Here is a 54,723-nt window from a genome sequence, read left to right on the forward strand (position 1 = left end):
AACAGGCACCTTTTGCAAAAAATGTTTGTTTACTTGAAAACCCACTTTTCCATAGAAAACCAGTTTGGGCAGAAAATTTTAGACCAGCCCTAGTCAATAAGCATTCAGGAATCAGGTTTGCCAGAAGTGAAGGCACAGCACTTTTTATTAATTGAGTACTCAGTGCCAGTCTGCTCAGGCTTTTGGAAACATCTCGTTTACGCTGGTCACACACAAGGTATGTCTATACTGCAATTAGACGCCCGCAGCTGGCCTGTGCCTGCTGACTTGGGCTATGGGGCTGTTTTATTGTGGTGTAGACGTTTGTGCTTGGGCTGGAGTCCAGGTTCTAGGACCCTCGGAGAGGGGAAGATCCCAGAGCTCAGGCTGCAGCCCGAAACTGAATGTCTACACTGCAATTACACAGATCCTTAGCCTGAGTCAGCTGGCACGGTCCAGCCGCGGGTGTCTAGTTGTAGTGTAGACATACCCACATAGACTTAGGACAGTTGTCACTCCCATACCAACATTGCATAACTGCATTTGGATAATCACTCCCATACTGATAACTACTTGATACCTCTGCAGTCACAATGGTAGTTTTGTTGACTGGGTGAAAGAGAACTTACAGAGCCTGCTTTTCCTCTCTGCTTCGTTGCACAGTTCATATGGAAAGGGTCTATTAGCTGGGGCAGCCACACAGGGATGGGCACTTCAACGAAGGGTTATGGTCATGTTCATTATATGCAAATTTGCTAGAGCATTTATCTAACTATTCATTAACATAATATCAATTGGTACATCAGCATAGCTCTCATCAGATCCAACATGTTTCTCATGTAAAAAAACTATGCTGGAAAAAGCAGTTTGGCCATGTAAAGAAAGGACGAGTCATAATCTTCCCTGGTGTAACTGTATCAGAAACATCAAATCTGCACCAGGGATGAATATGAATATCTGCAAAAACAACCACTGTACAAGTGATCTATTCACTTAAATAGTCACATTAAACAAGTTAGTCCTAAATTCATCTTGTTTGACTTGATTATTTAAATAAACAACCTTCTTCTGGCTTGACTGATGTGTCTGAAGTTTTTCTTTTCTAGCTTTCAGATTTGTTTGTTTGTTTTCCCTACATGAGAAATGTTTTGGCTCCGATAGTATTTATTTCATTGGTTTTTCCCCCACTGTGATTTATAAAAAGGCAAGAATTGACCGACATGTGCATAGATGGGAAGTTAATAGAAATTTTAATAAAAGTACCAGCTGTAATATAAACAGATATTTTAGATCAATATGTTACACAGTTTTATATTAGCATCTGCATTTGTGGAATTATTTTGGCCACAGGAAAGTTCCCTCATTGTTAGATTAATGCAACTGAACCCTTCTGAAATTTTTTTAAATGATAAAAATTGAATAAGAAGGCCATAAAGTTCAAACAAGCCTGTTCCCTAGTTCATGTCAAAAATCTACCTAGAAACAAAATGTCCATGATAATCATATTTCATGCTCTTTTGCTTCAAGAAGAAGCAATGTTGTAATATTTTTATTAAACGCAGAATATTTTTGGTTTACAAAGAATCATTTAGGCCTTGTCCTGCAAACACATACCTATAAGAGTAACTTTACTCATGAGAGTAGTCCAACTGATTTCAGAGTCACTAAAAACCTGAGTAAGTTACTCATTTGGGTTCCGATTCAGCAAAGAACTTAAGAATGTACTTAATTTCATGATCTTAAATCAGTGGCACTTCTCCCATGTGCTTAACGTTAATGATCTCTGTTAGGGCTTGTTGAGATGGTGAGTTAGTGCATGGGAAGCTGGGGTGTGAATCTACATTGCAATTCGCTACCTAGACAAACCCTAAAATTTCACAGGATCAGGGCATTAGTTATTTATTTTCTGGTTACATGAGACATGCTGTGCAAAAATTAATAAGAACAAATCAAGTTTAATCCTGGGGAGGGGAAACTTTTTACAATGACCGCCAACTACAATTTCACTTACAAAATGCATCATGGGCTCATTACTATCCAGAGAAGAGAGGGCTTCAGTTTTTAAGTCTTGCCTGAAAGATCCGTATAGTAAAGTACACAGAAATCAGTTTCTCTGCTTTGAGGATGAAGGGCTGAGTAACCCTGCCTGGTTTTGAACCAGTGGCTCCAAGAAGACTAAAATATGTCAAACCTACTAGTTGAACTACCAGCCATTCCATCCAGCTGAGCCTATCACTGCAGTAGTTCGCTGTGAGCCTGCTCTCCTTTTCTTTGTAAATCTTCTTTGTACAAAATACTTTTGCCAAATCTCCCCCAATCCATTCCATTTCTCCACTCTTATATACTCCAAGACTCTCCAACTGGGCACCGTGGACTAGCGCAGAATTAGGGTACAAAGGAGGATGCAGAGCTGCTCTCTGCTCCTTCAAACAACCAGAAGCACCTAATATTAATTATACTGCTATACCAGTAGCACTGTGCAGTTCAAAGCACTGTGCACACAGTAACCAATTAAGCCTTACAGCACTGTTGTGAAAAATAACATTTAATTTAACATATTTAAAGTATTTAAAGTAACATGAAAAATAATATTTATTTCCTTACTGATGGAGAAGCAGAGGAACAAAAAATAAAAAAAAAACAGGGCCCAATTCTGCAGCCTGGACTTGTGTTGAGTAGAAAGCCTGCATGTGAGCAGTCCCACTGAACAGCCTGTGTGACTTGTCTAGGGCCATAGAGCAAGGCCATGTCAGAACCCAGCTCTCCAGATTGCCAAGCCAAGCTCACATTGGCCCATTTAATCTGCATGTCAGTTTTCAGTCCTATGCTGCCCACACATTGCAGCCACATTGTCTGAGGCTGCAAACCCAGAGGGAGACGGTCAGGTCCTAATCTAGAAGCTCCTTCAGCTTGTGTAACAGATTGGTCACAGTAAGGGATTCTGGCAACTCCACATGCATGTGATGGCCACTGCTGTAGCACTGACTCCTCCTCATTGCCCCACCCAAATGTCCACCACATGGCTGACTCCACTGGATAGCTCACGCATATTCTGTGGTATTAATGGTCTGAGAACTGGTCCCCGAGTCTGTTCAGTGACCCATCTTTCCCATTCATCTTCCTTTTTATTCTCCCCCTTTGACAGGGGGAGAACTGGAGGTATGGAGAGGTGTGGCAGCTTGCATGAGTGGCCCTGTGGTCTAATGGATTAGACATGTACCTATGGAAGCAGGAGACTTGAGTTTTATTTTTAATGACTAAATGTGATAAAGAAATAGACTTATTAAAATAAGACATTTTTCTTTATACCTAAGCAAACCTTAAGCAAGAAGTGTATTGCTGGCTCTGCCACTGACTTGTTGTGGTGCCCTAGGCAAGTCACTTCACTTCTCTGTGTGATTGTTTTCCCTCCCACTCTATGTCTTGTCTGTTTTGACAGTGTGAGGGGGTTCACTCACCACTGTGACCCCGCCTGCTCGCTGTCCCAGGGATTAGTTCTGCTAGCCAGTGTGCCCTCTTCTGGTGGTGTCTCACTGCCATCACTTCTGCTCCAGGACCCATATCACTCCCACGACCATGGTGTCCTCTTCCTGACACAGCTCTCCAGCCATGTCTTGCTCTATTCTCCTTGATTCCAGGGGAATTGCAGTCCACTGTCCAGCCACTTCCCTCAGTGACAACTGCAGCCAATTATCTGGCTACTTCCTTAGTGGTGGTGGTGGGGAACCAGGCCCACCCACTACTCTGGGTCCCAGCCCAGGGACCCTGTAGATGGCCACCACTTGCTGCATCCCCTCTGACTTCTCTGTAGATCTCCCTGGGCCACTTCCCCATGGCCGCAGCACTCTCTTTGCCCTTGCCTCAGGGCCTAAGCCTGCAAATCCCTGCAGCCAACCAGGAGCCATCTTTGGCTCCACCTGGTTGCTGCTAGCAGCACTGCTTTGTCCAGGGTGCTAGTTCCCTGCTGCCTGGCCAAGAGCCTGATCTTCCCTCATTGAGCTCCAGTCAGCTACTGAAGTTGCTCTGCCCTGTAACTCTTCTTATATGGCCCTGATGGGCTGCTCCTTGCAGCCCCTTTCCTATTGGCTGCTTTTCGTACAGCCGCCCTAAGGTTCTATTAACCCCTAAGAGGCCAGTGTGGGGCAGGTGCCTTATCATAGACGGAAAGCTGTTTGGGGTCGGGGCTGTCTCTCACTAGGTGTACGGTACAGTGCCCAGAGCAAAGGGCCTCTCAGTCAGTCAGGGACTTTAGTCAGGTGAGCTGCTGGTTGGGACTTGTTGCCTGAGCGCTACCTGGGGACACATAGGCCTGGGTTCAAGGCCCGTAGAGCTCTCTCAACTGGTCAGACCAATGGTCCATCTAGTCCAGTATCCTGTCTTCTATCAGTGGCTGGTGTCAGAGGGAATGAACAGAACAGGGAAATTTATTGAGTGGTCCATTCCTGAAGAAGAAGAAGAAAGCAGGAATATCTCCTTCCCCCCACCCGCCATACTAAAACAGGCAAGTTCTCATAATAAAAAGTGAACAGGGGGCTCCCTTGAGCTGCTTGGGGCCCTAAGCAATTGCTTAGTCTGCTTATGCCTAGCACCTTCTCTGATGGACTTAGTAAGAGAACATAAGTATCAGTTTATCCATTTTAAAATAATTTGTATCGTATCTTAAATATTTTCCCCATAAGCAGGCTTGGAAGGATTCAATTTCACTATCCACACACAAACTGACAAAAGAGATATTTCCATCGATAGCAACCAAAATATACAGAGAGGCAAAGTTAGAAAAATGCTGCCTAAATCAAACTCTAATAAGTTCTCAAGCAGCATTTACTTTGTATATTTTGATATGTGCTGTTGACAATTTGTGTTGACAGTTATAAAGCTTTAACTTTTTGAATCTCAACTTCTACTATAATTATTGTCCAATCCCCTATTGTCTGCCCCCAGGATTTTGTGCAATTGTGAAAAATTTAATTGATAAAAATTAAAAAATGGATATTAAAAATAAACCTGGATATTATCTGTCAAAATTTTAAAAAATTAAAAATGCAAGCATACCCAGCAAGGACCAATCACAGATTCCTGGAATGTAGAGAAAACAAACTGTTAGGACTGAAAGTTTGTTCAGTTCCAAAGATGATTATGACTTTGTCAATTTATCTTCTTAAAGTAAAAGAAAGAAAAGAATGAAATGTTTTTCGCATGGTTACATTAAAACAAAACAAAACAAAACAAAAAACCAAAAAAAAAACCCAGCCACCTCCCCTACTGCCTCTGGCTGCAGTAATAAGCTCAATGTGCTAATGAGAATCTCCAGGGAGAACACTGACAGGATTAATTAATGGGTGGATTTCACTTTAATAAATGTACAGGCAATTTTCTAAATGCAGATGGCACAGTCCACCCTGATGGGAGCTCTGCCTAGAGCCACTTATACAAAAGTGTCTGGGAAAAGTGGTTAATTTGTAAAATGCTTCATGATACTGATTAGAAGAGAAGTAATACTTATGCTTGCTTCCCAATGCATTATTCATTTCACAACTATCTGGACATTTAATGTCCTTCTAGATGTCCACTGTTTCCAGATATTTTCAGTAACTCACATTGCTTTAAAAGAAGTAACTGCTGTAAAAGGAAAAGAATGAGTGTGGCATGTCCTCTGTTTATATTAACACTACTTGTAGATTCTTCTTGGAAACATCCCCCCCCCATTTTAAATATTTTGTATCATAAAAATGCAGGAGAGCAGCAATATCAACCCCTTGATTATATTACAGAACAAGCAATTTAATACACATTGTTGCAGTCAATCCTGCCCTCCAGCATATGGTAAAAACAACAATTCTAAGCATCTTGGTAAGGAATTATTTGCAAATAACTTGCCAAAATGAAAAAAAAACCCAACCCTAGAGAGGCCCTAACGCTATCCTCAGCTGGTGTACATTGACATAGCTTCTCTGATTTCATTTTACACTAGCTGAGTATCCGGGCCATGGATAGGATCTACGGTCCATACCTCTCTACCTGTTGAGGCTCAAATATAGGACACAATCTAAGGCAAACACCCAAAATTAAGGCTATGCAAACAGACAAAAATAATAATGTCAAAAGTAATACAATTGCCAAACAGTAGAAAATTTGGGGGCCTTAAAGGTTAGTTTCCCATTGAAAGAGAAACCGGAGATGCAGAGTTTGGGTATTCTTAATGTAACTTGGTTTACTTACACAAATTCTTATTTATACACCTACAGCAGTCTTAGAACAGAGGTGGTCACAAACAAAAACCCTCTTCCAGAAACTTCAGCCCAAACACCAATGCCCAATTCCCAGGAAGCAACTCTGTACCAAGAATGGACTCTAGTTAGAGAGAGATTAAGGCAGAGACAACTCTCTTGCTGTTTGCAACAGCTTTCCCAAAAAGAAGGAACATCACAAAACTAACAACAATACAGCATTTCTTCAAAGATGGCATTGCTTACATGCTGAGAAAAATTACTTGTAAGATATGTAAATGTGCCATCTGGTGACGCTCACAATAATAATACCATAAATTCAATATAAAACAGAGGCAAATTTGGATCTAAAATCAGGCAACCTTCTGGATTAAGGATCACTTCACAGGTACAGTACGTGTGCTTCTTGGCTCTATGAGGGCTGTATACATTTCAGAGGTGAAATTCTGTTCCTACTGAAGTCAATGACAAACTCCCATTGACTCCGATAGGCCAGGATTTCACTGAAGAAGAAGTTCTATGTTTATAAAAGTGGCATTTAACTTCTGAATGTTGTTCAGCAGCCCCAGGTTATGTCTGTATTGGAAGCTATAACTAAGACTTTAATCAGTGAAATCTGCTGACATGAAGAACCACTCCAATGTAATTCTGCTGCAACTTTTGTTTGTAATAAGATTTGCGTGTGCATTCTAGCGATTGTCCTTTCAGTCTCAATGAAAATAGCAAAAAAAAAACAAACAGATCAGGATCCCCAGCAGATGATGTAAACTCCACTTAGGACCCCCAGTCCTTCCATTCAAAGCCACTGTAGCTCCAGATGCTGTATCTGTCAAGTTCTCCTATAGCTGTCCTTGTCACGGGAAATGTTGTAGCACCCTTTGTTTTGTTACTCATGCTACCAAAACCATCTCGCTCAACTGTACCTGATTACAAAGTTCTTGAATGTCACTCATTCTAGATACCACAGTATCTCTGTCCCACACTAACGTGGTATTATTGGTCTGTTATCACAAATTATTGTTGTTGTAGATGGTGTATCATGAACAGGTGACAGAAAATGTATGCATATTAAAGAAATGAACTTCACTTCGATTCAAGCTTCCCTTTCTGCGTTTTTTGTGACTTATTCAGGGCTAGTTTGAGTCCCTTGGCCCAGCCTGGAGTAAGGGAAGCTGCACTGCCCAAGAAGGAGCCTGGGAGGAACAGTGACTGAGAGAGACAGTTCCTCCCAGGGCACCCATCTTGTAATGGAGGAAGTAATTTACTGCTGCTCAGAAAAGGGGGCAGCATGCTTCCCTCAACATGGTCAGAAAGCTCCACTGAAGGTGGGGAGCAGGGACATGGCCTCACATACTTCCGGTCCCTTCCCACCCTCTACTTGTCCACTGGGGTCAGCAGGATCCCCATGCTGAACCAATATCCTGGTAACCCTAACATCTCCTTACTCCAACCCAATTCCCCTGTTGAGTGCATTAGTGCTAGTCACAACTTCACCCTTTAGCATGGATCCTTTACCACAGACTTTAAAGACCCATATTACACACTTGAGTCTCAGAGGAGTGAAAACTATAACCCTAATATTATCTTTTCAGTTTTCAGATAACTAGAATGGTCGTAGTTAGGGTTTTGTTGATTAAAAAAAAAACATACCACATATTTATTTAGTTTAATTAACATATTTGCAGCTAAAGATCATGGACCATATAAATAATATCAAAACATTTTCATATTAAATAAATTAAGCTCTGTAGCCCTATATCAAAAAGGAGACCCAGACAGTTAAATACAGGGAAAATGTACAATTTAATCATATCCATCTTAAAATAAAATAATAATAATAATAATAACAACAACTTTAAGAAGATGTCTCAAATAAGTAGCCATTAGTTAAATTGCCAGAGAGAAATACAGGGATTGTCTACAAACACCAGGATTAAGCCCGACCTATATCAGGTTAGCTTGCACCTATACATTTGCAAGGTAAATTGATCTAAGCCAGACTTAAATCAGTTTATGAGTGTCCACACACAAAGTTGCATCAATTTGATTAAATGGGTTTTAAGACGTGTCATAAATATAAAGGGAAGGCCAACCACCTTTAAATCCCTCCTGGCCAGAGGAAAAAACCCTTTCACCTGTAAAGGGTTAAGAAGCTAAAGATAACCTCGCTGGCACCTGACCAAAGTGACCAATGAGGAGACAAGATACTTTCAAAGCTGGAGTGGGGGGAAAAACAAAGGGTTTTTTCTGTCTCTGTGTTGCTTTTGCCAGGATCAGAGCAGGAATGCAGGTCAGAACTCCTGTAAAGGGTTAATAAGCAATCTAGTTAGATATGCGTAGATTCTGTTTTGTTTAAATGGCTGATAAAATAAGTTGTGCTGAATGGAATGTATATTCTGGTTTTTGTGTCTTTTTGTAACTTAAGGTTTTGCCTAGAGGGATTCTCGATGTTTTGAATCTGGTTACCCTGTAAGGTATTTACCATCCTGATTTTACAGAGGTGATTGTTTTACTTTTTCTTTAATTAAAATTCTTCTTTTAAGAACCTGATTGCTTTTTCCTTGTCCGTAAGTTTCAAGGGCTTGGGTCTGTGTTCACCTATGCAAATTGGTGAGGATTTTTATCAAGCCTTTCCCAGGAAAGGGGGTGTAGGGATTGAGGGGATTTTGGGAGGAAAGACGTTTCCAAGCGGGCTCTTTCCCGCTTATATTTTGTTAGACGCTTGGTGGTGGCAGCAATAAAGTCCAGGGACAAAAGGTAAAATAGTTTGTACCTTGGGGAAGTTTTAACCTAAGCTGGTAAACATAAGCTTAGGGTTTTTTTCATGCAGATCCCCACATCTGTACCCTAGAGTTCAGAGTGGGGAAGGAACCTTGACATGCCCATATCGAGAAAGCCACCAAAACTGAACCAATGTGGGTAGAGGTGCTGGGTTTGACTTTGAATGTCCTCATTTCTGATCTCATCCTGACATTTAACACGGAGCAGCAGATGAAGGTGACAGTTGGTATAACCCTAGTTCTACAGATCCATGGCTTTGTGGCAAGCTTGATGTTGCATCATGATCAGTGGAACCAGAGTCACAAGGCCCATGTTCCCTAGAGGGACTGTTACTGACAGAACACCAGTGGAACAGGGGAGTTAGGCTGGAAGCAACTCAGCCACAGGTACACGGAGTCTGCAGGGTTTAATAAAGTTTCACTCGTTCAACTTAAACTGCATTCAGCGTCACGCTTTGTGAGTGAAACATGGCGGCAGCGTCTGAGCTGTGAGTTCTCTGCAGTGCAGCAGCTGGCAGTGTGAGCCATGGAAGGTCCCTAGAGCCCTGGATTTTGCAGTGATGGACCTGGTGGAAGGAAGAGTTTGAGCAGGACACTGACCTGGTCATACAGGAGAACAGCAGCAGGAGAGTAAAACAGTGACTGTGCCTTAGTGGGAGGCAAGGCAAAGAGATCTGCCACACTTTGCAGCTCACCACTGCCTCAAGCCTCACAGCACTCCTCGGAGCCTTGGGGAATGAGTGCTCCCCAAAGCAGAATGAAACTGTGGAGCAACACAGGTATTACACTAGAGACCAGTGCAAAGGGGAGGGGATAGACCCCCCATTCTGCAGCTGCTTTATACACACTGGTTGCAATTCTGGGGATTTGACAGATCCCCTAACTTGGAACAGGACAGTCTGCAGCACTTGGGATCGCCACCTGCAGGAGCAGGTGCTCTGGGAAGGCATTGTCATCTTAGACAGGTGCTTAGCCACGGGACATGCAGTGGAGGCCTTGAGACAAAGGATGAAAGCCCGAGGATGCACAACACCCCAAGAAGTACAAGCAGTGAGACAACAGCAAGGGAGAGCAGGTGGCCAGCATTCAACACCATTACTGAGGGAAACAGAATGAGCCAGTAAAGGAGAAGTTCTGCACACTAGGACAGCATTACAAGGAATGTGGCAAATTGAACTACTTCAGCAGTGTGTCCAAGAGCAGAGGAAGGTCCCAGAAAGATTCAGGCAGACTTGTACAAGAGGGGTATGGCATATATGATAACTGCCAACCGAAGGAGACTCTGTTACTACATGAGCTGCCCCAGTCTACCATGGGAAAGGTGGGAGTGGCCTTATTTACCTTCAGAGAATGGCAGTATTTGATTACAGTGAACTACTATTCATATTTTGGGGAGGTTGAGTCCTTGCCTGAAACAAGCAGCAAGTCAGTGATTGACAAATTGAAGGCCCACTTTGTGAGATATAGCATTCCAGACACCGTTCACCGACAATGGACCCCAGTTTGCCTCAGAAATGTTCAAGGATTTTGCATGCAAATGGGAGTTTGACCAACACATCTTCTCCCCAACATACCAACAGAGTAATGGCAAGGTGGAATCAGCTGTGAAAACAGCTAAGAGACTGTTGCAAAAGGCTGTTTCTTCTGGTTCTGACCTCTTGTTAGCATTTTTGGCACACAGGAATACCCCATCCAGCAGTGCCAAACCAGTCTAGTGCAAGTACTGAGGGGACAAAGGACCAAAACCCTGCTACCAATGAGGGGAGACCTATTGCAGCCAGAAGGACGGTGATACCGCTAAGAGGAGATGGCCAGCAATCAGAGAAAGCAGGCACTAAAGTATGACAGGTCAGCCAAGGACCTGCTGGCCCTGGAGCCAGTCACTCCTGTGAGGATCCAACCATTACGGAGACACTGGAAGGAGTGGACAAAGGAGTTGTGAGGGGCGCAGTGGCACCCAGGTAATACAAGCTGACTATGCAAGGGGAACAAGTGATCCAAAGGAACAGGGGATACTTATGAGCCAGCAGGCATAACACCCAGAGGGTGCCTGCAGAGGTACAGAGACCATCACAAAACGGAGACACAGAGATCCATTGGGAGCCCAACCACAGAGGGAAAGAGGAGACTCCAGAGAGAGAGAATTTGCTAGACTCAGAGACAAGGGAGACAGAAATAGCTCAGTCATGGTGTGGTCACCTGTTGAGAAGACCAAACTCTCTCAGAGACTGTGTAGACAGACTCCAACCTCTGGTCACAGAAACATGGGATGAGGGTCTGGGCATCCATTATTTGTTGTTAATGTTTGTATGAAAATGTTTGTAAAATAGGGAAGATGTGTCATGATCAGTGGAACTGAAGTCAGAGGGCCCAGGTTCCCTGAAGGAACTGTTCTTTACGGTCAGCCATGTGGACAGAACAGTCCACAGGGGTTAATAAAGTTTCACTTGTTCAACTTTAAATGCATTTCACTTCACCCTGTGACTGAAACAGATGTCATAACATCCCCATAGAGGCCACGGAAAGGCCTGCAACATGCCAGGGCTGCTACTATACAAGTGGCCACATCTTTTGAGCATCCTCCAGCACTACTTTGTTGCAGCTGTTGGCCAGTCAGTTCAGGCAAGCAGCAGCATGTGTTGGTCTGGTTATTAATTCAAATAAAACTAAGACCCTGACCATTACCTTTAAAGCAGGCTCTAGCTCCAGATCACAACCAGCTCAGTGTTAACTGGTCTGGATGGGACATCGGGCAGGTGGCTCTTGGGTGGTACCACAATATTAATAATACAACATCATAATCAGAGAAACCATATAAGGTTACTGTCTTTGGGGAGAACTGCAGTTGTATGAAGTGTTTGCAACAGTTTTTTCACTAGCTGATCCAAAATACAGTACAAACAGATTGTTTGGTGATATTAGCAATAAATGAACAAAACCGATACTGGAACTGAGTGCAATGTTATCACAGCCAGTACACACAAAAGGTTTGGCGCGATAAAAAACGGAACTCATTTCATACACCGGGCACAAAATGAGCCCATGTGACAAAGCTGCACTGACGGGGCTGTATAAAGACAAATACCACCCTGGAGCAGCAGAAAAAGCTCCAGCTGGTGGATCCACCTGAGCAGCCAAGCAGGTCCCTGATGAAGAAACTGTTCTGAGAATGATAGAGGAGTGGCAGAATAATCCAGTCACTGGTAAAGGGAAGGCTCAGGCCGCCTACTCTGATCTCCATCCTAGACATTTCTTTTTGTGTATTTCATGAACCAGTTGTTATTTTTAGTTTGTATTATGGTGGGGGAGGGTTATGCTTTTTTCTTCCCCAAAGGTAAGATGTAATGAGCAGCTATTAGAGTCATGTCCACAGAGCACTGCACAGACAGCAAGCTGGCCCTCAGTTGTTCATTAGCAACTGATGTGGTGGCTACAAGATGGAGCCAGCAGGAGAAAGTGGCAATTTTCATGCAAATTTAGGGGACTTTGAGGCCCAACTGCTACTAGGAATGATTGCACAAATGGCACCCACCACAGCCACAGGAATAGAAGCATGGGCTGCAACACCTTGAAATTGCAAGGGTCAAGAATTGTATGGGAACTCAGATACTGGAAATGGCGAACAAATGTGCTGGGGACAAGCTGTAGGTCAAAGAGAAAGAAGAGGGGAAAGAAGGAAAATGGAGAGAGTTCTCTATAAACTCAGCACAGAAATGGAATGTTACTGGTGTGTGGCTTGAGGTCGTTGCCCAAAATGGTGCTGCTCAAGATGGGAAGTGAGTTGGGGCCTGTCTTAGAGCGAAAGGAGTTTTCCAGTACATGGCAGAGCAAATTAACAGCATGTTTCCCACTGCTGTGTGGGTAAGTCAGCTCTTTTGCTATTTGGTGGATACTGGAGTTGCTGTGCTTACTAGATAGCAGCCAGGCTGCTGGTAAACAACTGTATGACCTTTGAAAGCACAAAGTCCTAGGGGATGTGCTTTAAGGACTCTGGAGGTTTTGGATGGGATCTCCTCCAGGCAATGAATGAACATTGGGTGTCCATGCTGCTACTATTAGAATATTAGATCCATTAGCTACTTTTGATACCATTGACTGTGAGGTGTGGACTCACTTGTGAAACTGAGCAGGAGTAAATGGGGTTCGCCCTTCTGTCATTCATTCCTCTCTCTCTCAAAGATTACAGTGGATGACTTTGGGCAATTGCACCACTTCCCCAAATGCTTTCACGTGTGGGATGTCACAAAGCACCACCTTCTCATCTCTCTTATTTAAGAGATATACAGGCCGGTTAGCAGGGTTAGTGAGGAAGCCTGGTGTTCTCTATGTGGATGACACACGTCTTATGTCTATTTTTTCCAACCCCAAGATAATGCCTTACTCAGTACCTTATTGTCTCATTGTCTACTGTACTCCCCCTCTATATCCATCTGTTGTCTCTTATCTTATACTTAGATTGTAAGGTCCCTGGGTCAGAGACTGTCTTTTTCTTCTGTTGTACAGTGCCTAGCACAATGGGACCTTGATCCATGACTAAGGCTCCTACGCACTACAGTAATTCAAACCATTATTATTAATTTTATTTTATTTAAGTCTGTAGCAGAAGAGATGAAAGTTCTAGTACTTAGTCTGGGCAGAATGGTGACTTGACACATTGCTAATTGTTTGGCTGTGAATCAAAGAATGTATGCTGTTTTTACAAGTACCAAAGCTGTGACTGACATACGGTTATCATTACCAGACACAGACCAAGAGAACCATGGGCCAGTTTCAGTACTTGTGACTTTACATCTATTATGAAGTGTGGATAGCCATTCAGCAGTCAAGAAGAAAACAAGCTTTCCATTATAAGACTGTTTTTTCCCCCCGATACGCTCCCTGATAATTTCCTCCCAAAGAACCCAACTCCCCCTGAAATCTCATGTGGATACATCATCCCAGAGTAGAATTGTCTGGGAAGTTTGGAAAAATGAAAAAAGGAGTTGGAAAGTTAGGGTGTTTAAACATTGCCCTGTTGTTGACTTTCAGAAGCATTTCCTAGCTTTTATTTTTATTTTTTGCCCATCATAGCTCCAAAATGGGTTCCTTGCTGAGAAGTGCTTTCTGGTGTCTTTGGAAGAGGGGAAGTAATGGGTTAATTGTAAAAGATCTATAATATAAACAGCCTTATAATATAAATCCCTTATTAAGGAAGGCAAGGGAGAAATTAAACTAAGGCCGAGATGTTCAAAATTATGTGAGAAAGGTAAGGCACCTAAATATTTTAGGCATTGAAATAACTGGCTTGATTTTCAAGAGTATTGAGCAGCCAGCAGTTCCCATTGGCTTCAAGGAGTGCTCACACCACTTAATTAAGTGCCTTTGGAGTCTACCTTTACAAACACCCATTTACAATTCTACCGCCGTGCCCCCCCCCCTTTTTAATACTATTTTGATGTTGGGGCTCATTAAAACAGTTTGCTACATTGTAAATTCACAAACTGATTGCACATTTTATAGCATACAGGAAAATCTGCTAGCAAGTCACAAGGTTCTGGCTTGCCTAAATTCACAACTAAATTTACATCATTGTGGAGATATAGGGCCAGAGCTGGTGCAAGTGGGCACAGTGCCTGCAGGACTCAATTGGATTTAACTCACTTTGACACCAGGGCTGAATTTGTTCTAGTCTCTTTATTTTGTAATAAATTACTAAATGGATTGTCAGATTTGATATTCAATCATAAATGTTTAATTAAGAAAAAAGCAAGGCACTGCTTCATAAAATCTGACTAATAGTACTAATAAAATGTCATAAAATTCAATGAATTTTGTGATAATGCTTTCAGCAACTAATTACCTTTCATTATCTTTCGTGTTGAACTGATCGGAGTACTAGCATCTAGGCTAAGATGCGCGAATATCTTTATGACTATCTGCTGGGTATGTGACATGAATTGGCCATATGGAAGGAAGGAGGGAGTGGGAAAGGGCATTTGTGCCAAGTGTCAGGTATCTCACATTAGAGAGACAAGGTGGGTGAGGGAATATCTTTTATTGGACCAACTTCTGTTGGTGAGAGAAACAAGTTCACATGGCACTCATGGATATGGCAGCATGACCTGCAGACATGGGTGGCAGATATAAGAGACCAGGGGAGGCTAAGGCTCCCCAGACAGCCAGCCCACCATCTTTTGAGTGCGCCGCCCCCGCAAGGGCTCCCAAGCAGTGACCCCATCTGCACTCCGCCCTGAGGCCCTGGTCACACTTGTCTTCTTCCCCCGAGGCCCCACCTCTTCCCATCCCTGCTCCACCTGCATGAATGCCTTGGGGAGGGGATGAAGAGGTGAGCAGCCGGGCGGGTGCGGGGGCTCAGGAGAGGAGGCGAAGAGGTGCATGCGAGCGGCCAGGCAGGTGGGGTAGGCCTTGGGAGAAGGGGCAAACAGGCACAAGTGACAGGCGGGCAGGGTGTGGGGAAAGAGGCGCAAGAGGCAGGTGGGGGGGCCTCAAGGGAGGGTGCCAAGCAGGGGCAGGCCTTGAGGCAGGGTCACAGTCCAGGAGCGCCCAGCCTCCCCAAATGGAGGAGTCACACACTGCCTATACCTGCAGATCAGGTAATATCTCTCATCTGTCGGGGCAGCGAGGAAGGACACTCTAAATAATGTTTGTCCTAAAGCTGTGTGAATAACTGAGTGTTTGATTCAGTGTCCAAATGGAAAAATAGAAAAAAAAAATCATTTTGGGTTAACCTGAAACAAAAAATTGTTGAATTTTTTCAGCAACTAAAAAATGTTGTTTCAGGTTGAACTAAATGTTTCATTCAACCTGAAATGAAATTTTTAGGTTAATTTCAAGGCAGTGGGTTTCAACTTTAAAAAAACATTGAAGCAAACTTTAAAACAAAACATTTTGAATTAAAAAAAATCAAAAATGTTTTATTTAGAAATGTCAAAACATTCATTTTTTCTAAACAATTTGGCAAATTAAATATGAATTTGAAATATGGAAATGAATAGGAATTGTTCAATATGAAAAGGAAAGTGTCAACACGGCTTTTAAAAAAGGAAATCATGCCTCACCAATCTATTAGAATTCTTTGCGGGTGTCAAAGGGGATCCAGTCAAAATAGTGTACGTGGATTTTCAAAAAGAAAAAGGAGTACTTGTGGCACCTTAGAGACTAACAAATTTATTTGAGCATAACTAGCTCATGAAAGCTTATGCTCAAATAAATTTGTTAGTCTCTAAGGTGCCACAAGTACTCCCTTTCTTTTTGCGGATACAGACTAACACGGCTGCTACTCCGAAACCTGTTGTTATGCAAGGCATTGGATTTTCAGAAAGCCTTTGACAAGGTTCCTAACCAAGGGCTCTTAAGCAAACTAGTCATGAGATAAGAGGGAAGGTCCACTCAAAACTGGTTAAAAGATACAAAGGGTAGAAATAAATAGTAGTTTTCACAATGGAGAGAGGTAAACTATGGGTCCCCAGGAATTTGTACTGGGGCCAGTGCTGTTCAACATGTTCATTAATGATCTGGAAAAGGGAGTGAACACTTAAGTGGCAAAGTTTGCAGATACTACAAAATTATTCAAAATAGTTAAGTCCGAAGCTGACTGTGAAGAGTTACAAAGGGATCTCATATGACTGGGTGACAAAATGGCAGATGAAATTCATGTGACTGGAGTCCCTCTACTACTACCTAGAGGAAGTTCCCCAGGTCAGGCATGGGATATGCTGGCAGGACAGGTAGGAAGCTTGCCCTACTGCAGGCTTGTAGGTAAATTGAGGGCTTCATTCACCAGGACTGCCAAGCCTATGCCTTTCCCCAGCACTAAATCCATACAGTTCTTTAAAGTGAAAGTGGCTATATGCAATTTTTTTGCAAATATGCAAATTATTTCATTATATAATTAGCATAAAATGCCACACACGGAGCTGTATAAGACTTGGCAGCTGTGAAGTGTCTGATGCCATTGGAAGAAAGCAAAAGGGAACAGATCCTCTTCCTAATCACCCCTCCCCTTCCTGGCCTAGGGAAGGCCTCCATGAGGGCCGGCCATGAGGAAAAGGAGAGGAGAGGCAGCCAACCTGATCTGGCGCGGGTACCACAGAGTGTGTGTGCTGCCTCTTCCTAACGGTTGCACTAGCTAGCACAAAAAAAAATCAGAGTTGTGTCTGGAACTCATCCACATCCCTATTCACAGCCCACCTGAGTACAAGCCTAGGTTGTAGTAAATGCATAGAGTATTCGTAGCTTCTTCGTATCCTTTTAAAGTATATAAATTAATGGCTGGACTAGAGCAGGTAAATTGGGAGCTTCTCTTCTCCCCATCTCATAGCACACGAACAAGGGAACAAGCAATGAAACAGAAAGGCAGCCAACTCAAAACTGATCAAAGGGAAATCACTTTTCACTCAATGCATAATTAGACCTTGGAACTCTTTGCCACAGGACGTCATTGAGACCAAGCAAAATTTAAAGAGGGATTGGACAGTTATATGGATAATAAGATTATAAATAGTTAATGCTGAAAAGATTTGGAAGGGACATAAAGCTGGCGGGTGCAGATTACCCTATATCTATCTAATGTGGAGTTCCTTTATGTGAAGCATCTGTGCATGCCACTGTCAGGGACAGTGGACTAGATGGACCATGGTTCTGATCCAGCCTGGCTTTTTCCTCTATTAGCAATGTAGGTGTAGTGGCCTTACATGAAACAAGGGTTGCTTTTGACAAACATATACAGTGCAATGCTCACATGGTGATCAATTAGATCATTTAATAAACCATCTCATTTTGTGTTGTTTTATGTAAAGCATTTTAGTTGTGCTTTATTTATTGTACTGCTTTGTCTTCCTTTAGCTCAAACAATACAAGTCACTGGCGTGCTGTTATTGTTGCCTCTAGAATGTTTACTCCTAGCTCCCTTTAGGACCTAAAAGGCTGAAAACTGCATCATAATTGTCCAATTAGTCCTAATGCTGCGTAGTGTTGACTGTTTAGTTACTACATATTGTGTACAGAACTAATTGTGGTGAAAGCAAATGAATGGGAAGGAAACAAACAAGCTACTAGAAAATAATTACTTGGAGTGTTTCTTTTTAGTACCTGTACAGCAGATTTCATTATAGTCAACAGCTTCTAAAGCTGCTTGAAATAGTGGTATTTGTCATTTTCATAGAAACTTGATAATGACATTAATTTATCTTAATGGTCTGTTCTATTGTTATAAATAGTAAAATTAGCTTAAATTGTCTTGCTTTTGCTGGTTTTGGATGGCTCCAAAGGGCCCCACAACAGCAGATGAGTAGATAATTTGGTGTGCTTGACAGATTTCCAATAATTTGTTATGTGGAACATGAGTAATGCTAGTACCATTAATGTTCATTTTCCTCTAAATTCATTACTGCCCTTTTCCCTTTTATCTTTTTTAATGTCTAGGCCATTTTTCTATATTTCAAGTGGAGCCACAAAGCCTATTCATATTCAGCTATAGTAGCTATTAACATTCTGCACATAGTGAACATCCTGTAGAAAAACAACTCTTTATGAAATGATGAGGTTTCTGGCTATTTCTGATGGAAAGCAGACAAAATGGGTTGCTTGCTGGTATTAGGGATTGGCTATAATTATTTAAATTTCTTTAAAATTACATTTGACATGTTTTCATTTTTATGGCAAAGGTAAAACACACTTTACAGGGATTCTAAGAAGGTGGAAATGCATTAATAAAAACTGTTCTTCTCCTTTAATATCACTCTTGTTTAAACTTCACAGCGAATTTTAGCCAAGGCTATTTCTCATGCAATCTTTTCTATACAATTTAATTCTGATTAGTCCTGGGAAAGTGTTAAAATTAATGATAATTTTAGGTAGATTCGCTGACATGATAATCCTCAGAACAAATGGGAGAGCATTTCACCAGTGAAAAATTATTTTGATTCACGTTATTTACTCTTGCTTCAAATCAACATTTAATATTTCCCCCCACAGTTGTAATAAGCTTCTATAAGTTTGCTGAGATACTGAACTATAGAAAAGCGGGGAAAAACAGATAAACTTGCATGATGCTCTCTCTCTCACATGCATATAGCACAAAAACACACTACTGGAGCTGGCCAGTGAGTTATTATAAAAAATGCCACAGTATTCACAGAAAAGGAACATCTTGTGATTATCTGTGTGAATGTAGGTTTGCAAGAAGGCCCAAAACTAACCATTGTGATATCAATTTAATTTCTCCCTTCCTGATTATAAAGGGTCCAGTGACTCTCCAGAGAGCAGAAACAAAACCATGTGTCTCTTAGGCAATTAATCCACCTATCATTAATAACAGTCAAGCAAATAGCTTGCAAACAACCAATCAAGCTGAAAGGGTGTTTGCATGAAGAAGTGTCCATCAAACAATTTGGTATCAGGAATAATGGGTAAAAGTTAAAATCTGTTCATGGAAGATTCAGAAACAGAAAAAAGGCTATTTGCTGCTAATAGTTCCCTGTCACGGGGCAGGACTCACCCCTGCAGCACCTCCTTCTGGTCTCTCAGGAAATTAGCTCTTCCAGCCTCCAGAGCACCCTCTGCAGGCCAGTGTCCCACTTGCCACTGGCCCCCATGTCCCTCCCAGACCCCGGTGCCCTTTTTACCCAGGGTGCTGCCTCCTGGCAGTACCCCCCCAGTCTCTGGGTCTCCCCTCCCCAGGGAACCCCACCCAGTATCCCCACCTCACCTTAATCTTTGGCTACTGCAATTCACCATTGAGCCCCTGCACACTGGGGCAGGCTGCAGTGTATAAGCCAATCATCACAGGCAAGGGGGGTTTGGACCTGCTGCCTGTGCCTACCCATGGGCTGCCCCCTGCAACCCCAGTACCCTGTCTTAGGCCATCTGCCAGGCCTGCAGCCTGGGGCTTTTCCAGTCTGGAGCCTCCCAGCTCCTCTGGCCTTCCCCAGCCCTGCTTCACCTCAGGTACCCTAGTACACTCCCCAGCAGCCAGGCCCATCCCCCTTCATGGCTAGAGGAGACTCTGTCTGCTTCTGGCCCACTGCCCTCTTATAAGGGCCAGCTGAGCCCTGATTGGGATGTGGCCACAGTTGAGCCTGCATCCCCCAATCAGCCTGGGAACTGCTTGCTCCCAGCCACAGCCCTCTCATAGAATCATAGAATATCAGGGTTGGAAGGGACCTCAGGAGGTCATCTAGTCCAACCCCCTGCTCAAAGCAGGACCGATCATCCCAGCCAGGGCTTTGTCAAGCCTGACCTTAAAAACTTCTAGGGAAGGAGATTCCACCACTTCCCTAGGTAACGCATTTCAGTGTTTCACCACCCTCATAGTGAAAAAGTTTTTTCTAATATCCAACCTAAATCTCCCCCACTGCAGCTTGAGACCATTACTCCTTGTTCTGTCATCTGCTATCACTGAGAACAGTCTAGAGCCATCCTCTTTGGAACCCCCTTTCAGGTAGTTGAAAGCAGCTATCAAATCCCCCTTCATTCTTCTCTTCTGTAGACTAAACAATCCGAGTTCCCTTAGCCTCTCCTCATAAGTCATGTGTTCCAGTCCCCTAATCATTTTTGTTGCCCTCCGCTGGACTCTTTCCAATTTTTCCACATCCTTCTTGTAGTGTGGGGCCCAAAACTGGACACAATACTCCAGATGAGGCCTCACCTATGTCGAATAGAGGAGAACGATCACATCCCTCAATCTGCTGGCAATGCCCCTACTTATACATCCCAAAATGCCATTGGCCTTCTTGGCAACAAGGGCACACTGTTGACTCATATCCAACTTCTTGTCCACTGTAACCCCTAGGTCCTTTCTGCAGAACTGCTGCCGAGCCATTCGGTCCCTAGTCTGTAGCGGTGCATTGGATTCTTCCGTCCTAAGTGCAGGACTCTGCACTTGTCCTTGTTGAACCTCATCAGATTTCTTTTGACCCAATCCTCCAATTTGTCTAGGTCCCTCTGTATCCTATCCCTACCCTCCAGCGTATCTACCACTCCTCCCAGTTTAGTGTTGTCATAAATATAAAGGGAAGGGTAAACCCCTTTGAAATCCCTCCTGGCCAGGGGAAAGCTCCTCTCACCTGTAAAGGGTTAAGAAGCTAAAGGTAACCTCGCTGGCACCTGACCAAAATGACCAATGAGGAGACAAGATACTTTCAAAAGCTGGGAGGAGGGAGAGAAACAAAGGGTCTGTGTGTCTGTCTATATTCTGTCTTGGCCGGGGATAGACCAGGAATGGAGTCTTAGAACTTTTAGTAAGTAATCTAGCTAGGTATGTGTTAGATTATGATTTCTTTAAATGGCTGAGAAAAGAACTGTGCTGAATAGAATAACTATTTCTGTCTGTGTATCTTTTTTGTAACTTAAGGTTTTGCCTAGAGGGGTTCTCTATGTTTTCGAATCTAATTACCCTGTAAGGTATCTACCATCCTGATTTTACAGGGGGGATTTCTTTATTTCTGTTTACTTCTATTTTTATTAAAAGTCTTCTTGTAAGAAAACTGAATGCTTTTTCATTGTTCTCAGATCCAAGAGTTTGGGTCTGTGGTCACCTATGCAAATTGGTGAGGATTTTTATCCAACATTCCCCAGGAAAGGGGGGGAGGGTGCAAGTGTTGGGAGGATTGTTCATTGTTCTTAAGATCCAAGGGTCTGGGTCTGTAGTCAACTAGGCAAATTGGTGAGGCTTTTTACCAAACCTTGTCCAGGAAGTGGGGTGCAAGGTTTTGGGAAGTATTTTGGGGGGAAAGACGCATCCAAACAGCTCTTCCCCAGTAACCAGTATTAGTTTGGTGGTGGTAGCAGCCAATCCCAAGGACAAAGGGTGGAATATTTTGTACCTTGGGGAAGTTTTGACCTAAGCTGGTAAAGATAAGCTTAGGAGGTTTTTCATGCAGGTCCCCACATCTGTACCCTAGAGTTCAGAGTGGGGGTGGAACCTTGACAAGTGTCATCTGCAAACTTGCTGAGGATGCAATCCACACCATCCTCCAGATCATTTATGAAGATATTGAACAAAACCGGCCCCAGGACCGACCCTGGGGCACTTCACTTCATACCGGCTGCCAACTGGACATGGAGCCATGGATCACTACCCGTTGAGCCCGACAATCTAGCCAGCTTTCTATCCACCTTATAGTCCAAGGGCTGTTTTAAGAGCTTCAGGGCAGGAGCAGATTACCACCCCACTATATTCCCCTAGGTCTATCCCTCTCTCCCTGCGCTTGTCTTATTAGAGGTTCCTGAAATAATAAAGTACCTTGTCAGAACTGCCAGCATATTTATTTATTTGCACATCATTGTCAGTAGAAGGGTAAAACCTATAAAAATGGAACGAGAAAGTGAAAATCCAGGGAAAATCCTGTCCACTTAACGCTGGGTCACAAAAGTTTCAGAAGAGTGGGTTAGACAAACACTTGCCAGGGACGGTCTAGAGCAGTGGTTCTCAAAGCCGGTCTGCCACTTGTTCAGGGAAAGCCCCTGGCAGGCCGGACCGGTTTGTTTACCTGCCGCATCCGCAGGTTCGTCCAATTGCGGCTCCCATTGGCTGCGGTTCGCTGCTCCAGGCCAATGTGTGCTGCGGGAAGCGGCACGGGCCAAAGGACACGCTGGCCGCCCTTCCCGCAGCCCCCATTGACCTGGAGCGGCGAACCGCAGCCAGGGGGAGCCTTGATCAGACGAACTTGCGGACGCGGCAGGTAAACAAACCAGTCCAGCCCACCAGGGGCTTTCCCTGAACCAGCGGTGGACCGGCTTTGAGAACCACTGGTCTAGATAATACTTAGTACTGCCTTGAGTGCAGGTGATTCTATGCTTCACTCAAAGTCAGTTATTGGACCGTCCCATGGAGTCCTGTGCAGGTTGCTAAGCTCTGTGGCCCTGAACTAGAAAAGTATCCCTAATCAGCAAACTGCTTCAGCGCATACTTAAAGTTAGCATGTGCTTAAGTCTCACTGAAGTAAATTAGAGTGAAGCACATGCGTAAGTGTGTTCTTGAAGGGGCCCTTTAGCTGGTCTCTTCAGTTGAGCTGCATTGGACGTAAGGTGCAGGGCAGGAAGGGAGGAAGCAGTGCCATGCAGTGCTGCACACAGCACTGAAGCTGCCAGCTCCATTAAGAACAGGACCTTTGTCCAGCCTCCCCTGGCCATGATCACAGGGCAGAGCTCCAGTCTTGTGAAGCCCAGGAGCTCTGCAAGGAGGAAGCTCTGAGAGCTTCCAGTCTTTTCAGGAGCAGATGCTCCATGCTTAGGGCCAGGGGAAGGGGTGTCACAGTTAACGGAGATGGCTGTTTCTGTTACCCGGGGTTCTTTCAACCCACAGCTCTTGGTAACTTTTACTCTGTGTGAGGTGGTGTCAGGAAATAAATCAGGGGAGACACGGCCGTCTGACCGATAGATGGCTGGCACAAACAGGACAACACAAGAGTGCTTTTACTTAGTCTCAAGCACTTACACGCATCCGCAAAAGGTTAGTAAAACACCCCAACCCTTGATAATTACCTAAGCTGAGTGTGGCTCTCGAGTGACACAACGGCAGGCTTCCGGTGGCCAAATCTTCCGTCTGCCAGTGGGAACTGCAAGATGTATCCAGAGGGAGAGTCCAAAAAGAGTCCAACTACCTCAAACTTTTCCCCCTTATTTATACATTAGACATGTCCCTTAAAGAAAACCTGTTATAAGCAGTTTCAGTGGTCCAGCAAAAGGTTCCTTTTGATTATTGATTAACCAGGTGTGGGTTTTTCCAGAGTTTGCAGCCTTGAGGCCCCAATAGACATTCCTGGGGCACATCCTGCTCTTTTAAAATGCATGTATCAGCCACTTCAACACAATTCTTATCAGGAAGGACGCGGGGTCAAGCTGCCCTCTCTGTGGCACCCAAAGACCTCCCCCGCCCCACCTTGGTGAAACCGAGACTGCTGAATGCCCAATTTACAGCCTGCTGACTTGGCTGCTTTTAGCAATAAGCCATAGTGGTTTCAGGCACTGTACTGTTTTGCCAAAGTCTCCCTGTACAGTTTAACAGGCATAAGGGCCCCTCTGCACAACTCTGTCTCTCCTAGATGTCCCTTCCCTGCCCATGGAGCATTGTGTCTCTTCCCTGGCCCATGTCCCATTCTGCTTTAATGACTCAGCCGCTCTCTGAAAAGGATATAGGCTTTTTTCTCACCTGTAAATGATATTTCTCTGGTGAAACAAGGTCAGGCCCCAGCTTAGTGGGTTTTTTTGTTTTCATGACACTCAAACAGGCAGCAAACGATTCCACTGCAGGACTGTTTGGGCTTCAGTCCAACCTATCTGGAGAGCCTGCTGAGTGCCCTCGCTACTCCCATTAGAATGCTTGCAGACTGCAAAGGAAACAAACACAGGCTGGGAGGACTCGTTAGCAAGAAAGGCGCTTCGCTCTGACAAGGGGCAATGTCAAGGATGCTTTGATACAACGAGCAAGTTGAACACAGCGAGCCTGAATCCAGAGCTAGCCAGCATTAATCACATCAGATGGAAACCCCATCCAAGGGAGGACACATGACAAACTTGGGGCAGCAGCACCAAGAATTTGTACAAAAAATGAAAGATGGGGCCTTGTGGAGTGAGCGTCTCAAACTCACCAGACTGCATATACAGCTCTCTGGCAGATGGGGGCCTGGCAGACCCCAGCCTGACTGGAAAAACTCTCACGGACGCAATTGTTTATGTTTTGGGAACATCTTTCCTTCCCACCACCATTTTCCCCCACGGCATGTGGTAACAAAGGAGCCTTCACTCACACACGCGAGGTAAAAGCAAATCAGAGCTTTCTCTGTCTCACATCCTCCCCTGTGCAAAAAAAGCCTTGAGTTTCTTCTACCTCCATTCCCTAGGACTAAACAAGCAGTGCCTCTGTGCACCTTTCTGCTAGGCGGTAGGAGAAGCAATCATCCCAAGTACACTCTTAAGGGGCCTTTCTCCCCTGTTTTCCTGGGAGGTCTCTGTTTCCCTGGTCAGATGTTGCTAAAACCACAGGAGGAAAAAATACAAAAACATCTACTGAGGAAGCCTGAGTTCTGGGTGTAGAACTCTGGGACAAGGGCATTATCTGAGGTGTGATCAGCACTCTGGATTGAGAGACCCCATTGACACCAGGAAATAAAGGGATGGAGACCCCCATTCTCTGGATAAAATATCATGACAGCTTAGGCAGTCTGCTAGCCAAGTTACCTTAACTGACCCTCAGGATCCATACCTTTCTTTCTGCTTTATAGGAACAGAAGTCTGGACTCGGAAAGGAGGTGGGAGGATCCTCATTTGCCTTGTCAGTTTGGGTCTTCTTCTTTTGTATGGCTTAAAAACAGCAACATTAGAAGTCCAAGACTAGGGTGGTGATCCAGTTGATTGCCTTGGGTGTCACCAAGTGCATGGCAGAGATACCACCAGAATATGATTGTTTGGAACATTGGTTGACAGGATGTTCCATAGTCTGAAGTCCATTTCTACAGTCACACATAGGATCGTGTCTCAGTCCCCATTCATGGAGGAGGTAGGAGCATTTGCCATGTTATGTGCAGAGGTAGTTCAAAGTGGACCATATTTTCCATGGGAGGGAAAAAGCCACTAGTTTCTTCGGTTGGGTCCTCAATGTGATGTTTGCTCAGGACATTGACATCTTTCCACCTTGTTCACCATTGATCTTTGGGGGGGAAATCCTGAGTCTTTGAGATCATGCACTGAAAGCCAACAGGGTTTTCTAGATTTTAGTCAGAATCTCGGTATGTTATTTAGATCTTTGTGTACTGGGAGAGCCTCATTCCCTTGAATAGGTGGGACTCCCAAAGAGTTCTCATGCTGCAGCAAATTTGTGGTGAGTGGATGTGCGCCAGTATGGGAAGCCATGATTATGACATTGATTTTACCGTGACTGTAATGATCTGCATGGCAGTGTTGAGAGTCGACAAGTGATGTGTGGGAGCTGTGTGTCCAGATGGGTGAGCAGTTTTCTGAGTTGAGTAAACAAGGGCCAGTGAAGAGGTCCATACGGTTTTTGCATCAGCTCCCCAGGTCATTCCTGCAAGTTCCTGGGTAAGGTTTACATGCTTCTTGATTTTTGTCATGGATATTTTTCAGGTGCTGGTGGTATGTGAGGCTTCCATCTAACGTCACACCAAGATATGTCGGGTGGGATCATGTCTTACCGGCTGGCCACACACGTCCACATGCAGGTCTGCCCTAGCCTTTTGATTGTTTAAATGAAACACTTACACAACAGACTTGGTAGTGTGTGGTTTTAGCCACCACTGTGAGAAATATTCTTCCATGATTTTAAGGTCCTGGGTTAGAATTTGTTCTATGGTAAGTAAACCGTATGCCTGTGAAGTTGGACCAATGTTTGGGCCTGGGCAGGCTATAGCTATTATGTTGTCCAACTGAACCAGGACTGGCCTGCCTGAGGGCAAACAGGGCTCCACACATGGCTCTTAGCTCTAGAGCAGCAGTTCACAAACTGTGGGGACCCCAAAGTGGGTCATGTCCCCTTTTTAATGGGATCACCCGGGCTGGCATTAGACTTGCTGGGGCCTGGGGCTGAAGCCCGAGCCCCACCGCCCGGGGCCAAAGTTGAAGCCTGAGCCCCACCGCCCGGAGCCAAACCCCAAGGGCTTCAGCCCTGGGTGGTGGGGCTCAGGTTACAGGCCCCCACCTGGGGCTGAAGTCCTTGGGCTTCGGCTTTGGCCCCCCTGCCCAGGGCAGTAAACTCAGACTTTGGCTTTAGCCCTCCCACCTGGGGCTGCGGGACTTGGGTGGGCTCAAGCTTTGGTTCCCCCCTCCTGGGGTCATGTAGTAATTTTTGTTGTCAGAAGGGGGTCTCGGTGCAATGAAGTATGAGAACCCCTGCTCTATAGCAATGGAACCCTACCTTTTCCATACTAGACTGCCCTGGGATCCCTTGTTCCTCTTGTCAGCCCCTCCATTTAGCAATATGGAAAGCACAGAGTAGTTGCAGCCCCCTGGTTGGGAAGTAATCTGAAGAGACGCATTCAGAGCAAGCCAGTGTGAATCCAATGTCAAGCCAATGTCAATCGGTGAAGTATTCAGCAAGGGCAGAGCTATATTCAGTGAGGGAAATCCTTGTGTGTTCTCTGAGTTCAAACAATTGATTCAAAATGCTGCCATGTGACAGCCAACAAACGTCATCATGGAAGAGAGCTGTCAATATTGCATGTCTGTTTCTTCATTCATAGACTATAATGCCATTAGATCATGCAGTCTGACCTCCTGTCTGACACAGGCCATAGGTTATCATCCAGTTACTCTTGTATTGAGCCCAATAACGTGTGTTTGTCTAAAGTATGTCTTTCAAAAAGCCACCCGGTCTTGATCTGCAGACGTCAAGGGATGAAGAGAATCCACCACTTCCCTTGGCTCACTAGTAAAAGTGTGTGCCTTATTTCCAGTTTGAATTGGTCTGGCTTTAAGTTCCAGTCATTGTTTCTTGCTGTGCCTTTCTCTGCTAGATTAAAGAGCCCTTTAGCACCTGCTATTTTTCCCTATGAAGATACCTATAAACAAATTGAGTGCTAAGTCTTTCACTAAGAGGCATTTTCTCCAGCCCTTGAATCATTTTTGTGGCTCTTTTCTGCATCCTCTTCAATTTTTCAACAAAAGCCTTTAGTAGGGTTTTTGACAGTCCCACATGACATTCTCATAAGCAAACTGGGAAATGTGGTCAAGATCAGCATTTCTCAAATGGGGGTCCATGAGGATACTCTAGGGGTCTGTGGCCCCCACTGATCAACTCCTTCCCCTCCCTCCCAGTGCCCCCTGCATGCTGGGGAACAGCTGTTCAGCGGTGTTCAGGAGGCGCTGGGAGGGAAAGGGAGGAGCAGGCATGGGGCATGCTTGGAGGAGGGGACAAAAAGAGGCGGGGAAGAGGAAGGGCAGGGGTGGAGCAGGGGCATGAAGAGGTGCGGTAGGGGAAGGGCTAGAGTGGGGACAGGGCCTGGGGCTGAGTGGAGCAGTTGGGTGTCCCCGAAACATTTTAAATCTAAATGGGAGTCCTCAGGTTGCTGAAGTTTGAGAACCACTGGTCTAGATGCAATTACTATGAGGTCAGTGCATAACTGATTGAAAGACCATACTCAGTTATCAGTGGCTCCCTGTCGAACTTGGAGCGCATATCTAGTGGGGTCCAACAGGAGTCAGTCCTGAGTCCTCTACTATTCAACATTTTCATTAACGACTTGGATAGCGGAGTGGAGAGTGTGCTTATAAAATGTGCAGATGACACCAAGCTGGGTGGGGTTGCAAGCACTTTGGAGCACACTACTAGAATTCAAAATGATCCTCACAAAGTGGAGAATTGGTCTGAATTCAACAAGATGAAATTCAACAAAGACAAGTGCAAAGTACTTTGCTTAGAAAGGAAAAATCAAATGCACAACTACAAAATGGGGAATAATTGGCTAGGCAGTTATACTGCTGAAAAGGATCTGGGAGGTTATCATGGATTACAAATTGAATTGGAGGCAATAATGTGATGCAGTTGCAAAAAAGACTAATATTCTGGGTATATGAACACGAGAGGTGTATGTAAGACATGGGAGGTAATTATTCTGCTCTACTTGGCACTGGTGAGACCTCAGCTGGAGCACTGTGTCCAATGCTGGGCACCACACTTTAGGAAAAATGTGGACAAATTGGACGGAGCCTGAGGAGAGCAACAAAAGTGATAAAAGGTTTAGAAAACCTGAGCTATGAGGAAAGATTAAAAAACTGGGCAAGTTTAATCTTGAGAAAAGAAGACTGAGGGTGGACTTGATAATAGCTTTCAAATAAGTTAAGGGCTGTGTCATAGGATACTATACTTGCTGCTGGGTGGTGCCCTGTTCTGAGGATTAGCCCTTCTGAGGATTAGCTCCCCCCAGTTCAGTGCCCCCTCTCTTCTCTTCCACTGGTGCAGCTCTCCTCCTATTCATGGAGTTGCATTCAGTACAGCTGCCCTCCAGTCAAGTGACACTGTGATTTCTCCTTCTGGGCAAGTCCTCTATGCTGGGTTCCAGTCCAGAGTCTGACTGCGAACAGTCAAGGTCTGGGTCATCACCAGTCCTACTGCTTCTTCCCTGGACTACTTCCTACCAGGCTTCTTTAAGCTTCTCCCTCACTAGCCTTCCCAGTCAGACCCCTCTCTCTTAGGCCTACTAGGTAAACCTTTCCTCGTGGGTTCCTACCCCTTTTCAGGGGATCCTCTACCCTTCCTTCTCCTTTATCTGAGCGAGAGAGACTGCTGGCTTCCTCCCTGCCACCATACTGTTGCCAGCCTCCTGGTTTTACAGAACCCACCTGTTCCCTTGCAGGTGCGCTTCCTACTAATTAGTGCCCTCCATTCAGCCTACATCTCCCCCTTTTGCAGCTTAATTGGTTGATTGGGCCTGTGTGGCCTAATTCAACTCTTTCAGGGCCAGTGTGGAGAATACACTTCAGCACAGGCTGCTATAAAGTAGCTGGTGATCAATAGTTCTCCAGCATGTCCACTAAAGGTAGGGCAAGAAGTAATTGGCTTAATCTGCAGCAAGGGAGATTTGCATTAGATATCAGGAAAAACTTTATGAGCTCTGGTTCAGGCTTCCAAGGGAGGCTGTGGAATCTCCATCAACTGAAGGTTGGACAAACGTCTGTCAGGGATGGTCTAGGTTTACTTGGTCTTGCCACAGTGCAGTGGACTTGATGACTTCTCAAGGTCCCTTCCAGCCCTGCATTTCTATGATTCTATTCCTTTAACAATGTGGGCAGCAGAACTGGATGCAGTATTATAATATAGTGAAGAGGTGTGCATTGGTGGGGTGATCTTTAATAATATTCACAACTTTTCCAGCCTCGGCAAGTACTTTTTCTTAGTTGCACTGGCATCCTCTTTCCCACTAAGGCTTCTTGGGAGAGCTGGTCAAAACAAAACCATTCCCCTTTTTTCACCAATAATTGCAAAATTTGAAATGTTTTCAACCGGCTCTACTACCCAGTGCATTGAACAATGTGTCCTGACAGCTCAGGGTTCGATAGACTGGTTTCTAGTCACATGGCCACTGTGGTTTCTGGTCATAGCCCAAGGACGACCAGGGCAAATACTGGAACAGCAAAATCCATCTCAACCCAGCTGCAAGAACTGATTGCTGGGGAAGCTTCAGAGATTTTTCCTCCCTTGTAGAATTATTCTTACCCCGGACAGTGGAGCAGGCAGCATTCATGTTTGCACCCTCCCCAGTCAGAATGGACAGCGATTAAAATTTAGGCAAACACATCTGTAATTTTATCAAGAGGTTCTGAGAAGTACTGACTCTCCAGAACTCTCCCAAACAGCTGTTCTCAAACACCTCCAGCCATGTCATGAATTTGACTGCATCAATGGAGAGGGGACTTGCTTTGATTTGACCAATAACAGCAGATCCCAATGGACCATTACCCACTTCTGAGACAATTAATGTGGTAATTACCCATTTTTGAGACAATTAATGTGCCCCCCCCCCATTAAGAGGCTTGGCTACATTTGCTATTTGCGGGGACACCAAGTGTGATGAACTTTTAATACAGCAGTCTTCTGATTCTGCAAATGCAAAAGCTTTCACTTGAAGAATTCAGTGGATTTCTTTTGTAAAGATGGACAGTTGGTATCCAAATGACTCGGTGATCCCTCCTTTTGATGGCTGTATGCTCATCTCTGAATCCTTCGCCAGCTACTGTGGCAATTCCTGGAAACAGCATGGTAGCTGACAAGTATTCTGGTGACCTTACCTCACCTTGTCTCTCTCAGGTGTTTTGGTGTGTGGGTTTGGTCTGAGTCCTACCAAGAAGAAAGTCAGGCTGCACGCAGTGGATCCATAGAACAGGGAAGAACGGGGGAGAAAGGGATGGCATTTAGGACTTCACTGCTGTCTGGTTCTCTGGAACAGTGCACTGAGCTGGCAATGCAATCCAATTAACTGGCCCTGGAGAAGAAAGCTGGAGAGCAAAAAGCAATTGCCTTAGGTCTCAGCAGGGCAGGGAGACAAACCAAAATGTTGAGTGTCTGATAGCAGCAAAATACCAAATTCCATGGCAAAAATTCTCCATTCTGTGCCATTTGTGGGAAAATGCCAAATGCATGGCTGCAGGATCCCCGACTTCACAGAGCCTTGACTGAGACAAATGGGTCAGGTCAGAGCTCACAGAGCTATTGTTTCAGGCTCTAGGTAGATTCAGACAGTGTCACTCTATTGATTTGTGCTCAGTTGACATTTCTGAGGTTTTCTCCGCAATCACAAGAGCTGGAAACTTTCCTACTCTTTCATTAAAGAAGAAGTAAGGGTTGAAAAGGGCTGAGGGGAGGCATCCCATTTGCCAGATGGAGCACCTCTTCTCTACAGCTTTTAGCTGGAACCTTGACTCCAGCCAGGACCATTTACTCTGCATCTTGCGGCTACTTCTCTTCCTGCAGCCCAGACAGTATAGGTCAGATCTATCAATGTGCTCCAGCTGCTTTATACCACCCCAGCAATACAAAGCAGTTATAAACCTGGCTTAGTTGGCCAGTTACATCAGATTTCGGTGAATCTGTCCATACGGTTTTATCATTAATAGGTGATATTGCCTGAGACAGTGTTAAAGGTTCCGTAATACTTTATGCTTCTAATTTGGTTATTCTCATTTGGTACTGATATCTGTATTGAGGTGTAATGTGGTTATAAATCCTAGTTGTATACCAAGCAGCTCTGCTTTTTATCTATTATAATCTGATCAGTAAATGTGCCTCTTCAGCAGCTTTCTCACCATTGCTATTACATCAAATTCTGGGAGAAAGGCTATCAACACGTTCAAGCACAGGTAATAAGCGTATATGTGCTTCTTGTCTTATGTAAATCTCTGGGGCCGGATTCTGATCTCACATCTCACTAATGTAAATCCAAAGTAACTCCACTGAAGTGGGCAGATTGCTGGGGTGTGTGCTCTATTTAAAAGCAATGCCTCTGCCTGGTAGATCAACTGCAGCTGTCAGTAGGCTCTTGGGTCATATTCAAGTGGACTAAACTACGATAGTTTAGTCTTGTGGGACACGTGCATAGATCATTATTGCTAGGTCTTTATTGTAGAGGAACGGGCATAGCTGTTTGGCTTTCAGGAGCAGAGAGAAGTTGAGCAGGACTCCAAAACACCACATAGCTTGAACCCCTTTGGTGCAGATGCATATTCAAGCTGTGGTCTCCTCACAGAGCTATCCCCTTCTTGTGGAGGCCCATCTAACTTAGACAAACTAGCTCGGGAAATCCTGCAGTTTCATTGGTACTCATGGAACTCACAGAAACATGGGGCTGGAAGGGACCTCCTGGCTCATCAAGTCCCATCCCCTGCTATTGCACACAATCCGTCACATAATCCTGTTCATAAAACTTATCAAGCTCCATTTTAGGCAGGTTGTTTGTCCCCACTACTCCTATGCCTGTTCAAATAGGACATAAGCAAAAAAAGAGCTCACAAAGAGGTCTGCTTTTGTGAGTCACACCCTAAATTGTGGACTGCCTTATTCACCCAGTGAAATAGTATATTCCTGGTCTTCTTGATAATGAATATACCATTATTTTAAACTACAAGATGGACTGATACTTCTGCCTTTACTTAAGCAAATCTCCTATGGTCTTGCCTTCAATGGAAATTTTGCATGAGTAAAATAGAGTTGGGGACCAAAATAGTTCACTGGTACACAACTGACTGCGCAGTGCTCTCTTGTGTTTTTTAGCTATCGACCAGAATAGTTTGGAATTTTAAACCACAAATCTTAGAGTGGAAAAATGTTCTTTAAGTGTGTATATCTTTTTTATTGTCCTTGTGAAGAGTATAATGGAGAGGCAGTTATTGCTGAGATTTTCTCCACTATGAGCTTGATTTTGGCCACCTCCAAAAAGCTCATTTCTTCTTCATGTCTGGTGTTTGAGGCCTGTGGCAAAGAGAGGAAGGTTTGCCCAAAACTGAGGTGATTTGGATAGGTCATTTTTTGTAGTCTGAGACTCATGAAAATATTTTTTGAACTATTTTTGGCATGTCTTTTCTCAAAAACAGCATGTCCTAGAAACTTCAAATATGACTTATCTGTGTAATCTTGATTGCTGCAGGGCACAGACCCAACACTAAGACTGGGAACAGCACACAGTACAGGAGAAGTTCTTCACTGGGGAATTAGGAATATGAGAATGATATGTCAGATCAATGTCACAGGGCCCCTACTCTGTGCTCTCAGGGAAGCTTTATTTCAAGTCCCCTCCACCCCTGTTTCCCTGCTCCCACCTATTTACAATGTATGTCAAGCTTTAGGCCCTCTCAGCAAGACCTGAGGGGAACAGAGGTCTGCCTAGTCTCAGCCTTCTCTGTGACTAGCTCCTGCTAGCCCTGTTCCTCTCTTCTCTCCTCTCCCCTTGCACTTTCTTCCCGTGCCTCTGCTCAGCCCTGGACTGATGGGCCAGTTGAGTTCATTAACCCCAATAATCTTCTCCTGGGGCACCAATTAGCCTCTAAGCCAGAGGTTCCCAAACTGTAGAGCACACCCCCCTAAGAGGGCATGGAGGAATGTTCTGGGGGAGCACAGCGGGGCTGGGGAGGGGGGGTAGGGAGGGAGCACAGAGGGGCTGGGGAGGGGGGGTAGGGAGGGAGCACCACCCAGCCCCGACCCCACCGCCAACTCTGCTCCAGCCCCGCCCCCAGCAAGGGCCTTGGCTCCTGGGCCAGCACCTGGTCCCGTCCCCAGCCTCGGCGCAGCTCCCCCTCTGGCCATGGGCCCGGCTGCCGGCCCCCACAGTAGCCCAGCTGCGGCTCTGTTCCCACCCCCACCCGCAGCTAGGGTTGCCAGGCATCTGGTTTTCGGCCGGAACTTCTGGTTGAAAAGGGACCCTGGCGGCTCCAGTCAGCACCACTGACTGGGCCATTAAAAGTCTGGTCAGCGGTGCAGCAGGGCTAAGGCAGGCTCCCTGCCTGCCCTGGCTCTGTGCAGCTGCCTGGAAGCAGATGGCATGTCCGGCCCCTAGGCGCAGGGGCAATCAGGGAAGCACTGCGTGCTGTTACCACCCCCAGCGCTGGCTCTGCAGTTCCCATTGGCTGGGAACTGCAGCCAATGGGAGCTGTGGGGGCGATTCCTGCAGGTTCAGGCAGCGTGCACTGTGCAGAGTCATCTGACCCCTCCACCTATGGGCCAGACATGGCGGCCACTTCCAGGAGCAGCACAGAGCCAGGGGAGGCAGGGAGCCTGCCTTAGCCGTGCTGTGCCACCAACTGGGAGCTGCCTGAGGTAAGCGCTGCCTGGCTGGAGCCCACAACCCTCACCCCCTCCTGCACCCTGAACTCCCTGCCCCAGTTTAGAACCCACCCCACACCCCTACCCGAACCCCAATCCCCTCCTGTACCCAAACTCCCTCCCAGAGCCTGCACTCTGCACCCCCTCCTGCATCTCTACCCCTTACCCCAACTCTGAGACCCCTCCCAAACTGCAAACCCCTCAGCCCTGGCCTGGAGCCCCCTCCTGCACCCCAAACCATTCATTCTTAGCTCCACCCCAGAGCCCACACCCCCAGCTGGAGCCTGCACCCTTTCCTGTACCCCAGCCCCCTGCCCCAGCTCGGAGCCCCCTCCCACACCCTGAACCCCTCATTTCTGTCCCCACCCCAGAGCCTGCACCCCCAGCTGGAGCCCTCCCCCTCTCCTGCATCCCAACCCCCTGCTCCAGCCCAGTGAAAGTGAGTGAGGGTGGGGGAGAATGAGCGATGGAGGGAGGGGGGGCTGGACTGAGTGGGGGCATGACCTCAGAGAAGGGGCAGGGGTGTGGCCTCAGGAGAAGAGGCGGGGCAGGGGGCAGGGCAAAGGTGTTCAGTTTCGGTGCAATTAGAAAGTTGGCAACCTTACCTCCAGCCTCAGCCCCAGACCCACCTCCATCTGCGGCCCTAGCCTCAGCCCCCTTACCTCTGTCCACATCCCCTGCCCCCTACTGTGGGAGCTGTGGCCCAGTTCCCACCCCAGCTCTGGGGGTGTGTGGACAAGGGTAAGGAAGGGGGCACAACCCTGAAATGTTTGGGGACCGCTGCTCTAAGAGATCAGAGTGCAGACTCACCTATTCACTCTCTGCATTTTGTCACACTCAGGCTGATTTTTTAAAAAGTTACCAAGTGACTGGAGGAGACCTACGCTTTGCTAAATAATGATGAAATCAGCCCCCCTCTCCCCTCTGAATTCCAGCCTTTTACCTGGTGAAGCTAACTGGTCCATGTTTGTCTCAGAGTTTCTGATTATTTTAAGAGATTGCTACAGGGGCAGAATTAAGGTTGTTCGCCTTAACTGTAAGGTGGTAATGCCTTCACTATACCTTCAAATGTTTGCACTTATTTTATGTTTACACTTAATTCATTCATTTCTAAAGGTTCTTTTTGTAAGGTTTTTTTTTAAAATTCTAAAATTATGGCTATGTACTCTGAACCTGAAGAAGAATTTTGCCTGGAAAAAGTACTATGTGGAGAAATGGATTGACTTGACCCACACATTTAATTAAAATAGCTGACATTCAACACCTTCTTGAGACCTATTAAGTGACACCCTGTTAATCACACTGGGGTGGAGCTGGCAATGGAATTCTGTGTTTGTTTCCTGAAAGCCTCTGTCACAAGGTGCCAGCCCGAAGGGCTGGCTCCTCGGTCATGTTTTATCGGCTTGAAGTCTGACACTGGAAATCAGATGGAAAGAATAGCAAATATGCATGACAAAGAGCATGGTTTTTGTCCACAGCCTTTTTCCTTGTGATAAGAATAACAGATTTTTTTTAAAGCAGCACAATCAATATGAGAAGCAAAATATACTACAGAGTGCAGGTGAAGCTTCCCTAGTCCTCTTCTTTGGGGATAGAAGGTCATGCATTAGTGATGTAGTAGATCAGAGATAAGTTCATAAAATATTTACCTAAAATAGCATGTGTCCATCTGACTGTTCATTTATAAAATAATAGCTCTGAAGAATGAAGCACAAGCTACAGACCTTATTTAATTTCATTGACTTTGCTTAGAGTCCATTAGATCAGGTTATGCGTTGTGCTAAGGAAGAAGCAGCACATAATGGAGCATGAAAGATAAATAATTATAGGGTCACCCACGAGAGCTCTCTAAGTAAAGGTCTCTTAGCATTTCCATTAGACATTCTTGTTATGGTGCTCTAACCACGCAGCCGTAAAACTTTGATTTGGGCTGAGATTTGCTACAGAACATCGTAATGCGGGAGCAAGTTTGTTTTACCGGTTGTCCCAGACTTTGGTTCGGAAAAGAGGCCAACTAAAAAGTCCCCAAATCCACCCTGACATAAGAAACTGTGAGTGTCGTGGTTTCATGATTAGGGGGCTTGGACACATGACTTATGAGGAGAGGCTGAGGGAACTGGGGTTATTTAATCTGCAGAAGAGAAGAGCGAGGGGGGATTTGATAGCAGCCTTCAACTATCTGAAGGGGGGTTCCAAAGAGGATGGTGCTCGACTGTTCTCAGTGGTGACAGATGACAGAACAAGAAGCAATGGTCTCAAGTTGCAGTGCGGGAGGTCTGGGTTGGATATTATGAAAAAGTATTTCACTAGGAGGGTGGTGAAGCACTGGAATGGGTTACCTAGGGAGGTGGTGGAATCTCCATCCTTAGAGGTTTTTAAAGCCTGGGTTGACGAAGCCCTGGCTGGGATGATTTAGTTGGGGTTAGTCCTGCTTTGAGCAGGGGCTTGGACTAGATGGCCTCCTGAGGTCTCTTCCAACCCTGATCTTCTATGATTCTTGTGTCAACAATCCACATACTGAGGAGTAACTACATGGGCCTTGACAAGACCATTGCAATTGTGGCTGCGCCATTAGGGTCTTCCCTGTCAATAATCCACTGAGTCACAAATCCAGAGAGAAAAGAACACATGGATAGTCATTGACACAATCCGTCTGTCGCTCAATGATACAGACCCTAAGAGCAGATTTACACAATAGACCATAATAGTTGACCAATCTTTATCTCAGTGGAAAAGCTGGAATACAGTAACATCTTAGATAGATACTCCGAAGTTTTTGCTGCTGTTCTGTCTCATTTCTAAACGTATTCTATTTCAAATAAACACATAAATCCAATTAAATGGAAAGATAGAACTGAAACCCATCGGTGCCCCAAAAAGTATGGATTTGCTCCAGGCTCCTCACACTGGATCAGTAGGCCACGTCCACCTATGTGCCTCTGTTAAAGTTTCCCCTGGCTTTACTCTTGGGAGAGGGACCAGAAAAAGTTGTTTGTTCTTTTTGTCTCTTGTTCAGCCTTGAGCTGCAATTCTTACTGATGAAAGCAAGAGTTCAGCCACACATCACGATAACACTGAGAATTTCTGAAAACAAGACCTAGTTGTATGTGGGTAGCAACTGAGCTTGCTGATTCTTGAGAAACTGTCTGATGGAAACTGTTTACAGCCTTCAGCAGTTTTGCAAAATAAACGGAAAATTATCAAAATGCAGGCCCCTCTCAAAGTTCCTGAGCCTTCCCACACTGACTCCCACTCAGGCAGAAATTTTCAACTGGCCCTAGTAAGGGGGCATAAATTATTATTCATCTGTATTACTGTAGCACCTCGGAGCCCCAGTCATGGACCAGGACTCTACAATGCTAGGCGCTGTACAAACTCAGAGCCCAAAGAGCTGAGAGTCTAAGAATGAGGCAGGAGACGACAGATGGATACAGACAGACCAACAAGGGAGCACATGGAAAGAACGGGACAATCGTGGACAGTACACTAGGCAGTAGCCTCAGCACATCAACTGCTTAACTTTTGTCCATTTTTTTGTAGACATCACAGCAAAGGAGGATTTGAAGGAGGATAATGAGGCAGCTCTGTGGATATTCACAGGGAGCTCTTCCTAAGCATGAAGGGCAGCATGAGAGAAACCACAAAAGGTGCTTGTTTGAAAATGTAACCAGTGGGCGATGGAGGATGGTCAGAGGCAAGGGTTGACAGCTTGATAATGAGTGAGAGACGTTAGGTAGGATGGGGATAGGCTGAGAAGGGCCTAGACAGTGAAGAGAAGATACTTCTGTTTGATGCGATGGAGAAGGGGGAACCAATGGAGGGATGCAAAGCGAGATGGGAACCAGTGGAGGGATGGAAAGCAAGACTTGGTTTGCTCAAAGCAATGAGCTAGGAAACGGATCCATTTTGGATGGATACGAGTGAAGCAAGATGGGATTAGAATAGAGGATGTTGCAAATGATGAGCGCCTGGATGAGAGTTACAGCTCCACGGGTGGATCAGGAAGGCTGTATCTTAGAAATGCATAGAGGTAGGAAAGGGACATTACATGCAAAGGAATTCTAGAGAGGAGCCAGTGTTTTGGTTCATTGGCAGATCTGAAAAATCAACAAAAGAGTTTGGGTTAAGTCAACGTAAACCAACATTTTTTGGAATTTTCAGCAAATTGAAAACATTTCATTTCAGGTCAAATGAAAAGTTTTGTTCAGATTTCAGGCATTTTTCATAAAAGTAAAGGGAAAAGCAAGAGGAGAGGTTGGTGGATAGTGCTGCTCCTCTATACCCAATAGCCCAGCAGTTTGGGCAGTCTTCCTGGGATGTGGAAGACCTATGTTCAAATTCTTGCTCTTGGGCAGGGACTGGAACTCAGGTCTCCCCCCTGCCAGGTGAGTGTCTTAACGAGGTGGATGCTCTAATCACTGGGCTACTGAGTGTAAGGGGGGCACCACCACTGCCTCCTCCTCCTCCATTTGGTAAATGGTCCCTAGCATCCCTTGTGAATGTAGCCTGAAAAAGTGAAACGTTTCATTTGGACATTTCCCAATTTTAAAAAAACTTTCCACTGAAACAGTTTGCTGAAATCAAACACACATTGGCAATTTTTTTTCAGTCGACCCAAATCTACAATTTTTGGCAAAAAAGTTTTGGCCAAAAAATTCAGTGCTGAAAAGGGGGCAAAAATCAGAGCAATGCTCTGCTGTCTCTTCTGTGGTGGCTTGTGGCTCTGAGTTGAGGTCTGCTTTGTGGCAGCATGGGACTCCTACTATATTCCAGCAGGAGCTACCAGTGCAGGTCTGCTCCATGGCACTGACTGCGCTTACTGAGCTGTGCTGCGCCCTTTTATTCCCCATTGAGAGCATGCCCAGCAGGCAGAGCTGGGCAGAGCCTCCTGTGACCAGAGCTGCTCCTTAACCCCTTGTTCCCCAGTGTGGGGGATGAACAACTCGTCACAAGGGTTAATCTTAGTTAGCTTTAGTACGTCATATTCTTCTCCTTTAGGAGCTCAGCTAATTTCTGGGTAACGATCAGTCCTGAGGGTGTACAGTATTGTTCTGTCTTGGGGCAAGTTTTTTCAATATGAACATTTTCATTGCATCCTGAATGGTCTTTGGGTTGTTTTTTTTTCATTTTATTTTGTATCTATCTTGTCCTGATGATGATATTTTTCTTATTTTTTTTAAAAGCATCTCAATTTAATGTCCCATGGGAAATCTGCTACCCTGCCACAGACCAGCTGGAAAACTGTCTCAGAACTGAGAGTGGGGAAAATGCTACCTATTGAATCAAGGCTTCTTCCTTCAGCACCAAAACATTTTCCTTGGAAAGCTCCCCTGAAAGTACTGGCCAGGCAGACGCAATCCTGTTTAACATGCACTATCTGGCCAGATAACATCCCAAAGTAATAAGGCTGCAAGCTACATGGTGAGTGTTACAGTCCTCAACAATCTTGCATTCCTTTCCCTTGCATTGCATTTTCCAATTAGAGATAAACAAGTTGCAGAACACCAAGAAAAAGAAAATTTGCTGTCTACGGAGTTTGAGTTTCACTGGAGATACAGGAATTGGACACCACCAAGTCTCTTGAAACATCTCTTTTGCTCACACATTAACTTGCTGGATTTTTCAAGATCTACAGTGAAATCCATTTGTGCCTCTCAGGTCAGATTCCAGCTATTTTTCTCTGCATCACTTAATACTCTAGTTTAGTTTTCTTTTTCAGTGTCACTTTCTCTGTAGGTCTCCTACTCCCAAACTACAGGTGGGAAGGGAAAATCTTGTTGAAATAGTTAATTATTTGTTAAACCATTACATGTTAAAACTAGATACATCCAGCATTTTAGGAAATACACACAAAAAGGGGTTGCATTGTGTGAATTATTTTCCTATTTGAAACACAGAATCTCTCTCAAATGGCTTTAAAACCCATATTGTGGCAATGTATCCAGTTTGTTCCATTAACTACTCACAGAATCAACTGGAGAACTGCTGTTATTAATTTCAATGGAAAGCTAAAATGTGGTTCATTTTCTGTAATTGCAGGCCCATAGCCTAAAGAGCCTGCAAAAGCTTTTAATCTGAGGCATTTTTAGAAGGGTCTGATCAGAATTACATTTAACATCTTCATAAGGTGAGTAATTATGAAAGCCTCAATAACAAAGATAGTCAAAGAGCTGCACTCGGTATGACCTAAACTTCCTATGCTGTAACCAAATGGTTCTCTTACCCACCCATCCACCCACACACACACATACAATTACATACCACATGATCTGCAACATTCAGAAATACGGCTGTGTTCTGTTTTGGGATGAAGCGGTCTCCAGAAGATTATTAGCACATAACCTCAGCAGGCCTGGTAAATGCACCACCCCGAGGTAATTACTAGTGGAGAGATTTACCTGGGCTTACAGGCCATCCTAATGCTTTCACCCATTCCTTCCTGCTGGGTCCTGTTACTCCCACATTCGTTGAGCTTTCTTACTGTAACCCTTCTGCCCGTCAGAGTTGGCAGCAACAAGGGCCGGGTTCAATATCTAGGGGATCCATTCCAATAACACAATGCAAACCAGCTCGAGCCCCCACCCAGTGACCTAGGACAAATATATACCACCCCCGCTGGGCGCCTCCAAGAGGCAATTCTTCCCCTCTTGCAAGCACATAGTCTGAGTGTAGCAAAAAGCCTTTTAATAACAGAGAGAAACAATGTGGCATTATGTTGGGGAAACACCACCAACAGGATTCATAACACAACCCATGAGCAAAAAACCCACCCCAGGCAAATTGGGGCATGCCCCTTTCCCTTTGGTTCTTGAGTCCGGCAACCCCAAATCACCCAAAGTCCCAAAAGTCCAATGACCCAAAAGTCTCTGTCCCTGGTCAGGGCAGCCCCAGAGTTCGAAAGTTTATCTGTGGAGCTTTACCTCCCAACCTGGGTGGAGATGGGACGGGGGTAAGAGGCACCTTACATGATCTGAAGCTGACCACCCCACAGCTCCATAGGCCTCCGCTCCGCTCCACTCCGCCAGCCGCCCCACAAACTCCTTCGCTCCGCAGCCCACAAGCAGCTCCCGCCGTCCCACAAACTGCTCCGTGTCTCACCAGCAGCTCCCGCCGTCCTACGCACTGCTCCACCAGCCTGTCCACAAGGCACTCCAGCCGTCCCACAAACTGCTCCACAACATATCTTCAGGCTCCCCCACTACTTAACACAAGGCTCAGTGATTTCAGCTCTTAGGTGAATTCAGCTTGTAGTAGGGGAGCCCCAGTGCTGGTGCACTATTAGCCCAAAGTGAGCTCAGCAGCCTGTAACTAGACTCCTAATGGAATCAAAATTAGCTCTGATATTCCACAGTGGAGAGAGGAGGAAGTGCAATTAGCATGTAAGGCCCTCACCAAGGGGCCCATGCCACCAAGTATTAATACTTGTCCACAACCTCTCTCCATTCACAGAGTTTTAAAACCCATGACCCTTGCCTAGCGAGTGCTACTTAGTTGATGGTGAGTCCCTCCATCATAACAAAAGGCCAAGTACAGTTCCAAGCACAGTTCCCATAATCAGCGTAATAACAATTTATTCTTCCTGCCCCAATAACAGAGACACTGGGGATCCCACAGCAGCCAAAGTGACCATTTGGGCAGCTATGGCCTCATTCTAGGCGGGGTGGGTGTGCCTATGCAAATGAGATCGGCCCCTGAAGTTCTTTTCCACAACTTGCCACACCTCACCACCAGATGTCAAGGTGGAGCTCATCCTGACACTGCTTACATTACTTTCCACCTAGTACTATCATTATCCACCACTGTTTGGGCTGCAGAAGAAGCAAGGGTTCTTCAGGGAGAGTAAACATTGCTCCATAACCAGCCACGAGAGGGTGCTACCGTATATTGTTTGTTGGCAGCACTGTTGCAAAGGCTGTGAATGTGGCCTGAGCCATGTAGTCACCCCAAGTCAACAAGAGCCCTGAGGAGGTTCCTGAATAAAAGGTCTCCCAAATAAACAGCAAAGCTGTCTGGGGCCAGGGAGGGAGGGAGAGAACCATTCCAAGCTACCTGCTCTGCTGAAGGACACTGGGTTTTGAGTGTGCTGCAGCAAACCCTCCAAGGCCTGGTTTCTTGTACAAGTGTGCGCTTTGGACTGAAGAAAGGAAAAAGAAATCCTTGAGGTTAACGTACAGTTTGGAAAGGGTGAGCTAAAGCAGGGGTTCTCAAACTGGGGGTCGGGACCCCTCAGGCGGTCGCGAGGTTATTACATGGGGGGTCGTGAGCTGCCAGCATCCACCCCAAACCCTGCTTTGCTTCCAGCATTTATAATATATAAAAAATGTTTTTAATGTATAAGGGGGGGGTCGCACTCAGAGGCTTGGTATGTGAAAGGGGTCACTGGTACAAAAGTCTGAGAACCCCTGAGCTAAAGCAAACAGCAAGACAGACAAAATACAGTTATAGGTTGTCTAAAGGCAATAAAATATATTAAATCATCCTAAAACAATGATATTTGCATATATTAAATCAGATCACTATATACCGCTCCATTAAAGTGTCATCCAGTAAAGGAATATAAGCGCAAGATTGCTAATAAATCTCACATGGCTGGAAGTACACAGAGGAGAATTTCTAACCTACTAATTCCTTTCTGTGGCCAGGTAACTCCACTCTACACCACCAATGGGTAATCCCTTCTTCAGATGTCAGGCTTGTGTATTGATCCTGAGTCTCTGATTAGTGCTTCCCCAGGTAGAAGTTGTGCTGTGCTGGAGTGAGTGGGCAGTGGACAGACTGAATGGGTAGAGAGCAAAGCTGAAGATACAGGAGGGGGAGCGGCAAACCACAGGAGGCACTTTTGACGCCGGGGGATTGGGACATGCAAATAAGGTATCCTTGAAAAAGCCACGGCTACATAGTCCCCTGGACGGATGGGCCTCAGGATCTCCACTTTGGACTTCTCTCACCTCACATATTGGTTCAGCCATTTTTAGTTTAGGCCCTGGGGTTCTGCTATGATAAACAACAGCTGGGAGTCATCTATTTTTAACCACAACGACTTCCAGAGTCCAGAGGAGCAATTGTTGTCTGGTCCCTCCGGCCGGCACGATGGGAAAGCTCCAGGAGCAGAGGGTGGCTGGGGGAAAGGAGAGTTCTGAAAATCCCTCCCTTCTAACCAGCAGGCCCCAGTTGTGCTGTACAATTAAAGCCCTTCGCCAGAGAAAACCCACAACCCTCACTCCTTCAGCAGCTGGTAGGGAGGGAAGGCAGAGTCTGACTAGAAGAAGTGCTGGGCTTGCTGGTGCTGAGGAAGGAGGCGGGGAGGAATCTTTGAAAGGAAACATTACCATGGCGGGCCCAGACTGGTTTTGCTGGCTGGGGGCACTCTCAGTTTGAGAAATTAGATCTGGAAGAGGCTCTGAAGGAAGCGGCCCCCTGACACACTCACCTATGCTGGGAAGAAGTCCCAGGACGGCTTCTTTCATTCATAAATTCAACATCCCTGAAGAGACTGGGTCCTTTAAAAGCAAGTGCTGTCAGCTTCATTTGACCAGGAATTTCCCATGGAATGAAATTTTTTTTATTTGGAACTGTCAACATACAACATACAACATTATATATGCAATGTAATGATACCATTAATATTTCATAGAACATAAAAGTCTAAACTAAATGAATAAGAACACTTGTCAAAAGGGGAAACGTTTAACTTTTCACCTCATCAACATGTTTCAACATGTTATCGAAGCTAAACGAGAAAGTAAAATCGACACAGTGCTGAAAGACATTTTGATTTCAACAAACCTGCATGTTCCGGTGGACAATTCTTCAGTGGAAAATGTTTCAACCAGCTCTAACGGTAACGTTTGGCTAATTACTGCCTCACACTGCGGGAAGAGCAGGCCAGTTGCTGCTGGTTTGTCTGTCTTTCTGGGTGTGTATTTTAAATAATTTTCAAGGATGCCTAGACACTGGGTGCCTGCACTGGGTTAACATGTATCTAAATACCTAGAATGCTATGGGAGTGCTCTGGAGACACAAGAAAGCATAAAATGCGGTTCCCAGCTGAGAGGCTACCAGCTCAACGTTTTTACATCTTCTCGTCAAGGCAATCATGGTGGGCATACGTGCCTTGTATTAATTATTTATCTTACACTAGTACCTGGGGGTCCCAGCTTACATCAGAGCCCCATTGCACTAGGCATTGTACATACACATAATTCATAGATTAATAGATATTAAGGTCAGAAGGGACCATTATGATCATGTAGTCTGACCTCCTGCACAACGCAGGCCACAGAATCTCTACCCACCCACTCCTGCAAAAAAACCTCTCACCTATGTCTGAGCTACTGAAGTCCTCAAATCGTGGTTTAAAGACAAGGAGCAGAGAATCCTCCAGCAAGTGACCCCGTGCCCCATGCTACAGAGGAAGGCGAAAAATCTCCAGGGCCTCTTCCAATCTGCTTTGTAGAAAAATTCCTTCCCGACCCCAAACACGGCGATCAGCTGAACCCTGAGCATATGGGCAAGATTCACCAGCCAGATACCCAGCAAAGATAATATGTGACAGTCCCTAAGCCAGAAAACTTACAGTCTAAATAGAGGCAAAGGCTGGGAGAAAGGATTTGTGTCCATTTCACAGATGGGAAAAGAGGCATATTAAGTGGTATGTGGCCAAAAATCAAATTTATTGCTGATCTGGGGATTGAATCCAGTCAAGTGTCTTAAGCCACGTAACTGACATTCTCTTCCTAGTGGGAGAAGAGGACTTGCTACAGGCAAATACTGCAGGCTCAGAGTCACTGAATTCCCACAGTATTCTTGTCAGCAAGTTAAAGAAGTATGGGCTGGATGAATGCACTATAAGGTGGGTAGAAAGCTGGCTAGATTGTCGGGCTCAACGGGTAGTGATCAATGGCTCCATGTCAATTTGGCAGCCGGTGTCAAGTGGAGTGCCCCAAGGGTCGGTCCTGGGGCTGGTTTTCTTCAATATCTTCATAAATGATCTGGAGGATGGTGTGGATTGCACTCTCAGCAAATTTGCGGATGATAACTAAACTGGGAGGAGTGATAGGCTACAGAGGGACCTAGACAAATTGGAGGATTGGGCCAAAAGAAATCTGATGAGGTTCAATAAGGATAAGTGCAGGGTCCTGCACTTAGGACGGAAGAACCCAATGCACAGCTACAGACTAGGGACCGAATGGCTAGGCAGCAGTTCTGCGGAAAAGGACCTAGGGGTGACAGTGGACGAGAAGCTGGATATGAGTCAGCAGTGTGCCCTTGTTGCCAAGAAGGCCAATGGCATTTTGGGATGTATAAGTAGGGGCATAGCGAGCAGATCGAGGGACATGATCGTTCCCCTCTATTCAACATTGGTGAGGCCTCATCTGGAATACTGTGTCCAGTTTTGGGCTCCACACTACAAGAAGGATGGGGATAAATTGGAGAGAGTCCAGCGAAGGGCAACAAAAGTGATTAGCAAAAAGAAAAGGAGTACTTGTGGCACCTTAGAGACTAACCAATTTATTTGAGCATGAGCTTTCGTGAGCTACAGCTCACTTCATCGGATGCATCTTCTACACTTTCCACAGTATGCATCCGATGAAGTGAGCTGTAGCTCACGAAAGCTCATGCTCAAATAAATTGGTTAGTCTCTAAGGTGCCACAAGTACTCCTTTTCTTTTTGCGAATACAGACTAACACGGCTGTTACTCTGAAACCTGTAAAAATGATTAGGGGTCTGGAACACATGACTTATGAGGAGAGGCTGAGGGAACTGGGATTGTTTAGTCTGCAGAAGAGAAGAATGAGGGGGGATTTGATAGCTGCTTTCAACTACCTGAGAGGTGGTTCAAGAGAGGATGGTTCTAGACTATTCTCAGTGGTAGAAGAGGACAGGACAGGACAAGGAGTAATGGTCTCAAGTTGCAGTGGGGGAGGTTTAGGTTGGATATTAGGAAAAACTTTTTCACTAGGAGGGTGGTGAAACACTGGAATGCGTTACCTAGGGAGGTGGTAGAATCTCCTTCCTTAGAAGTTTTTAAGGTCAGGCTTGACAAAGCCCTGGCTGGGATGATTTAATTGGGGATTGGTCCTGCTTTGAGCAGGGGGTTGGACTAGATGACCTCCTGAGGTCCCTTCCAACCCTGATATTCTATGATTCTATGAAAAAGGAAGTCTGTTGGCCTGGCTATCCATTCCACCCACTGCGCCCCAGAAAGAAATGTCAAAAACCGGTTTCCCAGAATTTCCAGCAAAATAATTTAGAGTTTTCAACAAAACCCACACTATTAAAAACTGCGCAGATCTGGAGTTTCTCCTTTTTCTTCCCTCTTTTCTCCTTCCCCTTTTCCAAGAACACGAGGAAAGGGAGAGGAAAACCCAGGAAATTTGGCTCATTTTGGTATTTTTTTGTTTTGCCTTGTTTTTGTCAAAAGAGCCCAAAATATTTGGAAGGAAACATTTAATCTGAAAAGTTTGGATGGAAAATATTTGACCAATCCTAGTATTCTCTTACAGGGCGCGGCTCCTGTGAGCATGCTCACAGCCCCAGCTCACCTGTCATGAGGAGGAACTTCTACACAGCCTGGGTCAGCAGCCTTGGGCTTGCACGACAGTGTTAAAACTAGCTGTGTGGATACTCGGCCTGGAGCTCAGATTCTAAAGCCTAGACAGAAGGGTGGGCTTCAGAGTCCAAGCCGCAATATGAAAGCACTGTTTGCACAGTTTTTTAAGCATGGTAGCATGAGCCCTGCAAGCCCAAGTCAGTCAACGCAGGCTCGGAGGCCTGCAGCAGCAGGCTGAGTAGATACACCCTTTAAGGGCAGGGTTTGGGAGTGTAGGCTCCAGGAGGAGCATATGACAGACTGGGGTAATGTGCCTGAGGGTACGTGTAAACTACAGTGTAAGTCTGGGCTCAGACTCAGGCTTGAGCCCAACCCCCACTTCCATCTACACACAAATCTCTCAGACTCGGGCTCAAACTTGGGTCCTAGGACCTTGTAGGTGAGGAGGGTCCGAGCCAGGGTGAAGCTGTGACCAAGGGTTCGAGCCCTATTGCTTTGCAATGTAGACACAGCCCCCCTTGACTCAGGTCCTGGGAGTCTGCCAACAGTATCCCACAATCCCATGGGCCAACTTCCATTGTCCTCTATGTCCCAACAATCTCCAGTTGACTAAATTGAAAACGGAAACCAACTAGGGTGACCAGACAGCAAGTGTGAAAAATTGGGACAAGGATGCGGGGTAATAGGAGCCTATATAAGAAAAAGACCCACAAATCGGGACTGACCCTATAAAATTGGGACATCTGCTCACCCTAAAACCAATCCCCTTTGCCGTACAGCAGCAGCTCAGTGAGTCAGCATTAACCCTTCCATTGTCTTCTGACCAGTGAGCTGCAAACACACCATCAGCGCGCCTCCTGGGTTTGCAATGGAGAATGACCAGAACTAGCCTTTTGCAAAGCGAGCTGCTTCATGGTCATAAACTTACCGGACTGGTGACCAGTGCAGGGAGTGGATTAAGCAGCCCAAGAGTGAGTACTGAAAAATCAGGGACCAGAACAGCATCTCAGGCAACATACCAACATTGTGCCCTTTCTATGAGGAGTTTGACTGGATGCTGGGCACTGCACCCAGTACAGGGCCAACCGCTGTGCGTGATGACCTGGTCAGCTGGAATGGTGCCCTGCTGGCCCCAGAATCCAGCATGGGGACCGATGGGAGCCACCCACAGGTACAGAGTGAGGACTATGAAGTCACTCTCTTACTGAAACTGGTCCCAGAGCACGCTTTGGAACAGGATCAGCAACAAATTCTGGGTCAATATGCGGAGGAGCTGTTTGATGCACTCCCCGAGGAACAGCCCGCTGCTGAGCCTGCAGAAGATGAGGAAAGGACAGACACTCCCCTGAACCCAGTGTTTTTCTGGCTCCATTTTAATGTTTATTACTACAGTAATGGGAGGGATTTCTGCTTTTTGAGCCAATGCAAAAGTTCTGAGAAGCCCAGGCTAGCAGCATATCCACTAATGGTAGATTGTATCCCAGAACATTGGCATTGCCCCTCGCCATCCCCCCCCACCACATGGAGTTCAGAAGGGTGATGGGGAAATGCAAACAGTAAAGAACACCTTTAAAGAGTATTGTTACTGGAAAGGCTCTGATTTTTGCTCGGTCCATTTGTGTTTCTTAAAAATAATAACATTACATTCCCATGCTTTTTGCTTGCCACTCTGTAATCGCTCAATGGCCTATGGAGCTGCTTAGAAATGGTAAGCACTGTATATGTGTGTGGGGGCGGGTGGAGGGAGGGAATGGGTTCCATTTCCAAATCTAGCACAGTTCAGTGAGAGGCAATCTATGCAGTCCCTAGGTGACAACATAATTTGCCCCAAGTACGACTGGAGTTTGAATTTTTGTCCAGAAATGTGCTGGGGACAGCTTGGAAAACTCCATGATGGGGTGGCCCATGCAATTGGGCCCCATGAGTAGCTAAGCAGGGCAACTAAACCCCCTGCAGCCCTCCATCTAGTCCCTCTCTCCTATAGATGCCTCCACCCCCATCCCCTGACATCAAGTGCACAGAAAACGGGGAAAGAAGGGTAAGGAGAACACAGGGCCAGGTGATAGCACCAGTAGGGGGTTTCTGCCACGTCTGCACTTTTTGAGACATGTTTTTGTTTTGCTTTGAAAATGCTCTTTTGTAGCTTGTGTTTGGGTTAGTAATGGCAGCTAGACATGGGTGACTGTTGTACTGTTATAACATGTTTACAAGTAAAGCATTTTATATTATCAAGAAAGTATATTGCTATCAGTGTAGCTCATCAGACAATCATGATTTGGAATAATAAAGCTAAACCTATGTTCAGGAACAATTGGGAATTACTAAGCAACCATTATTCCTCTAGACAGTTAGGTACAGCAATTCACACATCAATAACTTCCTTATATGAAGCCATAGTGTGCATCATCGCTCACCCCACCCGCATTTCATAAGTTGTCACGTCATTCATAATCAAGCCCCCACCTTCCCCAAGCACTTAACCCCATCCAAATCAATTAGCTCCATTCCCCCCACCCTCAAGCACATTCATAGAGGTATTATTTCCCCTCTTCCACTGGGCCAGGCAAGTCCCAATGCAGGAGCATGAAGCACCCCTGACTTCTGTTGTTCTGGTGCATCCAAGTCCAGCAGTGGTAGATGCGCTTTCTGGCTGAGGGTGCTGATTCAGTGTCCCTTGATTTCATAGGTCCATTCAGGGGGAAATGGCTCATCTCTCGCATCATAAAGATAGTGAAGAGTGCAACAAGCCACAGTAATGAGGACAGCATTGATGACAGTGCAATACAAATACACCTCCAACAGGATTTTCTTCTACCAAAAGCACATGCAGCAACCACGCTACCCTTGATGAGAGTGTAATTAAACTGTCTTTTGCCAGGGCCTCTAAAATCCAGGTACAGTTTCTTAAGTCAAGGCAAAAAAGGAGTACATGTGGCCCAGAATAACAGTGGGGACAGTAACTCCATTTATGACAATGTCATTTGGTGGGAATAGTGCCCATGAATATAGACTCCCTATCAACGAAAAGCCCTGACACCATGAACTTTCTGAGTGCAGTTCACGTTGCTGTTCATAAATCACCCTCTGTAATCCATGAAGGTCTGCATAACACTGGAGTAGTACCCTTAGCAGTTTATGTACTCATATGCTCCTTGAGAAGGGCAAACTATAGGCACATAAGTCCCATCAATGGCCCTGGTGCAGTTTGGAAACCTCCATTCTCTCAAAGCCAGCAATTACCCCAGGAATATCTTTTATGCCCAACACCCTCAGGTACATTAAACACCTGATTGCCTCAGAAATGTCTGCCACCACTTTTCCCCCAGTCGACTTTGCAGCACCAAACTGGCTGGCAATCAACCTGTAGCAGTCTGGGGTAGCCAGCTTCCTCAAGGCGATAGCAGCCTGCTTCAGAACCAGCAAGGGTGCCCTCAGGCATGTCTTCATGCTAGTGTGTGAGGGCAGGCTGCTCACAAAGCTCCAGAAACGTGCCTTTCTTCATGCAAAAGTTCTGGACCCACTGCTGGTCATCTCAGGTCTGCAGGACCATGTGATTCCACCAGACTATGCTTGTGGCCCTGCACCAAATGCGCAGGTCTATGGAAGGGGCATCAGTGGCTAAACTGTGTACTGAGCAGATCAGCCAGTGCAAGTCGGCCATGCCTGGGTACATCTCCTCCTCTGCTGCTTCCTCCTGCTCCATCCAAAGTGCTCTCAGGTGCCTTTGGTGGGTTGGAAAATGCTGCTGTAACATCCACCAGTGCCTCAGGGAAGGTCTGCCCATTTCCTGACACAGGAGTGAAAGCGCAAGCAAGAGACCTTCTTCAAAAGGGGCCTCCTCCAGGTTGCTCAGCAGGCTAGTTTGGCGGCTGGGCGTGTAACATGGAGGGAGGGCAGCAAGGGTCTCTCACAGAGCACTACCTTCAAAGGACGAGAGCAGCCATGTTTCGGGAGGGTGCTAGGGAGTCTGAGATATGGTTGGTTTGACTCAGGTCTACGTGCTGCAGTGTGGGTGCCAGAACCCCAGATTTGAGCCTGGGCTAGAAAATTCTTAACATAAGGTTAAGAATCAGTGTAGACGCTCAAGCCCTGGGTTCTCTAATGAGCATCAGCTGATGCGAGTCCCACTAACCCCAGGCTTACATTGTAGTGTAGATATGCCAAGTATCATGTGACTATCTGTCAGGTAGATAGTGCAAAGTTTTTGGCTCCGTGTGCGAGACCAGGCCTGGGACAGAACTGGCAGGCCGTGCTCCACAGAGATTAGCAGAAGGCAGCCACCTACGGAAGAGCAGCAGTCAAAACTCCAGATGGACCAACAGACATCCCTGTGAGGAGGGGGCTGTGGCAGGCGCCCAGGAGCAAGGTCTGTGGGAGACTTTGCAAGGGAGGTGCTATGAAGCCCAGGGAAAAGGTCCAGAAAGACCTTGTGAAGCCTGGTGTGAGGGTGAAGGATGAATACAGTTTTGTTTATAAACCAGTCCGTGCCGTGTGGGGCTGGAACAGCAGCTGTGCAGCATGTGAATACCCGAGAGGCAGAGGACCAGAAACTGGGGCACAGCAGGGTATTCTCAGTGGGGACGAGGACATCCACCCTCTCCCAGGCCACACTGCCTTCTAGTGATGGAAGAGTGGCCCATGCAGTCGGCAGCATCTTATTTACGGAAGCAACAACTGGGTGGGACTTTTCCATCGGCCAATCCCTGAGGAAGGATGGGCTCCTGTCGTTCCCTCTAGGGTTGAGATCGTTAAGGCATTAGCCATGTGTATAGTGCTCAGGTGGGACCCTTTGGGGAGCAGCTGCAGCAGGCGATCACCTGAGAGAGAGGAAGGAGAGAGCAGAGCTGTAGCTGGGACTCTCACAGGCAAAAGGAATCTAGCGAAAGGGGTGAGGGCGCCATCATAGCCTCAGCTATTACTCAAGAGCTCTTGGAGACACTGGCCTGTGGTGTGTGGTGGGAGGCATGAGCCCCAGGAGAGGAGCAGCACATCTGCCTGCACTACAGGTGGCCTTGCTGAGGCTCCCCAGATAATCTTCTGGCTTTGCTGCTGCTCTTTGTCCGTGCCAGTCCCTGTCCAAAGGGATCTGGTTATTAGTCTTCACGAAATTAAATGGTGACTACATGGCCCTGCCCCCAAGGCTCAGAGCAGGCTTGGGAGCTCTCAAAGGGAAATCATATTTGAGCAAGTGGTTGAAGTCCTTATGTTGCTCTGCACTAGTGACATTCCAATGTCCCTCAATGACGGCTCTTCTTGGGACCGATGCTATGTCCCCGCTCCCAAAATATTACTTAAAAAGGAAAAGGAGGTGGAGGGCAGGACTCTGGACAGCTAAATACATTTAGTTATTTAGCATTGTACTTGAGTATCTTGCTTTTCATGTTAGCTTTCTCATGGGGAGCAGGAAGAATAAAAAAAGCCAGAGAATTTACAAGTGAGGATGGAGGATATTTGTTAGTTCCAGTACAGGTAGGAAACAAGATTTTCAAACTTGGGTACATAGTGTCAAACTCCTAAATCTATGAATAAGGCACATAAATAAGTGGCTTGATTTTTCAAAAGTGCTGATTGCCAGTGGGAGCTACCTGGCCCTTTGGGAAGTCAGGCCACTTGGTTAGATGTGCCTAACGCAGGGGTTCCCAGGACAAACTGTTTGGTGCCTCAGAGTGCGGCCACCAACTCTTGCTAGTGGCCACTCTCACACTTTTTCCTAACATACTTAATTAGCTTTAGGAAAAACAAATAAATATGCACATTTACATGTCCAAATCATTGTCCTGTATTTATTGCTAGATAGGAAGTCTGCTGTGAAAAGTGATACTTGTATGTTTGTTAAGATCACTTTTCACAGCAGACTTACTAGCTAGCAGTAAACAAACATACAAGTATCACTTTTCACAGCAGACTTACTCAGCCCCGGCAAGCCTGGGGACAAATTAAGACCTGGATCTGGGGTTGGGGGTAGGCAGCAGGGGCCAGGAATGATGGGGTTGGGGGGGCTGGAGGAGACAGTGGGGGGCCAGAGCCTGAAGCCCTGAGACTGGGGGATGGGGATGGAGCCTGAAGGTGCATGGCCAGAGCCCAGGGCCAGCTCCTGTGGAGCCAGAGCCTGAAGCCCTGTGGCCAGAGTGTACCACCCCAAGAGTGAAGACCAAAGCCCCTGGGGAACTCACCAACTGCCTCCTCCTCCAGCACTGTGCCCCATCTGTCTCCAGAGGAGGGACAGGGCCCAACCCCTGCTTGCAGCCCCAGCAGCCAATACCAAGGCGGTGCATCCAGGAACAACAGGGAAGGGGAGGGGCCGCTGCTTCCCTTCCCCCCTACCCCCCAACACATCCCAGGGGGCTGTGGCTGCAAGAAAAGTCACTGGTGGCCGCATGCGGCCATGGTGGCCGCATTTGAGAAATGCTGGTCTAGAGCGGCTTTGGAGCCTTTGAAGCACCCATTTCTTCAGTCTTGGTGCAAGTTTTCTAACATTTTGACTGGCAAGTATTGGCAAATGCAAAATCCTGGTTGGAATTGTACAGATATTACAATTCCTGATTCTAAAATCCCATGGGAAGCAAGTCTAAGGGGAAAAACAATTGAAGACAGTTGGCCATTTTTCAAAGAGACATTATTAAGGGTGCAAGAGCAAACTATCTCACTGTGCAGGAAAGATAGGAAGTAGGGCAAGACACCACACTGGCTTAAGCAGGAGATCTTCAATGATCTAAAACTCAAAAAAGAGTCCTACAAAAAGTGGAAACTCAGTAAAATTACAAAGGCTGAATGTAAACAAATAACACAAGTATGTAGGGACAAAATTAGAAACGCCAAGGCACAAAACAAGATCAAACTAGCTAGGGACATAAAGGGTAACAAGAAAACATTCTACAAATACATTAGAAGCAAGAGGAAGACCAAGGACAGAGTAGGCCAGTTACTCAATGAGGGGGGAAAGACAAATAACAGAAAATGTGAAAATGGCAGAGATGCTTAATGACTTCTTTGTTTCAGTTTTCACCAAGAAGGTTGGTGGCAATTGGATGTGTAACATAGTGAATGCCAGTGAAAATGAGGTAGAATCAGAGTCTAAAATAGGGAAAGAATAAGTCAAAAATTACTTAGACAAGTTAGACATCTTCAAATCACCAGGGCCTAATGAAATGCATCCTAGAATACTCAGGGAGTTGACTGAGGAGATATCTGAGTCATTAGCAATTATCTTTGAGAGGTCATGGAAGACGGGAGACATTACAGCAGACTGGAAAAGGACAAATATGGTGCCCATCTATAAAAAGGGAAACAAGAACAACCCGGGGAATTACAGACCAGTCAACTTAACTTCTGTACCCGGAAAGATAATGGAGCAAATAATTAAAGCAATCAATTTGCAAACACCTCAAAGATAATGAGATGATAAGTAACAGTCAGCATGGATTTGTCAAGAACAAATTATGTCAAACCAACCCGATAGCTTTCTTTGACAGGGTAACAAGCCTTGTGGATAGGGGGGAAGCAGTAGATGTGGTATATCTTGACTTTAGTAAGGCTTTTGATACTGTCTCGCATGACCTTCTCATAAACAAACTAGGGAAATACAACCTAGATGGAGCTACTATAAAGTGGGTGCATAATTGGTTGGAAAATTGTTCCCAGAGAGTAGTTATCAGTGGTTCACAGTCATGCTGGAAGGGCATATCGAATGGGGTCCCACAGGGATCGGTTCTGTTCATTATCTTCATTAATATTTAGATAATGGCATAGAGAGTACACTTATAGTGTTTGCAGATGATGCCAAGCTGGGTGGGGTTGCAAGTGATTTGGAGGATAGGGTTAAAATTCAAAATGATCTGGACAAACTGGAGAAATGGTCTGAAGTAAATAAGATGAAATTCAATAAGGACAAATGCAAAGTACGCCACTTAGGAAGAAACAAT

The 54,723-nt window shown here is 45.7% G+C and overlaps 1 long non-coding RNA gene across 1 annotated transcript; it reads left to right on the plus strand.

Moving 5' to 3' along the window:
- The first annotated feature begins 26,073 nt into the window (after positions 1-26,073).
- LOC142069456 (uncharacterized) lies at positions 26,074-39,923 on the plus strand. Its single transcript, XR_012665290.1, has 3 exons — positions 26,074-26,163; positions 37,788-37,894; positions 39,431-39,923. It is a non-coding gene; the product is annotated as an uncharacterized LOC142069456 (long non-coding RNA).
- The last annotated feature ends 14,800 nt before the right edge of the window (positions 39,924-54,723 follow it).

The sequence above is a fragment of the Caretta caretta genome, chromosome 1, assembly GCF_965140235.1.
Source record: "Caretta caretta isolate rCarCar2 chromosome 1, rCarCar1.hap1, whole genome shotgun sequence".
In the NCBI taxonomy this organism is placed as follows: Eukaryota; Metazoa; Chordata; order Testudines; family Cheloniidae; genus Caretta; species Caretta caretta.